We start from the raw sequence: 72089 nt of genomic DNA, 5'->3' as shown, positions 1-72089 counted from the left end.
GTTGCAATGAATGGTTATCACTGCAGAGGGCCACTCATTTCTTTGTGTCTTTAGATAAGAAAGGTGCAGTTTGAACACTTGGAGGATACAGAAACCCTCATCACCAAGGGATAAAACTGTCTTGGGAAATGGGCTGATCACAGAGGGGGCTGATGGCATTGGATCACCTACCGCCCCAGCCCCAGGGAAACGTCTTTGTAGTGAGTAGCACCTTGGAAACATTATGCAGCCCCGTCCCAAGGCGTTTCCCTCTTTAGGGGGACCCAGGATTTGGTGTAAAGATGGGATCCTTGATTTTTAAAGACCTTGATGCTCTGCCTTCCTGAAAACTGCAAATTTTTTGTCAGGCCTGTTTGTTAATGGGCTCCTCCCAGAGCTCAGTGGTCCAGGTAGAAAATTGAGACTAAATTAGAAGCTACCTATCTAAATGAAATTGGTCTCCTTTAAAGTCCTGTGTGAATGATTATGATTTTGTGTTACCTTGGTATTCATTTTAATCTTCCTCTAAGTAATATATCCAAACTCCTTAAATAATAATAATAAAGCTTAAATTCTCTCCTTGTGCTTTGAGACGTAAACTTGCTACCCTGGGGACCAATTAACTTGTTCCATTTACAGAGGTACAGTTTAATCCAACTGCCCTTTTAAACTAGAGAATTTTACCAGTCTCAAGGCTGGAATTTTTAAATCAAAGTTACAAGATTTTTGTTTGTGTGTATCTGTATTTTTATGTGTACATGTGCACGTCTGTGTTTGCATGTTGTCTACATGGTACCAAATTGACTTATAAAGAAATGAGTGCTCATAACTTAAGTAAATAAGACTACACACTTTTCAAATTCATAAGATTTTAGTAATCTTTGTAATCAAAACTAGTCTTTAAATTGTTGGCAAAACAGAATAGAAATGTCTTCAAAATTGACGAAATTAAATTTAATTTTAGATATTTTTGCCTGGGTCTACAGGTAAGACAAATTTATACTGTCCTTGCTAGATGTTTTAAACATCCTAAAATGGTTGCTTCCATTATTTTTTTTAATACCTGCTTGTTTGTGAGCCTATGTCTTTGGTTTTGAGCCTTTAGATTCTGAAATCTAGACAGGCGGCCATGGTGATGCCTGAAAACATGTGCATGTTGACAGCACTTAGGCCACCAGCTGCATGTCAGAGCCAAACCCAATGTGTCTTCCCTGGCCCAGTTGTATCTTAGAACCATGCTGGAGCAGGGTAAGAGTCTCTGGGCATTGTCTTCATAGCTATGTCCTCTGTCCTAGCTTCTGCACCTGATGCATAATTAAAATTTCTTACTAGGTTTTTCAATGAAAATTAGAGTTACTAAGAGGTAAAATTATAGTTAAAATGTAACTAAAACTACTAGATACAAAATAATACCTTTGTATATAGAGCACATAAGAAAAGAAGGATGTGGTTTTGGTAAAGATGGTTATAAGAAAGGCAGGAGAATATGGTTTCTGTTAAAGGCAAAGTAATTTTGCTTAGAGGTTATTTAAAGGTTATTTTAAATTAAAGGAATAAAAAAACCAAATGGATATAGAAAGTTTGGGAAAGAAAGAATTAAATTGTAAGAAGTTATAGAAGTGTTATAGAAATCTTATCTTGTGTGGTTAAAGCTGATTGAAATTGGGTAGATCTGTTTATAAGATTTTATTAAAATTACTTTCACCATTAATAATACAAAGGTAGAATTTGGTTTTCTCTTGTACATAAGATTTTTGTAGAGTACTAATAAGAAGTAGTAGTAAAAGGATTTCATCTTTTGAGTAAACTTCAAAAAAATAGGGAGAGAAGGAGAGAGATTCTCTTGGTTTCATGCTGTCTGTATTACGTGTTGATGTTTAGAAAACTGAATCTCCTCTATCAAAGATAAGGGATTTTTGTTTTGCTTTGTTTTTTTGCTTTTTGAAATGTTTTAATCATCAGTTTGGCTAAATAAATGATTCCATTTTGATACAGGGTTTTAAACCTTTGATATTTAATAAACTTCTCAAAATCAAATTTCCAATTCTAAATTAAGTCTTTTCATCAGGAACTTTTGTACATCCCAAAAAGAACCCCTGGAAGTTTCAAAGAGAGATACTAGGCTTATGCAGTATATAAAAAATCATACAGAAAACACTGTCAAATAAGAAATGGCATTTAACTTTGAGTTATATATGTATAAATGTGTTCATATGTCCCAAAATTGTATGAGATTACTAAATATCTAATATATCTTGGTGTATGTTATCAGTAATATTATGATTAGAATGTTGAATTGTAGGCAACAAAAAAAAGAAAATGCACAAATTTCTTTGTCAATGGCATCTTTAACCATGGCCATTTTAATACTTGTCTTATTCTTTCTTGGAAAGTCCCTTCCAGTCTTCCCAGTGACCAAGGAACCCATTTCACTGGACAAATAACTCAGTCCATTTGTAACATATGGTCAATTTTTCAGCATTTCCATTGGGCATACTACCATCCATCTTCCAGATGAGTAGAACACCCAAATGATAATAAGAAAATGAATTGACAAAGCTTATAGAAACGTTTAACTTTCCCTGGCCTAAGGCTCTTCCATTGTTATTGCTTAACTTACATTCTACCCATTTGGAAAACATCAGCTTTTTCCCTTTGAAATGATACCAGGAAGCCCCATGTGCCTGAACGTAGGAGTCTACAACCCAGCTTTCCTTAAAGATGATGTTCTTCATTATTGCCAAGGCATTAAAAAGCATTTCACTAAAAATTCTAAGTTAATTGAGGATTCTTTTAACAGCAAGCTCTTGGGAGTTTATGATATCCAATATCATGGCTTCCAACTTTGAGATTTTTGGACTCCCTCTAAATTCAAGCTAAATTCAAAGGCATTGACTCATGGATTTACATTTCTCATTTTAAAAAGGCAGCCCAGCATGAGTAGGCATCTTCCATCATCAGACATCTCCAACTGAAGCTGACCTGCAGCCAGTCACCTGGTTCTTCAGACCAGGACAAGAAATTGAAACTCAGTTTTAAAAGATTACTCAAATGGCTAAACAGCTACAAGACAACCCATGTTTGGAAAGACAGACCCCTTATATGATTTATTTGATTGGTTACCTTCAGATATAGGTGTCAGGCCTCTGAGCCCAAGCCAAACCATCGCATCCCCTGTGACTTGCACGTATATGTCCAGATGGCCTGAAGTAACTGAAGAATCACAAAAGAAGCGCAAATGCCCTGCCTTGCCTTAACCTACGACATTCCACCACAAAAGAAGTGAAAATGGCCGGTCCTTGCCTTAAGCAATGACATTATCTTGTGAAATTCCTTTTCCTGGCTCATCCTGGCTCAAAAAGCTCCCCCACTGAGCACCTTGTGACCCCCACTCCTGCCCGCCAGAGAACAACCTCCCTTTGACTGTAATTTTCCTTTACCTACCCAAATCCTATAAAACGGCCCCACCCTTATCTCCCTTTGCTGACTCTCTTTTCGGACTCAGCCCGCCTGCACCCAGGTGAAATAAACAGCCATGTTGCTCACACAAAGCCTGTTTGGTGGTCTCTTCACGCGGACACGCATGACAATAGGAATATTTCTCACATTTAGATTTCAAATTGTTTAATTAGTAATTGTCCTTATTTGTGTCATATTTTTTATTCTTAAATCGATCTTGCTTTGCATTTCTCTATCTAAAGTGTTTGACAGAAACTAAACTCATGATAGCTAGATGCAAAGAAATTATTCAACATGCCATACTTCCTTTATAAGTGGATGAAATCCTGAGACCCAGTTCCTCTGTCCCTTTGTGTTGCCAGTTAATTCAGCCTAAGACCTCACTAAATTCCAAAGCTATAGTGCCTCTACTCTTTCCCTCTAACGTAGAGAGACATTACCCTGGGAATGAGACTTCCTAGCAATGTGGGGAAAAGCTACATTTAAAATGCTGATTATCAATGCTTTCAGAAGAGGAAGATCTCAATCAAAAGGGGGAAATGAGAAGAAAAGTAGCTCAAAGATGTCTGAGCTATGTGAGGTATACAAAATGTATCAGACCCAGAGAGACATGACTATAAAAGTCATGGCTCTGCACCCATGCCCAGGAGCAATTGTTTAAAGGCATTTTGTTCTTTCTTTCCTTCCTTGTAGTTTCCAGACTAGCTGACAAATTACTTAAAATGTTACCACAATTTGCATAATATGACCCTCGCCCATTATTTTCATGTTCCAGGAATTTGTGATACAAAGAACAACATATAGACAATCAATCACTTACATTATTTTAACAATCCAATGTAAGAACTGTCCTTTTTTTTTTCCTTTGAAAGTCCACTTGTAACTGCTGCTAATCAAAGCATATATTCATGGCAATTTGAATATGTGTCTCCTTGGTTGCAGTCCCCAAATATGACCCAAATAAATTCTCAACTTATGTTAATTTGCCTCAATTTCTTTCTTTAGTTGACAAAAGGCACTATGAAAATCAAAATATTCTTTGGTATAGGCAGGGTTGCTAGCTTTTTTCCTCTAAATTTTAACAACCTTTTTTATTTCTAGATACGAGATAATCTATTTTTTGTTTCATCACCGAATATTAGTAGTTCCTCTTTTTAAAATTATAGGTTTACATGTATTAAATGTGACAATTCCCCCTCTATATCTGTTAACGATACTTATCCATCATATGTCACAAATCAAAACAATGGGAACTGTCAAATACCATTAGAGAACTTGGTAATCACAAAGTAGACAAGAACAAAAAGTGGAAATTCCAAAATCATTCTAGAAAAGAGGAAAAACATAAGGATACTTAGACTTAAAGGTACTTAAAACAAACTTTAAATGCATAAAGCAAACTAAGAGTAGCTCCTGAACAGGTTCCACATGCATATAAATTCATCTACCTGTTATGTCTGCGAAAACAGTATACTACCTTTTCTCCCCACATAAACTTTCTCTCTAGATAAACTTTTTTTGGCCCTTTAAATGGAATATATCATTTTCATTATTTGGTCATGAAATATAGAGAAGGTACTGGGTAAGCAACAGTGGAAAAGGCAGAAGCATTCTTGACCCTCAGGAAACTTACAGTCTACAGGGCAATACCAATGTTGAATAAGCAATTACAAGTATAAATACAAAAGGAGCTTAAGGGGAGCTAACCTCTCATGGAGGGGTGAGATTTAAAACCATTTTTATTGCCATCCTATGCATTATTAAGGAAACAGGGAAAGTTCAGGAAAAAATTACATTAAAACAATCTTTGAAGAAAGGTAAAGCAGAAGGGGAAAACCACAGCTTTTGACTTGAAATAAACAACCTATTCCAGTCCAAGATTTCAGGTGCTTTCAAAAAGTAACTGAAATTTTATTTTTACTTAATTCCTTTATTTATATATATAAACCTGAAATTAAGCCAAAAAGCATGATATGAGACCCAAAAAAACTCACATCCTACTCAACCAACCAAAACTGTTTAGGACTTAAATGGGACAAAGGATTCCGATAGCACTAACAGCTCAAGGAATGTATGTTAAACCTTTTGTTTTACATCCAGAAAATTTGAAAACTGGGCTAAATATTGTATATATCGGAAGGTTTTAAAAATAATGTATATGATTTAATCTTACAAAAGAAAGCTTATTCATTTAAAGACATTTTTATACCAACCCTTCATATCATCAGTGAAAACTGTTTATTAAGAGGGAGTAGTATGAGATACAGAAACAGCATAAACTGGCTGGGCGCAGTGGCTCACAACTGTGATCCCAACACTTTGGGAGGCTGAGGCGGGCAGATCACGAGGTCAGGAGATCGAGACCATCCTGGCTAACATGGCAAAACGCTGTCTCTACTAAAAATACAAAAAATTAGCCGGGCATGGTGGCGGGTGCCTGTAGTCCCAGCTACTCGGGAGGCTAAGGCAGGAGAACGGTGTGAACCCGGGAGGTGGAGCTTGCAGTGAGCCGAGATCGCCCCACTGCACTCCAGCCAGGGCGACAAAGCGAGACTCTGTCTCAAAAAAAAAAAAAGAAAAAGAAAAGAGATAGCATAAACCAAAATCTTACATGTAATCCTTTGATGTTAACTGGATTTCAGAGTGAGTAAAGTATTGCTACAAACCACAGCAATGGGACAAAACATCGCTTTGTTTTGAAACTGCACGTGTGCTTTGTTCCCTGAGAACCTTTGGTTTAGACTTTTTATACAGTAAGCCATTTCATTAAATATGGTTAGATTCACAGTCTCAGACCTTAAATAGACACACTTAAGTGACACACTTGATGGCAACATTCTTATAAATTATAACCAATTATATGGCGTGATCTCAGCTCACTGCCATCTCCGCCTCCCAAGTTCAAGGGATTTTCCTGCCTCAGCCTCCCCAGTAGCTGGGACTACAGGTGTGTGCTACCATGCCCAGAAAATTTTTGTAGTTTTAGTAGAGATGGAGTTTCACCATGTTGGCCAGGCTGGTCTCAAACTCCTGACCCCAAGTGATCTACCTGCCTCAGCCTCCCAAGGTGCTGGGATTATAGGCATGAGCCACTGTGCCCAGCCTTCTCTAGATAAACTTTCGATGATCCTAATATGAAAAGTAGTGCAGTGAACCGAGTATTATATGACATAGTTTTTCATCCTGAACATGCATGTGTTTGTCATCTGAATTTAAATTCTCAAAAGAGTGGGGAATACACAACTTCTCTTACTGAGTTTGAGGTACAAAGCCCACATACTCATTAGGCCACTAACATTACCATTTGCAGATATTGAACAGCTTTGCAAATAAAATTGTTCAATATATCAATAACTAGATAGCTGGCTTGGATTGATAAAGCTGTAGGGTTGTTTTTTTGTTTTTTTTTAAGACACACAAACACGAAACTGTAGTTTTCCAGAAGATAAAACTGAAATACTTAACCATCTGCAATTCTAATTTATTTTCCAGGCATACATGCAAAATTGACCAAGATGCTGTAGGAGCATATTTAAACAGCTACAATTCGATGTATGCATTCTAACCACAGTCAGAGTTCTATTCTTCTAAGTATTTAAGAAGAACCTATAAGTAGGCATGGAGAAGAAAGAAGCAAACTAGCAGGCTATCTCGCATGCTTTCTTAACTCTATATAATCTTCTCCACCTACAAGTTTATGCCTCAATAGATAGGAACTAAATAATATGGTCACAGTTGTCTACATTGGTGCCACTTCTGCAGTGGCAACAGAAGACAACCTCCCTCAAATGGTGAAGGATGGATAGGTGAAATCCATCTTCACATGCCGAAAAGACAAATTATCTGTCTAGGACACTGTTATCACAGAGCAAATACTTACCATCATTCAAATTCAGGAGAACTAGTGGAACTCCTGTACAACAACTACCTGTTTACTGAATTTGCAATTGTTCCACTATTGTCAGTTCCACGAGGACATGCACAAACTGTATCTGTATCTTTTTACTTCTAGATTTGCATAGAGCCTAGCATATAGAAAATTTACTCAATAAATGAACGAATGGACAAATGGTTGGATGAGTTGCAGTGTGGTACAAATTAGTCTCAGTAGCTACTGAAGATACTGCTGCTGTATCAGTTAGGATGTTTTCAGGTACATCAACAAATGACAGAACGGTAGACCAAAATGGGTTAAATAAAGTAGAAGCGTATTATCTCATTTAAAAAGAAAAGTATTCCAACATCAGAACAGGGATTCAATTATGCCAGATGGGTTGAGATTCTTTCTGTCTTTCCCATAATTAAATCTCGAAATGTTAGCAATGTCTGCCTTCATGATCATAAGATAGGTGCTGAAGTTCCAACATCATATTATCATGAGAATAAAAAATACTCACAGAATCCGAGCACTTTGGGAGGCTGAGATGGGTGAACTGCCTGAGCTCAGGAGTTCAAGACCAGCCTAGGGAACGTGGTGAAACCCCATCTGTACACAAAATACAAAAATTAGCTGGGTGTGGTGATGCACACCTGTGGTCCGAGTCACTCAGGAGGTTGAGGCAGGAGGATCACTTTAGCCCAGGATTTCATGGCTACAGTGAGCAACAGTGATATGCCACTGCACTCCAGCCTGAGTGACAGAGTGAGACCCTGTCTCTACCAAAAACAAAAACAAAAACAAAACCCACAGCAGAAAGGAAGGAAGTGAAGAGAAAAAAAAATTTTTTCTAGAGATCCTTCATGCTACCATACTTTTGCTTATCCCTCACTGGCCAATATGCTTCACTTGTCCATTGTTGGACTGATCACCAACAAGAATAATGGAATTTCCATAATTGGCATAGAATAGGTCTCTATGGATAATGGAGAAAAAACAGATGTACTCGTCCTGCCCTACACTGCCAAATGAGCAAAGTAAAAATTCTATCTATGTGCAATAGGAAAGAATAACTGTAACCTGCAGTATTTGCATAGCTCACATATAGCATGATATATAGCAGATCCTGAAAAGTCAACACATTCTCAAATTATTCATTCACTCACATAGCATAGATTTGTTGAGCCACCTTCCATGCAGCAGGCACTGTTCTCTACACCTGAGAGACATCACAGAATATAATGTAACTTCTAAACCTCATGGAGTTTACATGCCAAAGAAGGAAGACAGATAATAAACAATTAGTAGAATAAATAATCATATGTTATACATCATTTCATATACATATGTGAAAGTGACAAGTAGTGTTTAAAAAAAATCAGGGTAAGGTGGGTCCAGGTGGAAGTTTTAAATAGGGTGATCAGAGAAGACCTCCTTGAAAAGTGACAATGACTTCAAGGAGAAGGGGCCAAAGATTAAGACATTCCCTCACCCGAAAAACTGACTGATTCTGGATTCTAAATGGCAAAAGGTCAGATTGTTGCCTTCCCAGCAAAGCCTAATTATTCAGAGAGCCTCACGATAGCTGCTATTAATGTGAAAGAACATGTCAGAGAAAGAGCAAGAAAGCAAAAGCTGAAGAACTATCTAAAATACATCCAGAAGAATGTTTGGTTGTGCTTACAGGCACCTTGGAAGGAAATAAACTTAGAATTTACTAAGATTGAGGAAACTGTGTTGCTAAAGAATCTATGAGCCTAAGAACCAAATAGCCTTGTGACTCTATGGGCCTACAAACTAAGCTGTAAAATATATGCAGCTTTCAAGAGGAACAAATTCCTCACTGCCCTCTTAGATGTGATCAAGAATAATAATAGACAAAGAAGTTTCTTCCAGAAAGAACAGCAGGGGACCAGAGACCAGTGGACAAGAATTTACTCCCATAAAGCAGAAACAAGGCCCAATCAAGGAAGTTCCTTCACTACTAAGGCAGAGGTCTTTGACCCCCAGCCGTCTAGCTGGTTTCCCTCAGTGCTATGAACCAGTGTGACTGCTGTGTTTCTCCTTCTTCCCTTTCCTGAATAGGAGATTTAATTACAGTTATCCTGTCTCTGGTCCACCACTGATTCTGGTGGGAGAAAGGGGTGACAGAAAAAGAGGAAAGTATTTTACCTTCAACTTACAGGTCACCAGATAACTAGGAGCTACCTATGGATGTGAGTGAGAGGACGGATTATCACCGGTCAACATACCTATGGATGCTGAGCTGGGTGCAGTAGCTGAATATAACTTTGAGTTGTCTCCCTGGAGGAAGGGGTGAACGTGCTCTTTGTGGCTTGCCCAGAGAGAGGATGAGTATGAGAAGGATATACACAGAAACTTGGCAGCCAGAGTTTCAGGCTGTGGGAGAGACAGCTAGTCATCTACTAAAAATTATCCACTCGTTATTCCTAGGCACAAAAATAGGTTACATTTCCCCATCTCCTTCACAGACTGATGTAACCATGTGACTAAATTCTCAACAATGAAACGTGAAATACGAGTAGATGTGGTATGTGCCTGCCTCTTCAGGACCAGGCCTTTTAAGAGAGGAGTGCTTCCTCCACACTACCCCCTCTTTCCAGTGGCTGAAATCTGAATGCAATCCTGACCTTGCACCAGATGACAACGTCCTAGGGGACAGAAGAGTCACGAAATGCAAGAAACCTGGGTCCTTAAATCACCATGTGAAGGAGAGCTACTACCAACCTGGGGTACCTACCTTCAGTTATTACATGAGGGAAAAATCATTTTCTTATTGATTAAGTCACTGAATTTCTAAGTCAGGTTTATAACAATTTATCCTCCTCTAACACAAACATTTTGCTAATGCATAAATTATATCCTATATATTTTAAGACGACAAAAAAGAACATAATACACTTTGGAAGCCTTTCAAAATAGCTAAAATGTTTTCAGTTTTGAAACCTACATTTTCCAGTTATTTTGAAAACAAATACTATGGTGGGATCCCTTATTACAGACTATAGATAATGAATTATTAATATGCTTAACATGTAAGATTTAGCAAAACAATGAAAAAAGCAAGAAATAAAAATGTTATTTGCCAATGTGGTACTTAGACATCTTCATGGTGCTACAGCAATTGAAATGCAAATGTATTCCGTTGCCATTAAAAACTCCTTTCCAAATGCAATTACTTAATGCCTTTCGCTTATATTAAGTAGCAAATTTCTCAAGAGGAAGGACTTTGTTTTGCTCTCTACTATGTAACTAATACCCGGCACAGTATCTCACATATAATGTGCATTTAATAAATACTTATTGAATGAATACATCAATGATTGATTGAATGAAGGAATTTCATTTTTCATTGGTTTTAACTTTTGTGAAAAAAAATGTTTAGTAGAAATTCAAAAAGCAGAAAAGCAAAAAAAGTGTACTTTCTTTTTACTACCCTTAATGCTATTAAATGGAAGTAAATATGGCCTGAGAAAGCCTCTGTATTTCTATACTTGAGCCCTATTGGACAAATCATAACCTAACATAGTAGGTAGACAAGACTGAAAACCTAATTTAGGGGAATGCTTCTGCGGCAATAGATGAATCTCAGCCAATCCCAGGAGCCATACTTCGGCCACTCACACACTGCTCAACGTTCCAACTGTGTTCACATAAGGCAAATGCCAAACTGTAACCAATCCAGCTGTTTCTGTACCTCACTTCCATTTTCTGTATGTCACTTTCTGGTTTTTTTTTTATTTTTTTTTTTTTTTTGTCTATAAATTGCTCTGACCACGAGGCATCCCTGGAATCTCTATGAATCTGCTGTGATTCTGGAGGCTGCCTGATTTGCGAATCATTTTTTTCTTGCTCAATTAAACTCTGTTCAATTTAATTGGTCTAAAGTTTTTCTTTTAACAATGCTATAATTCTCTCATCATCAAACTTTAAAATTGTATCTCATTCAATGGGTACACCAATAGTAAACTCAGAAACATGTCTGGATTTTAATTTCTAGCTTGAGTATTCTATACCCAAAGCCTGATACCTATACAAGGGAATATAAAAATAAACCTCTGGTAAATTATGAAACAGACTTTTCTAACTTCAGACATCAATACTAAACTTTCCTTTTATCACCTTGAATTTCACAGGGGGGACTGTGCACATTACTGAAGACTGGATTTGGCTCACAGCAGAAAAAAAAAAATCAATAGCTTGGTAGTTAACTCCCAATCTTCTCCCAGAAATGCCAACACAGAATTTATCCACAGACTAGAAATAGGTTTGCTTTGTTCTGCTTGCAAAACAAGACAATGGATCAGCAGACAGCTTACCCATAATGTCGGCATTACTAAAACTATAGGTAATAAATCCCTTTAATGCAAATATCTGTATCTCAAACTTTCAGAGGGATGCTTGTCTAAGCTTAAGAGGAGCCATAATTTAAGAGTGATATTTTCTTCAGGGTTAGAGATTCCAAAAGAGCAGCGCTAGACTCCCTGTGTAGAATCTTACAAGGATCACACTTTTAGAAAATGGATGAATAAAACTGAAATAAGCCTGACAAATTATTCAATTTCAGTGGAAATCAAAAATAATTTTTAAACAAATTATTATTATTATTATTGAGACGGAGTCTTGCTCTGTCACCAGGCTGGAGTACAGTGGCATGATCTCAGCTCACTGCAGCCTCCGCCTCCCAGGTTCAAGAGATTCCTCTGCTTCAGCCTCCCAAGTACCTAGGACTACAGGTGCATGCCACCACACCCAGCTAATTTTTTGTATTTTAATAGAGACGGGGTTTCACCATGTTGGCCAGGATGGTCTCCATCTCCTGACCTGGTGATCCACCTGGCTTGGCCTCCCAAAGTGCTGGGATTACAGCTGTGAGCCAACGCACCCAGCATCAAATATATTCTTTAATCCAGCATTTCATTTAAGATTAAAAATTTAATTGTCAGTGTTTATTAATCAATTTTAATTTTTAATGTGATTCAGTCATTTAATAAATATTGAGCACTGCAGTAGAGATTGCCTGCTGTAAATTGCAATATCTATGCTCCCTCTTTTAGAAACCCTGACTTTTAGCTGGCCATATGGTCATATGGAAGAAAGATGTGGTCCCCAAGTCCCCATCTCAGCTTGAGTCTGGGAGATAGAGATTGCAGTGAATCAAGATTGCACTACTGAACTCAAGCCTGGATGACAGAGCAACTCTGTCTCATGGTAAAAAAAAAAAAAAGAAAGAAAGAAAGCAAAATGCATGCCTAAGAACTTTGAAGATCAGAGCCACCACACTCTCCCTAGCTGCTCAATTCTAGACTTCAACATAAGAGAAAAAAATAAAAGTCCAACCTTTTTTCTTTTTCTTTTTTTTTTTTTTTTTTTTTTTTTTGAGACAAAGTCTCACTCTGTTGCCCAGGCTGGAGTTCAGTGGAACGATCCCAGCTAACTGCAGCCTTGACCTCCCATACTCAAGCAATCCTCCCACCTCAGCCTCCTGAGTAGCTGGTACTACAGGCCTGCACCACCATACCTGGCTAAATTTTTTGGTATTTTTTTGTAGAGATGGGGTTTTACCATGTTGCCCAGGCTGGTCATGAATTCTTGGGCTCAAGTGAGCCTCCTGCCTCAGCCTTCCAAAGTGCTGGGATTACAGGCATAAGCCAGCATGTCTGTCCATGTCCAACTTTTTAAGTCACTGTTACTTGGGGATTTTTATATTACTTGCAGTGAAACTTAATCCTACTGGATTCAAACACAAATTATATTATAATTTGTAACTGTTAAATACAAGATGAGTAAGGCAGAGTTTCTGCATACAATTCAGCTTAAAATTTAGCAATAAATAATGATGTAGAAAGAGTACCAGACTAGATTATGACGGATAGATTTTTCCTGTTTAATAGATTTCAAACCAATTCTCTTCCTCTGGTAAGAGCAATCACTTTCCTTTTGGGAAACTTGTCTTCCATATCTTGAGATCAAATTTTAATTCCTATATCCCCACCCCTGAGCCAACTTCAATTACTTGGGAATGGAGGAAGAGCTGGAAATGTAATACAGCCTGGCCAAGTAAAGTACTAGCAATTGTGATTGATTCAGAGACAAGCATATGAATCATATTTGGCCATTCAGAATTCCGCTGTATTAATCAGCTATCACTGCAAAATGTTGCATAACTGAACAACCCACAACTAAGTACTTGTATTAGTCTGTTCTCACATTACTATTAAAAACTACCTGAGACTGGGTAGTTTATAAAGAAAAGATGTTTAATTGACTCACAGAACCACAGGCTGTGTAGGAAGCATGGCTGGAGAGGCCACAAGAAACTTACAATCATGGTGGAAGGTGCAGGGGAAGCAAGTACATCTTCACATAGTGACAGGAGAGAGAGTGCAAAGGCGAAAATGCTATAAACTTTCAAACAACCATATATCATGAGAACTCACTATCATGAGAACAGCAAGGGGGAAATCCACCCCCATGATCTAATCACCTCCCCAACATTGGGGATTAGAACTCAACATGAGATTTGGGTGGGGACACAGCGCCAAACCATATCAGTACTTTAATACCAAATGTCATGGATCTATAGGTCAGCTGGGGCAACCCAGCATTAGGCTGCAAGTTGGACCCTTTAATCTGTTTGATCTCTACATCTCTCATGTTTCTTGGACCAGCAAATACCTGGATGAAGGTCTTCTTGTGACATATGATAGAGATAAAGAAATCAAGCTAAGGCACACAGGCACATTTAAGGTCTCTGCTCATTGTCATGTTCATTAATATCTCATTGGGATGGGGAAATATATTCTGCTCACTACAGTGAACTATAAAGTCACATGTGAGAGTAAGGGGGGTGAAGAAGTGGAAATAATAATTCAATCAATCAGTCACACCATCTTGAATTTCCAGTACCTTCAGGATCATGGTACCAGAAGGCTTTGAGCCTGGGACTACATATGCCAATCTTCCTGGCTAAATGGAAAAAGCACCTCTCTAATTGGAGAGAATTAGATAACATAGGAGGAGAAACCAATAGGTGAGAGACGGGTGGATGGATATATCGAATATACTAAATCCTTTCTTTTAAAAATGGGACCATGTCAGAAAAACATACTAAAAATAGTAGTGGTATGAGCAAGCATTGTGGGAATTCAGGAAAGTAAAAGGATTAGAGATATTTTTGTAGCAGACATTCATTTGAATTGGACTTTAAATGATAAGTGAGAAAAATTTTCACAATTGCAGAAGTAATGCAATGATTTTCTGAAAAAAACATTATGTGATCTCTCCAACAGACATTGTTGGTCTCCCTCATGGAGAACCCCTACTAGGCCAGTGTAGACGGGAAATGTGGGGTTGGAGCCCCCACACAGCGTTCCCTCTGTGATACTGCCTAGTGCAGTTGTGAGAGGAGGGCCACTGTTCTCCAGACCCCAGAATGGTAGATCCACTGACAGCTTTCACCTCACACCTGGAAAAGCCATAGGCACTCAAAGTCAGCTCATGAAATCAGCCTCAGGGGCTGCACCTTGCAGAACCACATAGGCAGAGCTGCCCAAGACCTTGGGAGCCAACCCCTCACATCAGCGTGCCCTGGATGTGAGGGATGGAGTCAAAGGAGATTATTTTGGAACTTTAAGATTTAATGGCCACACTGTTGGATTTCAGACTTGCATGGGGCCTGTAACCCCTTTATTTTGTCCAATTTCTCCCTTTTGGAATGGGAACATTTACCCAAAGTCTGTATATGCATTGTATGTTGGAAGAAACTAACTTGCTTTTGATTTTACAGGCTCAAAGGCAGAAGGGACTTGTCTCAGATGAAACTTTGGACTTGGGCTTTTGAATTAATGCTGGAATGAGTTAAGACTTTGGGGGACTGTTGGGAAGGCATGGTTGTGATTTTAGATGTGAAAAGGAGATGAGATTTGGGAGGGGCCAGGGTAGAATGATATGGTTTGGCTCTGTGTCCCCACACAAATTTCATCTTGAATTGTCATCCTCACATGTCGGGGAAGAGTCTGGTGGGAAGTGATTGAATCATGAGGGTAGACTTTTCCCTTGCTGTTCTCGTTACAGTGAGTGAGTTCTCACAAGATCTGGTTGTTTGCAAGTGTGTGGCACTTCCTCCTTTGCTCCGTCTCTCTCCCCTTCTCCACCACAGTAAGACGCGCTTTCTTCCCCTTTGCTTTCCGCCATGGTTGTAAGTTTCCTAAGGCCTCCTATCCTATCCATGCTTCCTGTGCAGCCTGTGGAACTGTGAGTCAATTAAACCTCTTTTCTTCATTAATTATCCAGTCGCAGGTAGTTCTTTAGAGCAGTGTAAAAACGGACTAATACAGCTGTTATTATAAAATAGTCAAAATATTTTAAAAAGTAAATTTTATTCAGTAAAAAATGTACAGTAAGGTTAAGTATTGATGAAAGAAAAATTTATAAAATAAACAGTGTAGTACACATGTACAGTATTTATAAAGTCTACAGTGATTTTTAGTAATGTCCTAGGCCTTCACATTCAGTCACATTTACTCACTGACCCACTAAGAGCAACTTTTACTCCTGTAGGATCCATTCATAATAAGTGCTTGATATACCATGTTTTTCTTTTATACAGTATTTTTACTATATCTTTAGTATGTCTAGATACACAAATACTTACCATTGCCTTATAATTGCCTACAGTATTCAGTACAGTCATATGCTATACAGGTTTAAAGCCTAGGTGTTCGAATTGTCAAGGATTTTACCTTTAACTAACTACAATTCTTTCTAATTTAGTAACTCAGTGAAGTGTGCAAAAATGTGTTATAAACTATAAAATGACATACAACAACTAGTTTTGTAATTAGTTCTTGGCCTAAAACAGACATTACTTTGACTTTAGGCTTAGTTAGGAATCTGTATTAATCTGTTCTCACACTACTGATAAAGACACACCCAAGACTGGGCAATTTACAAAAGAAAGAGGTCTAATGGACTTACAGTTCCACGTGGCTAGGGTGGCCTCATAATCGTGGTGGAAGGTGAAAGACACACCACACATGGCGGCAGACAACCAACATCCAGAAAATATGAATTCTAGGACACTGAAACACAGACAGTACAAACATCTGATCCATAATAGAAAAGAAACAAATGAGAGGAGACCTATGATTACCCTGATTTTACACCTGGAAGTACTTTCAGACCATGGTCCACATAAGGAAATCCAAGCAAAGTTGCACTGGGGAGAAAAAGATTTGAGTTTGGGAAATCTAAGACCGCTGGAATTTGCAATAAAAAGTGACAGAAAGGAAAAATTATACATAGAAAGAGTTTCAGAATACTCTTCAAGTCTTGGGCTGAATACAAAGCTGTGCATGTATAGGGTGAGACTTTACAAAAAAATTAAATGCCAGGGCAAAAAATAACTATCACCAAAAGAACAATTACTGGGGAACTACAAACTGAACACCTGCTGGAACTCAAAGGGACAGGAGTCATTTGAATTTTAATCAACTAGAGCGCAGAATCTTTATTAAATACCCATGACATACAAAAGAGGGTCCAATAAGCCACTCCTCAAGGACTGGACTAAGATATCCATATTACAAAATGATAGTGTAGACCCTCACAAGGTTTAAAAACAAGTCTCAAAAGAAGCAAGCTGATCAGCCACTACAGTAACAGCTTCCCAAAATAAATCTCAACCTTCTTTAAAAATTTAGACATTCAATCTATTGGTTTTTTAATGCTGGCATAACTAACACAAGTTTAATGGCTTGAAATGACACCCATTTATTATCTCACAGTTCGGTAGGTAAAAATTCCAGTACAGCATGATCCAGTACAGCATGATTGGGAGATTGTTCAAATGAGCTTCCCAATCCATGCAGGCAGTTGGCTGAATTCTGTTCCTTGCAGTTTCAGGACTGTGGCTCCCACTTCCTTGCTGGCTACTAGCTGGAGAACAGTGTGTACTCCTAGAGCAATAGTGTGTCAAGTCCCTCTCATGCTTCCAATCACTTCGACTTTCTCTTTGCTACATTTCTCTGAGTTTACCTGGAGAAAGATCTCTGGTTATAAGGGTTCATGTAATTAGATTGGGCTCACCCCAATAATCCAGGATAACCTATTTTAAAGTCTACAATCTTCATTATATCTACAAAGTCTCTTTTGCTATGTTACATATACATATTGAAAAGATCCAAGAATTAGGGCGTGGACATCTTTTTTTTTTCTTTTTCTTTTTTTTTTTTTTTTTGAGACAGAGTCTTACTCTGTCACCCAGGCTGGAGTGAAGTGGCACGATCTCAGCTCACACAACATCCGCCTCTACGACTCAAGCCAGTCTCCCACCTCAGCCTCCTCAGTAGATGGGACTACAGGCATGCACCACCATGCCTGGCTAATTTTTGTGGGGTTTTTTTGGTAGAGATGGGGATTCACGATGTTGCCCAGGCTGGTCTTGAACACCTAGACACAAACGATCAACCCACCTCAACCTCTCAAAGTGCTAAGATTACAGGTGTGAGCCCCCATGCCCCACTGATCCCCAGCGCTGGAGGTAAAGCCTGGTTGGGGAGCGGGGAGCAGGGAGTTGGAGCTTAGTTATGGATCCCTGATGAATTCCTTGGTGCCATTCTCTAGGGTGTGAATCAATTCCTACTCTTAATTCCCAACGGAACTGATTTTTTTTTGTTGAACAACAACAACAACAACAACAAAGGAATAAAATACAAAATAAAAAAAATAAAGACAGTGAGCCTGAAATCTCCTCCCCTCTCTCTCTTGCTTACTCTCTGGTCACATGATCTCTGCACACACTGGCTCTCCGTTGCCTCCTATTATGAATAGAACCAGCCTGAGGCCATCACCAGAAGCAGATGCTGGCACCATGCTTCTTGTACAGCCTCCAGAACCATGAGCCAAATAAATCTCTTTTCTATATAAATTATCCAGCCTTGAGTATTCCTTTATAGGAACACATACTAAGACAAGCAGTAAAAAGAAACCACTGCCACAAAACATCATTGTGAATCTCAAAAACATACTGAATGACAATAGCCAATCACAAATGAACACACACTGCTTAATTCCATGTATATGAACTCTTATAACAGACAAAACTAAAACAGTCATATAAATTAGATCCCATGTTGGAGGAGCTTGACCAGGAAGGAACAGAAAGAAATGTTGGGGCTGTGGAAATGTTCTGTATCCTCACTGGGGTAGTGGTTACTCAAGTTTATATATTTGTCAAAACTCAACAAATAGTGCTTTTAAAATGGGAGAATTTTATTTCTGTAAATTATTCCTTAATTTTTTTAAAAAAGCCAACAGGAGAGAAGAGTTTTAAGAATAGCAAGTAAACAATGTGAAATGCCATAGAAAGGAAGACGATCATGAGAATTGAAAAGAATTTGTTTCAATTTTTTAAATTTAGTGATTTTAGAACAATTTCATTGAATCACTTTAAAAAAGTCCTTTTTTAAAGAATCCCTTTTATTTAAAAGATGGGTAGAATCCAAGATGCAAGATATTTTAGTCGTAGTTACCTAGAATGAGAAATTCGAAGAGAAAAAGCTCAGGTTTTTCCATTTCAATTAGTGCATCTCAAACTTCCATGAACATAGGAATCTCCTGGGGGTCTTGTTAAAGTGCAGGTATTGATTTAGGAAATCTCGAGTGGGGCCTGAGATTATACATTTCTAACAGGAAACCAGGTAATGTCAGTGTTGCTGGTTCATCTACTAAAATAGGTGGCAAGGACACAGATCGCTCCTGAGAGGCACAGATGCCATAATTAGAGTGCTAATTTGGTCCAGAACTTTCCAAGATCTATCGAGTCTATTCCAACCATCAGTTCAAGAATGCCTACACGTAGACTGACAGACCAGCCCTCTTTCTATTTGAGTGCAACCAGAACACACGCATATGATGCTGTAGAAAATAACATTGATCTTCGCTCAGTAGCCTTGGGTTCAAGCCCCAGCCTGTTTCTAACCAACTGTGATAACCTGGGTTAATTACTCCTAAGCTGCAAAATGAGAGAACAGTTCCTGTTTCTCCTCTGTAGGTTCCCGTGAGGACTACAACAGAAAACGTAAGGGAAAGTACTGCATGAACCGTAACCCCAAAAAACCGGAATAGCTTAAATAAAAGTCAAGCACAGAGTTTGAGAACCAAGGAGGACCTAAAAATAAGAGGTGGGGCTCGGGGTTTTCCCCGTGGGCGTTGAGGGATGTACCATACGGGGGGGGCGCCCCACAACAAATAATCTATTTTAAAAGCTTCTGTATTTGAAATTATGCCTCTATCATGACACCTGAATATGAACTTTTCCTTCGTTAGATACTTCAACTGGCACTTAACTATAAGTTCAGAGACAGTATTATGCTTCTTTCTCCTGAAGTCAAAGTGCCACCCACGCACCTCTCCCTTTCTCCCACCCACCCGCGGTTTTCCTACCCGCGCCGTCAGCGGCCCCCGCCCCGGGGCAGTAGTTTGCACTATGCTGAAGAGAGAGGTGGAACGGATTCGTCTATCTACGCACCTCGACGGGGGGGGGGGTGTGAAGAGCTACGTTCCAGAGAACGGTAAGAAACTCCAGCCAGGACCCACGGAATCACAGGAGAACTCGAGGCGAAGGTGCGGCGTCGGTGCAGGAGCGTAGGGGAGGGCCCGTAGCAGCCCTGCGAACGCGCAGGTGCGCCCGCGGCCGCGCCACCCTCCCCGCAGCCTTAGCTGGATGGCGCCGGCGGGAGAGGGCGGGGCCAGGCGCGCGGCGGCCGCCTCTGCTGCGGCCGGAAACAATAGTGGAGGAACCCGAGCCGCGCGGAAAGGCGGTGGTGGCCCGCGGAGCCGGACGGTAAAGACCCCACACCCCTGCTCCCATCCCACCTGAGCCCACATCCCCCGTCCCATCGTCCCACCTCCTTCGAGTTCCGAGCCCCGTGGCCCCTCGCGCTCCTGCGCGCCGGGCGCCCCGACGGACGGACCGACGGAGAGACTGACGTGGGTCCGCGACTCCCTGGGGGCGGCCGCGCGCCCCCAACGCTGAAGGACGGCCCAGGACCCGGCTCCCCGAGACCCTGAGGCTGGGCGGGTCGGCCGCCGTGGCCCTCAGACGCTTTGTTCCCTCTGGGAGGAATCCCGGAGCGTTGGGACGAGACTCCCGCCCGCTGGGCTCCAGGATGCCGCGGCTCTCCCGGCTCCGGCTTGGGCCCCTCCGGCGGTGCCTGGCCAGTACCGTGAATCCGCCGCTCGGCCTTCGGTGTGGTTGCCCCGGACACGGCGGGACGCCCTCCCCAGGTGTTCGGTACCCACGTGCATTTTGCTGCCGCCGACTTCCTTTCGATTCGAAGCTTCGCAACTCCGAGTTCGCCAGGCGCATCTGAGGTTCCCCCAATGGAAGTTAGCAAAGCAGTGTCCCGTGCGGGTCGTTTTTCCTGTTTCTCACAGCGTTAACTAGGTTGACAGAACCTGGTAGCTGAAGAGGCCTCGCTGCTAAGCCCTGTGTCTGATTTTTCGAGGTTGGGAGACGAAGGAGGAGGACTAGAATGCCAGCAAACCTCTCTCCTTCAGGTCCCCTTAACCCAATCAACTATAGGACAAAAAAGACACTGACATAGTGTCACCTATGGCCTAGCTTTAAGTTTTACTAGCTTTGTCTTTCCACAGGAAAAGTACAATGTTGAAGTGCAAGTATGGCGATGCTTGTTTGATGGAGCTTTTGCTTTAGATGAGCTGAACAGCATCCTTGTTTCCTAGAAGTTCCCAGAAAAGGGAACTACCCCAAAGGCAGGTTCTTGAATTGTGTAACTTTCCTTTTCTGTTTCTTAATAGGGGCACTATGAACGAAGAGGAGCAGTTTGTAAACATTGATTTGAATGATGACAACATTTGCAGTGTTTGTAAACTGGGAACAGACAAAGAAACACTCTCCTTCTGCCACATTTGTTTTGAGCTAAATATTGAGGGTAAGCACACAGTATAGTTTTGATTTTATGGCATGATTTTAACACAGCTGCTTTATACTGGTTGTAAGGTAAAACTAAAATATCTTCAATGATTGGAAATTGTGCTAAGTATGAATAGTGTAGAGATTTGTTAAAGATGAGGTTTCTGGAAATGAAGGTGCAGTTAACAGAGTTACGAATTTAAGAGAAATCTTTGTTTTTTAAAGACCCCTGGAACAACCCCATTTTTCCTAATACAGAAATAAGTATGAGTGTTGATTGGGAAATGTGTTTTCTGGTTTGAGAGCTTATTGAATTCAGATTTTAACAGACGTGTGTGTTTTTCATATTAAGTAACATAACAATTTTTTTATTCTTTCGAGCCTATTATGCAAGTAGTTGAGTGAGATGAGCCCGAACCCTTTTCTCACCAGTATGACCTTATTATCTGGAAAAATATTTTAAAATTTTTAGATTAACCTCTTTTCGGTGATCACACACACTGTTAGTAATTTTTAAAAACTGAAAAGGTTTTTAAAATTTTTTAATAGTGTCCCTAAGATATATGAAGAAAAATTCTCCAAATCCAAAAAACAAAAACAGCCCTCTTAGAAGGATTTATTTGGGTTGGTGCAGTTAGTGTCATCATATTAAAATTGATTTTTGGTTTAGATATTTATGAGTCATACTAAAAAAAAAAAACTTAATAATCTGTCCTGTAATTTGAGTTTTGAGTTGTTACATATCAGTAGAGAGACTTTATTAAACCTCTAGATTTTGGACAGTTTCAAAATAGTTATTTCCTTTTTTCTGAATTATATATTTGAAATTTTTCATGATCTTTATTTTCTGTTCAGTAAGTATGGGGTATGAAATGTTCTTATAGTTTAAAAAAAATATAGTGGGGGATTATATACCTTGAAATTCCTGTTAGTACTTGTTATTCAGAAATTATTATAGCCACCAAACAGTATGTGATGGAAGATTATGGATTTCTTGTGTATTACGTAGAATATCTGTAACTTTGGCTTTAATAAATGTAGTGATTATAGCTAATTTCAAAAGATGATATAACAGGAACAGTGGTGTAGTCCTACAATTTCAGCTACTCCAGAGGTTGAGGTGACAGGATTGCTTGAGCCTAGGAGTTCGAGTCCAGTTTGGGCAGCATAGCAAGACCTCCTCTTTAAAAGAATAAATAAAAATAAAAGGATAACTTAAAAATAAGTTTATTTTACAGTACTTAAATCATGCTAGGGTGAAAATCTGAATTTATGTTCTTTGGAAATAGAGTTGGCTTGTATATTGTTGATACATTGTAGAATTTTAATTTTAGATGGGTAAAGACATTAGAAATTATCTAGTCCAAGCCCTGTATTTTACATTTAAGGAAACAGCCAAAAAGCTGGACTACCCGGGGTTGCTGTAGTGGTGATGGCAAGCTGTTGTTATGTACCAGGCACTGTGCTAAACCCCTTATGTGGATTATCTTATTTAACTCAAGATAGCTTTGGAATGACTACTGTCATTTTCTGTTTTAAATGTGATAGAACTGAACCTTGGAGACCTAAGAAATACAGTTTGAAGTCACACAGCTCATAATTGACGATCCTGGACTTTAAAGCCTGACAGTCTGGTTCTAGTATATGTGATCTTAATACCATTGATCTACTGTCAATAGTTTTATATCAATAGGGCTGATGTTCTAATCCTAATTGGTTATCCTTGCTATTCTCTCAGCCAGCTTTTTCTAACCGGTTTCTAACCAGATTCCTGGCAAATCATCATTAACAGAGTTCGTACCATGATCGAATTTTTCCACAGAACCCTAAATTTTTGTAATTGCTTTTCTAGCTTTTTAAAATAAGTCTTTTATCTGGTACTCAGTCACTGTATAGAGATTATACAGGTATTTCCTCAGGTACCATCTCTTAACATTTCAGCTCTGATAATATCTCAGCATGTAAGCGTGGAATAAGTCCTTTGTTTTTGAAATCATAGTTCCCTTCAGTGTAAAAGACAATTCTCAGTGTGAATTAGAACTGTTTCATTAATACTCTCTGTATATTCAAGGTTTTATATATTAAAATCCCAATTTAATCTTTGTAAGAAAAATTAGAATCAAGTAATTTCTTTTCTCTCTGGTGTCAGTTCTCAGCGCTCACAAATACACATTTTCATTTTCACTACAGTGATCAGCTAGTGTATTACAACTGTTTTGTTTAATATGAGATTATTGTAGGCCAGCGCGGTGGCTGACGCCTATAATCCCAACACTTTGGGATGCCAAGGCAGGTGGATCACCTGAGGTTAGGAGTTTGGGACCAGCCTGACCAACATGGAGAAACCCCGTCTCTACTAAAAATACAAAATAAACCGGGCGTGGTGGCACGTGCCTGTAATCTCAGCTACTTGGGAGGCTGAGGCAACAGAATCGCTTGAACCCAGGAGACGGAGGTTGCGGTGAGCTGAGATCATGCCATCGCACTTCAGCCTGGGCAACAACAGCAAAACTCTGTCTCAAAAAAAAAAAAAAAAAAAGATTATTTTAGAAAAGAGGGAACTAAGCATCTTGAATTGCACACAATTTTAGTTTTTGTATCAGTATACAGGTCTTTAGAAATCTGTGGGGGGAAAAGTCATAATAATTACATACTAGAAAAATAACAAGGTATATTTGTTGTCAGTAAATCTTTTAAAATGTTTTTAAAGTTTTCTTTCCTTTACCAAGTTCCCAACACAATGCCTGTCAATAGGCTAGAATGTAAGAGGGGCTTTTTAAAAATGACATTTAACTTTACTAGTTTAGTGTAAAGTTTTTCGTAGTTTGGGAGTATTGCAGTTACCTGATTTCTTAGCGTACTAATTGCTAACTTTGCTCTAAGACACTCTTCTCTGAGAAGAGGCTGAGTAAAAATAAATTCTCCTGAGGAATAATAACAGTTAAGCTAGTTTTGAGTCCATACATTTGTAGTAAACAATAATAATATTTTCTACTTTTTGGATTGTTGCTTACATCAAATAAACACTGGTTTCCTAATCAACTAGCCTCTTGTTTAAAAGCTGTGTGCATGCATACGTTTATAAAATGAAGACAAAGGAAGGAAGAAAGAAATAACAAAAGACAATCTAATCTTGTTGAACAGATTTTGTATTGTGGGCATGGCTCTAAGTTGGCTTTTTTCTGTGACTTTACAATAATGAAAAGGAAAGAGGAGCCTAAATTTTATATACTTCCAAGCCACAGGTGATATGCTTTAAGGACCTGAGAAGCGCACTTTAAGGACTCAGATATTTTTAAATGTTTACAAGGTTAATTGTTTTTTTTTAAACTGTGCTTCACCATTTGATAGGTTTGGATCTGTGTCCGTACCCAAATCTCATGTTGAAATGTAATCCCCAGGCAGAGACTGGTATTAGGTGATCGGATCATGGAGGCAGAATTCACATAAATGGGTTAGCACCATCCCTCAGTGCTGTTCTCATGATAGTGAGTGAGTTATCATGAGACCTGGTTGTTTTAAAGTGTGTAGCACCTCCCCCCTCACTCTCTTCCTCCTACTCTAACCAAGTGAGGTGTTGGCTCCCTCTGTGCCTTCTGCCCTGATTGTAAGTTCCCTGAGGCCTCCGCAGAAGCTGATGCTACCGTGCTTCTTGTACGCCTGCAGAATTGTGAGCCAGTTAAACCTCTTTTCTTTATAAATTACCCTGTCTCGGGTATTTTTTTTATAGCAATGCAAGAATGGACTAATACACCATTAAAATAAGTAGTCTACCTCTCAGATTAGGAAACAGATGCATAAACTTCCTGAATACTTACAGCCTGCCCTTGGCCCTAAGGCACTATGAACTTTTTCATACGTATTAGTGATCAAATATTCTAATATGCATCATAGTTCAAATTGCTAAAATCTCTAAAGATATTTAATGACCAACTTACTACCATTCCCTAAGGAATAGCAAAGAGGATCGCAGCCCAGAGTGGTTAGGAGCCAGTAATGAAATTCAACTGTAAGGTAACAAAGCCCAAAGTGAGACTTCAGCAGGAAAAGATCCAGGGTTTCCATACTGTTGATTCGTACTATCAGTTTTCATCTTGTGCCAAATACCAGTTTTCATCTTGTGCCAAAATAGTGTACAAATAATTCTTAGTGCATTTCTCTCTTCCTATAATTGGCTTGCTTGCTTTTCCATAAAGAAACCCCCCCGCCCCCATTTTTTTTAAGGTAACTTAGCTTAGAATAGTTTTGCTTTTCTTCCTTTCTTTATGTTATTAAAATAAGGGTTTCACTATGTTGCTTAGGCTGGCTTGAACAATTCTCCCACCTCAGTGTCCCAGGAAGCTGAGATTACAGGTGTGCGTCACCTTACACCTGGCTAAAACGTTTTTATAAGATTGGACCAATTCCTGTTATACAGATTGAGCATTCAAATTCCAAAATGTAAAACTTTTTGACACCTACATAATGCTCAAAGGAGATGCTCATTGGAGCATTTCGGATTTCAGATTTTTTTATTTGGAATGCTCAACCAGTAAGTATAATACAAATATTCCAAACTCTGAAATTTGAAACAGTTCTGGTCTCAGGCATTTCAGATAAGAGATACTCAATCTGTGCCAAACAAAGTTTTCCAGTGTAAGTTGGCCTTGCTGGTTGGTAAGTATGTATCTGGCTGCTCTCTGTGTAGTACCTCTTGGACTACTTTCTCTCGATTAGTTCTTTCTAGGAACCATTCTAGAAGGAGACCCAAAGTCAGCTCCTTAGCAATCTTTCCAGCAAGAAAAATCTGTGATCTTGGCTAAGTCGTAGGTGAATTCGTGTCTGTGTTTAATCTTACTGTTCCTTGGTTCTCTGTGTCTTTACCATGTACTGTTTGTGGTCAGTAGTCAGGGACCAATTTGAATCTCAATGTGACATTCTTGATTTGGTTTGGAAAGTTTGAACTGGTTGCCTGTTACTCGAAGAGGACATAAACTGTACCTCTCTGTCCTGCTTCTGACACAGTGACGTTTTTTCCACTTAAGTAAAGGTGCCCACCACTTGTGATTGGGAAGCTGTAAAGAGCTAGTTCAGTCTGGCATTAGCCTCTTTCTCATTTCCCATCCTGTAATGGCAAACATCATGTATTAACTAAAAGTTGCACTTTGAAGTATAAAGCCTAATGGGAATTCTGAACTTTAGCTTGGTGATCTTTAATGTACTTATCTTAGTTTATTTTGAGCTGCTGTAACAGAATAGCCGAGACTGGGTAATTTATAAAGAACACAGATTTCTTGGTTCTGAAGGTTGAGGGCCCTGCATTTGGGTGATGATCTTCATGCTGCATCATCCCATGGCAGAAGGCAGGAAGTCAAGAGAGAGCTAAACTCACTTTTATAACAAAAGTGGTTTCTTTTTTTTTTCTTTTTGAGATGGAGTCTCACTCTGTCGCCCTGGCTGGAGTGCAGTGGTGCAATCTCGGCTCACTGCAAGCTCCGCCTCCTGGGTTCACGCCATTCTCTTGCTTCAGCCTCCTGAGTTGCTGGGACCACAGACGCCCGCCACCACGTCCAGCTAATTTTTTTGTGTTTTTAGTAGAGACAGGGTTTCACTGTGTTAGCCAGGATGGTCTCGATCTCCTGACCTCATAATCAGCCCGCCTTGGCCTCCCAAAGTGCTGGAATTATAGGCATGAGCCACCACACCTGGCCAAAAGTGGTTTCTTATAAAAGTGATCTCAAGATAACTAACCCACTCCTACAATAATGACATTACTTCATTCATTTGGTCAGAGCCCTCATTACCTAATCACCTATTAGACCCCACCACCCCACACTGTTGCTTTAAGGACTGTTTCCAAAACATGAACTTTGAGGGACACATTCACACCATAGCAACTTGAAAGGAAAGGCTCAAGGTTAATTCTTTTTTTTCCTTAACTGCCTTTTAATATCGCTTAGTTTGAACACTTTAAAAATGGCTCTGGTAGTAATACTTTTTTTGAATAGGAGTAGGGATGGGTGAGAGTAAAAAGTAGGCTTAATTGGTGATTAGTTTAAATAATAGAATATTTTTATAGAAAAATCATTGAAACTAGGCTAACAATATCTGGTAAAGACTTGTGATTTAACTAACAACCCATATGTGAGGAGCCAGTTTCCAGACTTTTATCCCTGCCCTAATGATGGTAGCCTCATTTTTTTTTTTCTCCTGCCTAACTTTGTTAGGCTTTCTAATTCTAAAGTCTAGGATGCGTTTAAAATTTAGATCACACATAAATTTTGGTTGTGAAGGTATGTTCTCTGCAGCAGAGGAGTATATATGTTCATAATGATGATCTTGAGTGCTTTTTAAGTCAGTGATAAAAATAAGGTTCTTTTAAACCAGTGATTTAAAGTTGAAAACAAGCAGTGTGTATAACCCAGAATATCCTATTAATAAGAATATCATAATGACAAATTAAAATGATTTATTAGAATACATAAAAATGACTTTCTGGTTCAGAATCATAGTTCATTTATCCCAGTAGTCTGACAGAGATGAAAAGAAATGTTTTATGAGATATATGAAAACAACTTAAATCTAAATTGAAAGTCTTTACTACTTGGATCAAAATTATTCTCAAAGATAGTTTTCATGTTGACATAACTTATAATAACTGTTACTGGAGAACTGATAAAGAGACATCACCTGTCCAGAAAGGATTATTTGCCTTTATGAAGTATAATAGACACTAAAAGTGTAATTTTTCTTACTGCATGCAAATAATAATGGCCTGTGAAGAAAGAAGACAAAGATAGATTTATCTCCACTCTAGAGGAAGTGAAGTATCACACTCTAGTTGAAAGAAACTAGTCCACCTTATGCTCAGTAAATATTTAGGGAGTTTGTACTTTTAGGTAAGTCTCTTATCTAAACAATATTTGGATATTATTTACCAGGTATTGTACACTTTCCACGCAGTTTTTAATTTTATTCTTAATACAACTATATGAAGTAGGTTCTGTGTTACCCCAGTTTGATGAATAAGGAAAGTGAGTAGAGAGTCTGGGTAACTATTCCAAAAATCACAAAGGTTAGAGACCCAGGGTCTCTGATTCCAAAGCATCCAGGTGCCTAAATTTCTTCTTCCAAAGAAAATGACATGGACTCTTAGGAATTTAGTAGCTATTAAGTAACTTGTAGGCAAGATTGGAAATGAATTACACAAATGTGAATATTCAAGCAAGGACTAAAGTTTGGGTCCTAAGACATGCTTAATTTTTAAATAATTTCTACTCACGATATTTAATGAATACACATTCTGTGGAATAGCCAAAAATACTGATTTCTGATGACCTAAGAGAGTGGAGTGATGCAATTTCCATGGAGATTGTAATGTAAACAAACACTATGCCAACATAATACAGTTTTGAGAAATTTTTATTGAATCGATGTTAATCAGAGAGATGGGAGGAACTAGGAAGAAAAAGGACACACACGAGACAGTCTTGTTGCTGGTCCTTACCCAGAAGAACCATGCAGATGTCAGCTGGTAATGAAACAGTGATTCTAACACTGCTCTCTGTCCTTCCACAATCCAAGTAAGGCAGACTGACATATTTATCCTGATTAGCCTTTCTCTCAAGAGAGAGAATAGGATTATGAGTGAGTGGAAGCAGACAGTGTGAGCACGAGTGAAGATTTCGGCACCAATCCTGAAATTGCATAGCAGCTCCCTTTTGCTTTTCAGCCTCAATAGCTGATGCTGGGACAACCTGAGAGAGAGAAAAGAAAGTGTTCATTAATGTTGAGCTGCCTAGTTTCTGAATTTTAGAAGATAATGATTATTAAACTTCTATGTCAATAGTACATTTTAGAAATATTGTTCCTCTGTTGACAGTTCAAAATTAAAACTTAAGAAAATTTTTTCAATGTTTATTACCAAATATAAATTAAAAACAAAATAATTGTATTTGTATAGCACTTTAGAGGTTGGAAGGTGATTTTGCTGTTACCTTTAATCACCATATTATGGGAAATGAGCATTAAATGTGAATTTTAAATAAGGCAAGGCATGAAAAATATATGAGTGATGGAAATCAAAGTAGCTAAGTAAAGTTGCAGAGTTATCAAAATGTTAACCACAGTTCTGGTTGGAGTGAATTTAAATTATTCTAATTCAATTTGTCATACCATCTGTTAGGAATTTGATAAGGAGAATAAACCCATTAAACTGAGCTTTGGATTTATCGTTTTAACAAGGGGACAGTGTCTGTTCTTTACAAATAATTTTAAATTAATGTTGTTATCTATTTCTGGTAGCTCTTTGCTGTTACTGACTGAGTTGTACAACAGTAAAGCAAAACAATGATTTGTGTGTACCTGTAAATCTAAATCTCAAAATGAAAGCTCTATGGTTGATTTCACCATAATTTTAAACATATTCCTTCAATAAATACTAATCGAGCAATTACTGAGTGTCAGAAATTTTCTAGTAGCTAGAAATAATGGAGTTAGCAAAAATAAATAAATCCCCACCATCATGAGGCTTGCATGAGAGGAGGAAAAAGACAACAGAATAAGTAAATTATATAGCATATTGGAATTAATACAGGATTATTTGCCACTATGAAGCATAATAGACACCAAAAGCACCTTCCAGTTTCTGAAGTGCTATACAAATATACTTAATGACATTTTTAATATCTGTCCTAAACTTATGATTACTGATGGAATAATATCTACCATGAACTTAATGATAATTGCTGGTCTGTTTTGAAAATTAGAGCCCATACATTGAGGAAATCTGGTTGTGTTATATGGGAGGAGTGTTTCAAGATTAACATGAAATACTCCTTCATTCATACTTTTATACTGATGTCTTCAAATATTAAAGAGGATCTTCAGTATCTGTAAGTATTTTGAACAGTAGAAAATACTTCAAAGTTTTTATATTACTATTTGCTCTGAGGGCATTTCTGTTACTTATTATCCTTCATAATTTTGACCATGTTAATTTGGCTGAACAAATTATTTTCCATTTATCGTGATAAATCAACATTTTCATTATTGTATCAGTCCATTCTCACGCTGCTATAAAGAACTACCTGAGACTGAGTAGTTTATGAAGAAAGAGGTTTAATTTTCTCACAGCTCTGCAGGCTGTGCAGGAGCATGGCTGAGGAGGCCACAGAAAACTTAACAATTATACCAGAAGGTGAAGGAATGTCTTAATGGGCAAAGAAGGAGGAAGAGAGAGAGAAGAAGGTGCTACATAGTTTTAAACAACCAGATCTTGTAAGAACTCACTATCATGAGAACTACAAGGGGCACATCTGCCCCCATGATCTAATCACATCCCACCAAGCCCCTCTTCCAATATCGGGGATTACAGTTTAACCTGAAATTTGGGTGGGGACACAAATCCAAACCATATCATTCTGTCCCCGGCCCCTCCCAAATCTCATGTCCTTCTCACATTGCAAAATACAATCATCCCTTATCAACAGTCCCTCATAGACTTATCTCATTTTAGCATTAACTCAAAAGTCCATAGTCCAAAGTCTCATCTGAGACAAGGCAAGTCCGTTTTGAGCCTCTAAAAAACAAGTTAGTTACTTCCAAGATACAGTGAGGTACATCACAGTCTGGGGTTGAGTGCCTGCAGGTTTTCCAGGCACACAGTGAAAGCTGTCAGTGAATCTAGCATTCTGGAGTCTGGAGTATGGTGACCCTCTTCCTATGGCTCCACTAGGCAGTGCCGCAGTGGGGACTCTCTGGGGGCAGTCAAACCCCACATTTCCCATCTGCACTGCCCTAGTAGAAGTTCTCCATGAGGGCTCTACCCGTGCAGCAGATTTCTGCCTGGACATCCAGGCATTTCCATACATCCTCTGAAATCTAGGTAGAGGCTCCCAAGCCTCAACTCTTGCCCTCTGCACACTTGCAAAGTTAACACCACGTGGAAGCCATGGCTTACAGCTTACACTCTCTGGAGCAGAGGCCTGAGACATATCTGGGGCCTTTTAGCAATGGCTGGAGCTGAAGTGGCTGGGACATGAGCAGTGTCCCAAGGTTGTGCCAGGGCAGCAGGGCCCTGGGCCCAGGCCATGAAACCATTCTTTCCTCCTAGGCCTTTGGGCCTGTAATGGGAAGGGATGCAACAAAGGTCTCTGAAATGCCTTCAAGGTGTTTTCCTCATTGTCTTGGCTATTCAGCTCCTCTTTACTTATTCAGATTTCTGCAGCTGGCTTGAATTTCTCTCCAGAAAATGGGCTTTTCTTTTCTACCACATGGTCAGGCTGCAAATTTTCCAAACTTTTAAACTCTATTTCCCTTTTAAATATAAGTTCCAGTTTCAGATCATCTCTTTTTTCACATATATGCCTGTATAGTGTTATAAGCAGCCAGGCCACATCTTGAACACTTTACTACTTAGATATTTCTTCCACCAGATAGCCTAAATCATCACTCTCAAGTTCAAAGTTCCACAGGTCCCTAGACCAGGGGTACAGTGCCACCAGTCTCTTTGGTAAAGCGTAGCAAGAGTGACCTTTACTGCAATAGATTTATCATCTCCATCTGAGACCGCCTACTCTCGGACTTCATTGTCCATATCAGTGTCAGCATTTTGGGCACAACAATTTAACAAGTGTCTAGGAAGTTCCGAACTTTCCCTTACCTCCCTATCTTCTTCTGAGCTCTCCAAACTGTTCCAGCCTCTGCACATTATCCAGTTTCAAAGTCGCTTCCACATTTTCAGGTATCTTTACAGCAGTGCCCCATTCCTAGTACCGATTTTCTGTATTGGTTCTTGCATTGCTTTAAAGAACTACCTGAGACTGGATCACGGTTCCACAGGCTGTACAGGAAGCATAGCTGGGGAGGCCTTAGAAAACTTCCAATCTTGACAGAAGGTGAAGGGGAAGCAGGCACATCTTACATGGCTGGAGAAGAAGGAAGAGAGAAGGGGGAGGTATTACACACTTTTGAACAACCAGATTACATGAGATTCACTATCATGAGAACAGCAAGGGGGAAGTTTGCTCCCATGATCCAGTCACCTCCTACCAGCACCCTCCTTCAACACTGCGCATTACAATTTGACGTGATATTTGGGTAGGAACACAAATCGAAACCGTATCAGTTTTATTTCTACTAAACAGTAGAATAAATACAGTATAGATAAAATATAATTCCTACATATTAGGAAGTTCTCCAGAAAAGTCAGTTTTAGATTACCGGGTTATGTATTAACAAAATGTATTGGATAAATATCAGTCATAGATATTCTGGGAAATCGCAATTCTCAATTGAGAGTGAATATGGAACAATTTAATTTCTTTCACACTTCTTACATCTTCTGTCTTTTCTTCCTCCCACTCTTTTTTTTTTTTTTTTTTTTTTTTTTTTTTTTTTTTTTGAGATGGAGCCTCGCTCTCTTGCCCAGACTGGAGTGCAGTGGCAGGATCTTGGCTCACTGCAACCCCTACCTCCCAGGTTCAAGTGATTCTCCTGCCTCAGCCTCCCGAGTAGCTGGGATTACAGGTTCCTGCCACCGTGCCCACTAATTTTTGTATTTTTAGTAGAGATGGGGTTTCACTATGTTGGCCAGGCTGATCTCAAACTCCAGACCTCAGGGTGATCCACCTGCCTTGGCCTCCCAAAGTGTTGGGATTACAGACGTGAGCCACTGTGCCCAGCCTCCCACTCTTAATGCATCTATTTGCCCTCTCCTCTGTTTTACTAACGCATAAGCTTGGCAACCTACAGTTGTTTTCTATGTACCTGGCAGATTGGCCAAAAGAATGGTTAGCTAGCATATCAGAAGTGTTCATGTCTCCCATTTTAAAAGAAAAAGTCAAGGGAAAAAAACCTTTTCCCTTTTTTCCTTAGGCTATAATTCTTTAAAGAGCAGTTCATTTAGGGTCTCTTATTTCTCCTCCCAGCTTTTCTTCAGTGCTCTCTACTTTGCCACCGTCTTGCTCTCACCAGCGATCACCTAGCTATCTAGGAAAATAAAACAGGTTCGTGTTATTGGAGTTTTCAAACTCTGACATTTACCTGTTTGTTGAAATACTCAACTCCCTCAATCCTGGCCTCTTATTTTAGTTGCTTTTATTACCACGGCTTCAACTATACCTCTGTAAGCTGGTAAAGTTAAGCTGGAACTCTACAAACTTATATTGTGAAGCCAAATCTTTATTCTGAGCACCAGACTCATATATCCTACCTGCTAGGCCTCTCCATGTAGATATTCTTCAGGTGTCGAGCCGAAGTTTCTTGAGCTAAAGTAATCTCCTTCCATATACACATGCATTTTATGTATTTCCTTTATCATTGATTCACATGGAACCTCAGGCCCATCCTCCCAGAGATTCTGATTCACTAGCGGTCCAGGGTTGAGACTAGGAATTTGAATTTTAACAAGAATTCCAGCTGACTCTTAACGCTGGTGATCGAAGGACCAGGTTCTTCAGGAAGAGTTCTGTACCAGGCAGAGTTCTGCAGGTGCAATGATGACTTCCGGCTCATATCTAGCCTGAGGTCTGCTTTTCAAGCTGTGTGCCCTGTCAGGGATGGTTTTCCAGTTTGCAAAGGCAAATTGCTGGGCTAGCAACAGTTCTGTCAACCCTCAGCACTTCTCTCCTACCCACCACCTCCATGTAGTCTGTCTCTGAATCCTATTGATTCTCTCCAGTCTGTTCCCTTCTTGTCCTTCTCTCTGCCACACTTTAATCCAAGCCATTATTTCTTACCTGTATTACCTCACAGACCACTTAATTGGTTTCATAGGCTTGATCCTCTCCCCCATCCCTACTCCACACTTCCAACACTTCTCATTCAGTACCACCATAAAGATTTTTAAAGTACAAATTTGATCATGCCATTTCATGTACATGAAACTCTTAAATCATTTTCTACCATTTTCTGCAGATTATTAACTCCCTAACATGGCATGTAATTCTTCTCATGACCAGGAACCTGCTTAACTGACCACCTTCATCTTTCATTACCCTCCAGAGGCACTTTACAGCTAGTCATGCTCTCATTCCTTCAGTCTCTCCCTTTCTTTCTGTCTCACTTCTAAGCCTTTGCTTATCTAGTGCCCTCTGTCTTAAACGTCATTTACTTTTCTTCCTCCTTGTTTGCAGCTGCCTATCTTTTGGAGTACCTGTATTAAATGAGAGGTGATAATAAATAACATCATTGCCTGTGTCACAGGGATGCTGCAAGGATGAGAAAAAATGATGAATATAGAAACCCTGTATAAATACAGGTAAACAGTATGTGATGCAAATGTTACTGTTAATTTAAATAGAAATTTAGAAGAGTTTTGTTTTCATCTTATCTGAAAAGATGAAATGCCATATTGAGGGTATTGCTGTGATTGGTTTGTATGCTGAACAGCTTCTTCATTAACAGAATAATTGAGTGTTCTGTATACATTGAAGAGGTTTAAATTTCTCCTCAGTTAACCTTTCAGTGATGTGATTTTCAGTAGATTTTTCTGCCCTAGCTTTCCTTATTTCCTCATATGGTAGGTGCCCGGCAAATCTGTTCAATTCAATGGTATGCATTTTTTTCAGTTATCAACATATTTCCTCCACTCCCTTTGTAGTCTTTGGCTCTCCAGCAAGGGTTGCCAGCTCGAACGACTGTGGTTGTGATTTCACTTTTATAGGGAGGAGGGCTGCTTTCATTTGAGTATTACTTTCTTTGCTAGATACATTATTAAGAGGATTCTTACAAACGAAAAAAAAGATTCAGAATTTTAGGATGTTTTAGGAATGCATATCTTTTACCATTTTAGTGTCTTAATCTTTTTGTTTAACTTAGTTCGTTGGAACATACCATACGATACCAAGAGCACTGTGTTCTTTCTCAAACTAAAAAGCATTTCTTCACAGGCATTTTTTCAGTCTCTTAAGTTTTCACTCCTTAAAAGGATAAAAAAAATTTTTTTCTTAAAGTTTTCTTGTTTTATTAAAAAGCAAACTATGCCTAATATAAGAAAACCAAATACAGAAAGCAAAAAGATTATTAATATTCATAATTCTACCTATTACTCACACTCTTAATTGGTGTGTTCTAAGTTTTCTGCAATGCAGCATGTGGGGAGGGGGTAGAAATGTTTTTAAAACATTTTTGTGTTTAAATATTTGTTTATAAAAAATGAAATGAGGCTGTATACACCATTTAATAACCAGGTCTTTCATTTAATAAGAACATCTTTTTTCTATTAGCAGGTAAAGTTTTTACCACATCATTTTTTTGTATCCCATTGTACCATAATTTGCTTAACCAGTTTTCTTTGACGAATATTTAGCTTGTGTTCAATTTCCAGTACTAAAATCTTTTTATATATTCATCTTTTTTGCTGGTGATTAAATTCCCATTGCATGTAGCTTAAATTCTCAAACGTAGACTACAGGTCAAATGTATGTCCCAGTTTGCAATTCTATCATTTGTTTGAATGTCTTCTGTTTACTAGTGAATTGATGCCATGAAATCTATTATGTTAAAAACTATGTTACATTATGGAAGAAACTGTATTGTACCTTAGTTCTCCAACCCCTTTGTTTAGATCACAGTTTTTTTGGGTTTGGTTTTGTTTTGTTTTGTTTTGTTTTTTACTCTAGAATTGCTATGATGCACTTAGGACAAATGATCCCAGTGTTTAAGGACATTAACTTGAGATAGAATTCAGGCTTATAGGTATAAGTCAGTATGTTTAGTACCCAACAACAGCTTCCTATCCTTGTCTCTCTGTATGGTAGCATCATCAAAAGAAACGATTGACCAGGAACAGTAACTCATGCTTGTAATCCCAGCACTTCGGGAGGCCAAGGTGGGAGGGTCGCTTGAGCTCAGGAGTTCAAGACCAGCTTGGACAACATAGCAAAACCCTATCTCTACTATATATATGAAAAAACTTTACAGACAGGGTGGCACATACTTGTGTAGTTCGGGTACTCAGGAGGCTGAGGTGGAAGGATTGCTTGAGCCATTGAGCTCTTGAGCCCAGGAGATTGAGGCTACAGTAAGCTGTGATCGTGCCACTGCACTCCAGCCTGGGCAACAGAGCAAGACTCTGTCTCAAAAAAAAAAAAAAAATGAAAGAAAAAAAGAAATGCTTGTAGGTATGTGATTAAAATATAGATTGACTAAAACATATATTGTCATAATACTACATATTTTTAGTTCACGTTGGTCTGAACTGTAATTTTTTATTTCTATTTCAGCATTTTGCAATATGATTAATCAATTACTGCATTTTCTATTTTTAGCTTTAGTCTTCTTATCAAATGGTTGGTGAGTTGTAGTGATCGTTTCTCAACTCAGCCTTAATTTTTACCATTTACTACCTTCAGTAGTAATTGAATTATAAATGCCTCAAATTCACTAGCTAGTATATTTCCATTAGATGCTGTTATAAATCATTTATTTAAGGAATAATTAGCTAGAATTTCAGAAACAGTGATTCAAATATATGCAAAGAAGTTGAGTTGCAAAACTTATGTTTGATAAATAGTTACCGATGAGCTTTTCATTTTACCTTTCTTGTTTGTAAGAAAATAGATCACTTTCTCAGAACTTAAGTTGAGCAGGTGGCAGTTCAAGAGATGAAGGGCAAAGAGACAGTTATCACATTTCTTGCTTTCAAACCCTAAATTTGCTTTTTCATAGTAATGTGCCCTCATTCATCTGGTTATTATTATGAAGGCATTTTTAAGGCTATCTTTTGTTTAAGTAACATCTTTTTAACTTTGTCTATCATTAGGAAACTTCATTGTGTTTTTGTTTTGCTGTAAGTTAGTGTCTCCATATGCCCCATGTAAGTGGATATTTAAAACTAGTAATTCAATTATGGTTAATTTGAATAGCTTTTTAGGTGTCTTACGACAACTTCTTGCACAAAAATTTTTTTAGAATAAATGTCAGTACATTCACTTAAATCCTTTAGGGGAATAGGGAACATGTAGAGGGTTACTTGAGTCCATTGGATTATTGGCTTAAAACTTTTTGTAACATGATGTTAATTAAACCTTATAGCCCAAATTTCATTTATTTTACCAGAAAAACAAATTTACTTTTCTATATCGTGCTGTGAGTGTAATATCCCATATTAATTTATCAGTACACTGACTGGGCGTGGTGGCTCAAGCCTGTAATCCCAGCACTTTGGGAGACCGAGGTGGGTGGATCACCTGAGGTCAGAAGTTCGAGACTAGCCTGGCCAACATGGTGAAACACTGTTTACTAAAAATACAAAAATTACCCAGGTGTGGTAGTAGGTGCCTGTAATCCCAGCTACCCGGGAGGCTGAAACAGGAGAATTGCTTGAACCTGGGAGGCAGAGGTTGCAGTGAGCCGAGATCGCGCCATTGCCTGGGTGACAAGAACAAAACTCCATATAAAAAAAAAATATATATATATATATATATATATATATATCTCAGTATGGTTTTAAAAGAAATGATGATAGCTTCTATCCATGTTCTCTTTCCAAGTACTGTTTTGTTTAGTTACCTGTGGACAAGCTGCCTTGTCCAATTCAGTAGCCTAGCCACATTGAATTCATTTAAATTAAAATTAAAACTTGAGTTCTTCAGTCAGACTATCTACATTTCAGATGCTAAAGTATCCTGTAGCCACAAATGGCTACTTATTGCATAGCTCAGTGATACAATGTGTCCATCACCACAGAAAGTTCTGTTGGGCATTGCTGTTAAAAAAACAAGTAGCTACATTAAGGAGTAGAATTGAGTTTGGATTAGTTTTGTGCCTTTTTAGTAATAAACAGTTGTTATGTAGGTGTGTTTCCCCAACTTTCCAACTAATGGAATGAAAAAGTAGAATTCACTGAGAGAGTTTTTATTTTTGACATGTCATTTACAATGTATACATCTATCGATCGAAGATCTCAGTTCTGCTCTGGCCTCCTTGGTTGAGGGTGAGGTTTATCATTGTCTCTCTGAACTCTTAGCTCATTGAAATTTTCCCTTAGAATTCATTTATTAGATTAAGCTGCGTTGATTAACTGCCTTAATCCTTAGCGCACACAGGAACTTTTAAATGGCATGCACATCTCTAAGCTCAAATCTGCCATCTGAAGACCACCTGTTGATAAATCTTTCTTTAGGGCAGTGATTCTCCAAATGTGGGAAAGCAAGTTTCTGAACCCATCTGTATATTGGCTTCATGTGGTTGCCAGTATTCCATCTGCTAAGCAGTTACCTTTTATTTGTAAACGGTATGTTGGGTACTTGAATATGGCAGACTCTATTTAGTCATTTAAGTGGCTCCTGAGTTAGCTAAAGGTATGAGGGCAAGGAAATGAGGTACTCTTTATCACAGTACTTTCTAAGGCACCTAGGACAACTGATAAAAAATTCCAAGAGGCAGAAGCCTGTCCTTTTGTGGGAAGTAGATACTCCAGGTATTCATCCTTCCCTTCCCACTTTCAGTCTAATCCTCTACCTTGGTCACATGACAGAATAGACAAACTGAGCATCCTCCCACTGAGTGGCAGTGCTTGGCAATAGATATAATGGTAATAACTCTTCTTGAATTATGGCTTGGCTACTGCCTGCCCATCAAATGCATAGTAGTCTAATTGAATTAAGCGCAAAACCATCACTGGGGCAAGTAGTATTTACACTGCAGCAATCCAGCCCAGTCTCAGTACAGTACAGGTGACCTGACATGGATTTGGAGCCTGCAGAGTCACAGGTACATGTGCTTTCATTAAGGAAATAATAAGAACTATTTGGAATTAAAGAGTACATACCCAGTTCAGCAGCCAGATCCTGCTAGATCCTCTCATTTTGTTTTTAATTTTTCTCTTTAAAATATTTGTGGGCTAAACAAAACTTACTTGCAGTGTGGATCCAGCTTTCAGTCCATGGGAGTACCACTTCTACCCACAGGGCTTTTCCTTTATTTTTATCAGGAATGGTTGTCTGCGCCTCAAAAACAAGTAACATTTTAATCCATTGTCTTTCCTAATAAGATGGAATTTGGCTGCCCTCCCATTTTTACAGTGAACCCTTGCTTAAAGAAGCACAAGATTACTGTTACTTAATATGGACAACACATGCATATTCAAGTACCTATACTCCCTTTCTTAGCATCCAAGATAAGATCATCACAAAAAGAAAAACACCTTTGATCTTAGAAAATTATTTAGGCTGGGCAAAATGTGAGCCTCCATAAAAAACTTTTTTTTCTTTTTTTCATGAGACAGGGTCTCACTGTGTTGCCCAGGCTAGATAGAGTATAGCGGCACAATCACGGTTCACCGCAACCTCCACCTCTCTGGCCCGAATGATCCTCCTACCTCAACCTCCCAAGTAGCTGGGACTATAGGTGCATGCACCATGCTGGGCTAATTTTTGTATTTTTTTCTAGAGACCAGGTTTCACCATGTTGCCTAGACAGCTCTCGAACTCCTGGTGTCAAGCAGTCCACCTGGTTTGGCCTCCTAAAGTGCTGGGATTATAGGCGTGAACCACCACACCTAGCCAAAAAATATTTTGAAGCCATACTGCATGTATTGTTGCACAAATAAGTTTATCATGTTTTAAGGCAATGTGCTTAAAATTTTTTCACAGCATGTTAACAACCAGAAACTTAAATTAATGTTTTTGCCTTATTTCAACATTAAGAAAGAAGACATAAACCCACCCTTTAGCAAACCTACACTCCCAGTTCCCTAATTCTGCTCTAAGTTTGAGATAAACGTTGGCGTGCTTGCTTTCTTAGTGCTTTCCAATCTCCTACGGATGTGATACTGCATATTACAACTTCACATCCACTGATGGTTGTATTCTATTTGCTCGCCTTCTGGAGCACCAGACTATGCTAAGCCAGTCCTTTGGTTGGGAAATGGAATATGTAATCAAATTGCAAATGTAGTCTAATTGACCACAAAAACTGTAAGGGAGTCCGATGACATGATTCAAGAATGTGTGAAGTATAAAGACATTCAGCATCAGTGTAGACAGCTGAGAGAAAGTGCTATTTGACAGGACCAGCTGGTGAATCATCAGGAAAAGATTGCCTTGCTTACTCATTACTACCAAGTCATAAATCAGGTCTTCTTCAAGAGGCTAGGGGTAAAAAGCAGAGGATCATGGGACATGTGGTAGAACTTTAAGCATTTTGGTATTTGTGGTTATTTTTTTAGTGCCATTTGGAGTATTACCTTTGTTAGGAAAAAAAATTGTTCCTACAATCGGTGAATTAAATAAAATCATTTAATCATTCTTTTAAAAGCGTAATAGTGGACCAAGCACGGTGCCTCATGCCACTGTGATGCCAGGATTACACACCACATGTAATCCCAGCACTTTGCTAGGCTGAGGCAGGTGGATCACCTGAGGTCAGGAGTTTGAGACCAGCCTGGCTAACATGGTGAAACTCCATCTCTACTAAAAACACAAAAATTAACTGGGTGGTCCCAGCTACTTGGGGGGCTGGGGCATGATAATTGCTTGAACTCAGGAGGCAGAGGTTGCAGTGAGCTGAGATTGTACCACTGCACTCCAGCCTGGGTGACAAAGCGAGATTCCGTCTCAAAAAAACAACAAAATAAGAGTAATGGTGGTAACTAGAGCTAAACATCTGAACATTTGAGTAGTCTTTGCACTTTTAGGATGGATTTAACCAAGTTTTCTTAAAGCAAATTTATTTTAAAGAGGAACTTAAAGGTTAGAGGTGGGGATAGCATGCTAGATGGGTTAGAGGTAGGGTTTTCAAAGTATAAAATAATAGTATAAAAACTCAGATAAAATGGGAAAAGATAAAAGGAAAATAAAATTATTGAATAGGAATAGCCTCTAACCAGAAGAAACCCATAATTTTTTTTTTTTTTATACTTTTAAGTTCTGGGATACGTGTGCAGAGCATGCAAGTTTGTTACATAGGTATACACATGTCATGGTGTTTTGCTGCACCCATTAACCTGACACCTACATTAGGTATTTCTCCTAATGCTATCCTACCCCTAGCACCCCACTCCCCGACAGGCCCCGGTGTGTGATGTTCTCTTCGATGTGTCCATGTGTTCTCATTGTTCAACTCCCAGTATGAGTAAGAACATGCAGTGTTTTGTTTTCTGTTCCTGTGTTAAACATGAACTCATCCTTTTTTATGGCTGCATAGTATTCCACGGTGTATATTTGCCACATTTTCTTTATCCAGTCTATCATTCATGGTCATTTGGGTTGATTCCATGTCTTTGCTATTGTGAACAGTGCTGCGATAAACATACGTGTGCGTGTGTCTTTATAGCAGAATGATTTGTAATCCTTTGGGTGTATACCCAGTAATGAGATTGCTGGGTCAAATGGTATTTCTGGTTCTAGATCCTTGAGGAATCACCACACTGTCTTCCACAGTTAGTCCACAGTGGTTGGACTAATTTACACTCCCACCAACAGTATAAAAGCATTCCTATTTCTTCACATCCTCTCCAGCATCCGTTGAGAAATCCATACTTTAAAAAAAATAAATAAATAAGATTAAAACTTTGGTTGCCAATTAAGGTCTTAGTTCTCTCATAATGACTTTATGATTTAAAAAAAGTGACATGGATATCTCTGAAGTGTCTTAAAGATGTTTTTATTATAGGAAGTCAATTACGTTGGCCTTCAAAATTTTTATTAACAAGCAAATTGAAGTACAATCTTGGTTGAACTGGCTTGGAAATTCTTATAACTCAGCTCCTCAAAAGTATCAGCTGATTGTGTTGCATTTAGATTCATTCCCTTTCAAAAGCTGCTTAGGAAACGAATTAGTGCTTAGAGCTGTTTACGCTTGTAAATGCAGTTAAAATTGAAAAGTCAATTGGGAAACTCACTGGGATCTCTTGATAATAGCAATGGTTGTTTCTGCTATAATAACTTGAACTGATGAGGTAGAAAAAACAAATCACGTCAAGAGTTTATAAAACGATATATATGTTACTGATGCAAATTAAGTGAGCTACTCACATTATTTTCTAAATTAAAAAGTAATTTTTTTCAAGTATATGAAGTAGTCAGTGTATTATAGAAGTTTTTGTTTCCTCTGCTACTGCTGCACAGGATATTTTAAAATATGTTTATAAAACAAATGTTTCGAATTGAACTTTAAAACTCAGTCTTTAACTCAGTTTTTAAATTTCAGTATGACTGATGTAACTGAATAAATTAGGTACATATCTAGATGAATGAATAAATTAGAGGTACATATCTAGATGAATGAGCTACAGTTAACATAAAACCGTCTTCTTGTATATTTTCTGTGTGTAAATTTCTATTTAAAAAATACATAATCGAGTAGAAATTCATGATTTTCTTTGGAAGATTGAATGATGCCACAGGAATGCCATTTCTGTATCAGTGCCACTGATAGGTTCTTTAGACTAATAGCCCATTAGGCTAAATATAGGAGTCGCTTCACTGAAAGATGCCTTTAATTACCCGCTGAGCAGCCTGGCAGAACTGCAAATTCTGGTTCCCTTGCTAGGAGGGACCTTGACTGATAATTGGTTTGTTTTTGGTGTTTTAAAATATATTTTTAATTTTCTTTTATGCATTTAACTACTTTTGAGTACCCACTATGTGCCAGGCATTTTGACACTGAGAATATATGAGTAAGAGATAAGGTCTGTATTTTTCACAGAACCTACATTTTGTCAGGAGATACAGGCCAGGAAAGAGGCAATTGTAAAATCTAGTGTGATAAACTAACCCAGATGTCTGGGTTAGACAAGGCTTCTTAGGGGAAATGAGAAACTAGACAGGAGATGATGATGATCATGACCCACATTTGTAGTGGGAGTGGTGCTGGAGTGAAGCAGAAGGATTTCAGATGTTGTAGGTGCTAGATTTTATGTGGGGGGTGGGGGAATCTGGTAAGACAGCAAAACCTATGGGATTGTGGGGAGTGAAGAGCTTTCAAGGAGGACACCCAGGTTTCTTCCTTGAGCAGTTGGTAATGCCAGACTCAGTAAGAGGATTGGCTTTGGAGTTGCATGGTGAGAGAGGAGTTAATGTTCAGTATGGTGAGTTCAAGGAGCCAATAGGTACATCTAAGCAGAAATTATGTTACATGAATCATTAAGAAGAAACAGTAGATAAAAAAAAAAACTTTAAAAGTCCATATTATTCTTCAAATAGATATCTATTATAATGACCTGTTGTTGAAGCTCTAGAGTACATTAGAAAATTAGTTATTTAATGTAATTACTTTTTCATCTTGTTTTGGAGTTTCTGTATAAATACTAAAAACCCCACAAAATTTAACAATAAATATTACTTTCCATAGCCTAGTTCACAACTTTTTTTATATGCTAAAGAATTTCATTTCATATAAACTGGAGGAGAAACTTACAAATTACTGTATTTACATTCAGCTAAATCATTGCTACATAGAGCTGAGGCAGTGCACTGAGAATGAGACTATTTACTGTTCTGAGGGATTAGCTAACCATCTGTTGGCAACAAGACCTAAAATAGTTTGCAGAGAGTAGGGGAGCTCTTTAATAAATGTTCCAGTTACTAATAGGCAAGCTTCAGGTTCTCTGTGCATACCAGTGTTTCCCAGAAAGCTAAGCATTGGAATCAGAAAGCAGAGTGGAACCATTTTTCCTTTGGTGCATAACTTGTGATAACTACTGTTTTTGTCTTACTATGCATAATAATACAACTTTTAATAAAGCAGGGCTTGTGAACTTCTTTTTTATGTCAGTTTACCCATTTTTGAAGATGTATACTTTATTATTAAATAAAGCTTTGAGATTTATAATTTTATGTGTTCTAATGTTGCTGGAAATTTGACCTAATCAGATAATAACTGGTAGAAATGTATACATGAGATCACAATTGCAGTACAAGGAGCAACGTGATAAATAAAATGTGTATTAAATTCTATTTAAGTTTCTAGCAATTTCTGAGCTCATTGGAAGAAACAAGGCTCAGATGTTTGAGTTTACCTCATGAGAGCCGTTGTTTACATGTGCTTATAATACAAATGTGTTTTAGAGGCGTGTTCTCACAGCTTACAGTAACTGTTGAGGGAACTGATAACGAATTTAACACTTAGTTTTGACAGTCTCATCAGGTCCCACCATTGGCTGATATTATATATTTTTTAAACATTAATATTCACAAGTATGTTAATACTTGATTTCATACCATTAAAGTGCAAATGCTTCATTATCTTTCTTTTAGCCAGACTTTGGAGTTCAAATAATAAAACCACTGTGAGTTCAATTTTCAAAGCAAAGGATGAATTACAAAATATATTTTTTTCTGATGAATCAGCTAAAACTTTTTTTAAAACTAGCTCCTGGCCGGGCGCGGTGGCTCAAGCCTGTAATCCCAGCACTTTGGGAGGCCGAGGCGGGCGGATCACAAGGTCAGGAGATCGAGACCATCCTGGCCAACACCGTGAAACCCCGTCTCTACTAAAAAATACAAAAAACTAGCCGGGCGAGGTGGCGGGCGCCTGTAGTCCCAGCTACTCGGGGAGGCTGAGGCAGGAGAATGGCGTGAACCCAGGAGGCGGAGCTTGCAGTGAGCTGAGATCTGGCCAGTGCACTCCAGCTTGGGTGACAGAGCGAGACTCCCTCTCAAAAAAAAAAAAAAAAAAAAAAACTAGCTCCTGATTGGCTCTCCGCTTACTCCATTTAAAAAGCTAAGCAGATTTAAACTGGTTAGTTCTGGCAGACATAAATTTTCAGGTCCGCATTCCTGATTCACCTTCATTATAAAAGTCGCGCTGTTTGACTTTAATAATAGGCTTGAACTTATAAACATGTGTGAATATATTCTATATTTTGAAATGCATTAGATATTTGAAAATGTATTTTATATTTTTAAAAAACAATTGAGGTAGTATACTTACACTCTAAAGTTGGGAGATATAAAAAGTAATATTTCTGTTATTTATGGTATATATTGAATATTTGTGAGTTGAAGAATTACTGGCTATTGGATCTTGGCAGATTGAATTTATTGCTGTATGAAAAATGATTGTGTATAATGCATTTCTTCTAGAAAATAATCTTGATAAGGTTTTAGTAACTATAAAATGGAAATTTGAAAAATGTTAGATGCTTTGATTTTCTTAAAAAATAAATCTGAATAGTTTATTGACTTTTTGACTTTTATTAATTTGTATTTTTCTGGTTCTGGTTTATTTTTCTTCAATAAACATAGCACAATTTAAGAACATGATTTACTGTGTTTTGCGGGGGAGACTTGTTGAGCATTTCTGTTATTGAACCTCATAATATTATAGATGCTTTCGCAAGTGTGTACTTCAGAAGGTTTAATGAAGAAAGCACTATAATGTAAAGGCCAAGAATCTGTAAAGGTAAATTGCTGGGTTCAGTAGTATTTTTTTATATTGTGCAGTAACATCTCTGGACTAAGATTAAAATTGAATAATTAAGTTTTTAGGTTTTGCTATCCATAAGAATTTGATATTATTGAATATTGAATTAAATTTAAGCAGAAATTATTAGGCCACATTGTATGTTAATACTAATGTTCTTTAGCATTTTCCCTCTAATTCGCAGACTATCAAGGACTCTGTGATTTTACTAAGGTTTGTATATCCTTAAAGTGACTTATAGAAAACAAAATTTCTCAAGTCTTTTGTTTCTCTTTTTTTTCCATAGGGGTACCAAAGTCTGATCTCTTGCACACCAAATCATTAAGGGGCCATAAAGACTGCTTTGAAAAATATCATTTAATTGCAAACCAGGGTTGTCCTCGATCTAAGCTTTCAAAAAGTACTTACGAAGAAGTTAAAACCATTTTGAGTAAGAAGATAAACTGGATTGTACAGTATGCACAAAATAAGGATCTGGATTCAGATTCGGAATGTTCTAAAAACCCCCAGCAGCATCTGTTTAATTTCAGGCATAAGCCAGAAGAAAAATTACTCCCACAGTTTGACTCCCAAGTACCGAAATATTCTGCAAAATGGATAGATGGAAGTGCAGGTGGCATCTCTAACTGTACACAAAGAATTTTGGAGCAGAGGGAAAATACAGACTTTGGACTTGCTATGTTACAAGATTCAGGTGCCACTTTATGTCATAACAGTGTATTGTGGCCTCATAGTCACAACCAAGCACAGAAAAAAGAAGAGACAATCTCTAGTCCAGAGGCTGATGTCCAGACCCAGCATCCACATTACAGCAGAGAGGAATGTAAGTAAAATGGGGAGAAAAGTAACAGTTGGGTGGTTTGGGATTTCTATATATTTGTATAAATGTGTAATGGGTCAAGAATTTTGCTGTGGAAACGTAGATTTGGTAACAGGTTCACCTTAGCAAAAATGAGACGTCTTAAAACTTTTCATTCACTGGAATTCTATCTTCTAAGCATTGAAGTTCAGCAGTTTCCATATTTGTTTTCCCATGTAAAATAATTACACTAAATGGAATCAACAGACTGTGAATTGGAACATCTAGGACTCATGTAGTTTAGAAGTACAGCTTCATCTATTGGCTAATACACATTGTCATGTTGCTGATCCCTACAGGACTGTTGTAGGCATGTGTCTTGTTGACTGGTGGTGGCATTTCAAAAGCAAAAATCTGACATTTTACTAAAGGCCAAAGGTAATGTGTGCACTTACTGTAAAGTTAGAAAGGGTGACTCATTGTGTCTACATCTATTTCTACAAAAATTTACAGAAGCTGAGGTGATTTTAATTGTCTTGAAATCATGATTTCAGAGCCAGAAGGGACCTCTGATAACTTGTTATACAACTTCTTGATTCTAAATGTAAATTGTTTAAGATTGTATATCTAGATAGACAAATTGATTTTTCAAATTGCATATTATAAGCTGTGTAATGCTTAATCAAAATAAGCTTAATGGGTAGTGAGTAACACTTTGTAAAAACTGAAACACAGTAGGAGATAACGGAATTCATTGGACCTACTACTGAGTATTTTTTGGTGAAACTTTTGTTTCATTGGAGGGTGGTGGTGTACTGGGAGTGATAAAAAATATGTTTCTGGCCAGGCACAATGGCTGACACCTATAATCCCAGCCTTGGGAGGCCAAGGTGCGAGGATCACTGGAGCCCAGGAGTTCAAGACCAGCCTAGACAACATAGCAAGACCCCATCTCTACAAAAAATAAAACAGTGAGGTGTGGTGGCACACGTCTATGGTTCCAGCTTCTAGGGAGGCTGAGATGGGAGCAGTCACTTGAGCCCAGGAGGTTGAGGCAACAGTGAGCCATTGATCACACCACTGCCCTCCCACCGGGGTGACAGAGCAAGACCCTGTCTCAAAACAGAATAAAAATAAAAGTTTCTTACTTACTTACATAAATAAAAGTTTCTTTACTTACAACCATGGGTTGTGGTCAGGGTTTGAAAACGTCTCCTCCACACTTAAGATCGTTAATGGTTGAATGCTGGAGTACTGCTGAATGTTGTGTTGACAGTTAAGTGCAGATTTTTAAAAATAGGATATTATGTTGGTGATGTAAGCTGCTTGTTTTCCTAGGTTGTTGTGGTAATAGTGAATACATTTTCATGTTTCAGTGAATTCGATGACTCTTGGTGAGGTAGAACAACTGAATGCAAAGCTCCTCCAGCAAATCCAGGGTAAGAATCACTCTCACTGCTTTTTTGTGTGTGAAAAATTTTGACATAGAAAATCACCTATGATAAGACACCATTGGCTTTATCTACCTTTAAATTTGGAAATGAGATATTCAAACCTGTTAGAGTTTCCAGAGCAAAAAGAATAAGAAACAAACAACTTTCAATTGCAGAGGAAATACATTTTTCTTTTAGTTTCTTTCTTTCTTCTTTTTTTTTTTTTTTTTTTTTTTTTTTTTTGGACAGAATCTTGCTTTATCACGCTGGCTGGAATGCAGTGGTGATCCTCCCAAGTAGCTGGGACTTACTGTCATGTGCACCATTACACCCAGCTAATTTTCTATTTTTTATAGGGATGGGGTCTCACCATGTTGCCCAGGCTGATCTCGAGATCCTGGGCTCAAACAGTCCTCCTGCCTCAACTTCCCAAAGAGCTGGCATTACAGGTGTGAGCCACTGCACCCGGCCACATTTTTCTTTTCTAAGTGAAAATGGAAACTACAACCTCTTACTAACATTTTATTGACTACCCACGATTGCACCAGGCACTGTGTGGGAGTGCTCCCAAACAGTTCTTTAAGGCACGTGATACTAGTCTTTTTTGTTAAATTATAAACAATTTCAAACATATATAAAAGTAGTGAGACTAGTATAGTGAACCCCTTAAACCATCTTCACCAACTTCAACTGTTATCAAAGGCATAATAATAATCATCTCTACTTGCATCCATTCCCAATGCACTACCCGTAGCATGGATTATTTTCAGCCAAATCCCAGCTAACACATTGGTTTTTGTCCATAGATTAGGATTTCTTCTAAAAGATAACTTTTTAAAAAACAGTCACAATGTCATTATCATACCATTAAAATTAATAATTCCTTAACATCATCAAGTATAATGCTAACACTTAACAATTAATGTTCAGATTCCCCAATTGTCTCCTTTTCAGTTTATTTCCTTTTAGATGAGAAAATTGTACTTCAGAGATGTTAAGTTGCTTACAGAGATCATGCATCCAATCAGTAGCAGATCAAGGATTTAAACTCCAAAGCTTAACCACACAGCCTCTCAGAATAATAAAAATAATCGCAATAATAGTTGTAGAAATTTATGAGTGCTTTACAAATATGGTCTCATTTAAGTTTTACAGTAGCCTGGTGAAGTGCTTACTGTCATTATTAATGTTACACAGTAAAGGAAACTGAAACCAAAAGTTGCTTGCCTAAGGCACGTAATAGTAGGAACGAGGACTCAAAACTCCTGGTAGTCTGATTCCAAAGCCTCTTAGAGGTGATTCCAGACCTGAATACTAACGGGCACTTCTTGTCCATAAATCACATTATATACTGATTGAATCTGTTTATAGATTCTAATTGAGAAAAGTGGCTCAGCTACAGTAGCAGTCACCATGTTTGCTGTGCATCTCTGGAGTCATTGCTATGACTCAAATTTCACTTGATGGAGAAAAGCCAAATCCCACTTGGCTATGTACAGTATACAGATGCCTAGGATGATCAGAACTGATATGCTTTGTAGAGAACACAACTGTTTCCTTGGTATCAAATCAGTTTCATTGTGACACTTTGCCCAATTCAGATTTCAGTTAGAGTTCTTGAAATATAAATCATAGCACTGGCTTTCTGCATACTACAAATGAAAGTTTTTCAATCTTTTACAGAAGTTTTTGAAGAGTTAACACACCAAGTGCAAGAAAAAGATTCTTTGGCCTCACAGCTCCATGTCCGCCACGTTGCCATCGAACAGCTTCTGAAGAACTATTCTAAGTTACCATGTCTGCAAGTAGGGCGAACAGGAATGAAGTCACACCTACCCATAAACAACTGACCTAAACAGACTTACTTAGTATGCCCTGCCCTTTATTGGTCTCCCAGACATGCAGACTTTGAAGAAGTTTAAAGAAAGTCCTGGTCCATTTTTTTATGGTCATTAAATTTGCCAAACATAAGACAGTATTAGACATCTTTTTCAAATAAAGCAGATCATTATACTCTAGTCTTCTGGGGCTAATCATTTTGGCTCATTTGGGGACTCTTTTTTCCCATAATTACTAAACAGATTTTATCACATGTGACTACTTAAATATACTGTTAGAGTGTCATTTTATTAAACATTTTAATGTAATTCACCTGTCGAAACAACAGATTAACAAACTCCTTAAACTACTAAAGATAATTTTTAAGAGGGAAATGGAATTCATATCACCTCTTATTTATTATGAGCAATATTTTAATATAAAAATTTTATATGTAAAAATGCTATTTTAGGTACTTTGCCATTCTCTTTATAATTGTATATTTGAGTGGTTCTGTATATTTATTTACACTATCATATGTGAATATGTTCACCCATATTTCAGGTCACTGCATTTTATTCCTTTAATACAGTGTTTTTACAACGGTTACCTTGCTTTCCAAAGATAAATGTATTTTGGATTAGAAATCTATTTAGTTGAGTTGTTTTAATTTCTAATAACTCTTAAAAAGAGGAATTAACTTTTTAAAGCAGTATTCAAGTAAATAAAATACATTATTTTGTTTTCTAACAAAAGCAGTTATTCGTTCAGGAAGAAAAGAGTAATCTGGCTTCTCTGTCAATTTGTCTCCATAGAAATGAAAGTCTCCTCTGCTTCTTTCATTATTAGCTTCACTACAATGACCGATGCATTAGAATTTGGACAGAGTTAGTCAAGCCTCACTTCCAATTCAAATATATCTGTCTTCAAATTGAATGTGCTGTGAAATTGTTCTGTCTTTGAAAAGAAAGTGAGGTTATTTTGTGTGCCACTTTGGGTAAAGTTTCAAGAATACTTAAACTGTCCAAATTGTATTATCACCATCATTGAACTTAGTGCTCAAAAAAAGCATTGTGAGGTATTTTTCTAAACTTTAGACTCTATAGAGAAAAACAGGATTGCTTGACAGAAGAAAAGCAAAACTCCTAATTAAAAAAATATAAGCCTATATATAGAATGTTCTCGTAAGTTGCCTATGATGCTTCCAAAGAGTTTTTATCTAACAGATTGTCCCAAACAGCTAGATAAGTTTTAATAATGTATTATAGTAAAAGCTATAACCAATGCAGAATTAAAATGGGCTCTAAATTCTGTTTTTAATTCATGTTTCGAATGTATATATGAGGTAGATCCTTGCTTGAAAGTATCTACAGAAAAGCCCAGTAACTTGGCAGCTTCATGCATAAAGATATAAATGACATTTGCCTTAAATTTGGCAGCCTACCCTGGCTTGGGTCAGATTTTATTCTTAAACACAAAAAAAGTATTTAAGCAAATAAACACTTCAATCTAATTGAAAACAACTTTTTGTAATGCTAGCGTGTTAAATTGGCCTGAAGGTATTAATTGATATCCATTGATTTTGTTTTGTTTTTCTTTGAAGTATAACATTACTTTTTGGGGGAATTTTTGAAAGATGCTTTCGATTTCTCTCAATTCTTTAAGTCATGCAAAATGAATTTAAAATCCAGGGAGTATGGATGCATTGCCTTAGTTTTGATGAGCTTTAAATTAAATGTGTGCAATATCAAAATATTCAAACTTACAAGTTGGGTAAATACATTTCCTGATTATGCCAGTATCTTAGTGCTTAATTGTTCCCACATTTTCAAATTTGACTTTACTCTTTTCTGGCGTAATTCAGTTTTGGTTACCAGCCAGTGTGTTTGCGTGCATTTGGGTTTGTGTTTAGATGAGTTAGGGACAGTCATAAAAGTTGGGGATATGTTGCATTTGATATCAGTAGTAGCATATTTCCAGAATATGAGCCATAAGTTACAGTACTGAATGCTACAGTGTTATCCAAAGAAAGGAGTTTTCTGACAAATATATAGCTTTACTAATGAGTACGGAACAAGTGGATGAGAGTGTGCATGTACTAAGGTCTTAAGTGGGGACTCTGATTTATTCCATTTAGATATTTCTACTTAAGCTCTTCAAAGGAGAGGTGCTCTTAAAAAAAACTTTGTGGTGCTGGTACTCACACTACTTTATTTGGATGAGTTCCTAGTGAAAAAAATTTTTTGAAGTATTTTGCACAGCAGTTTATCCAAATATTTGGTAAACTTATAATTTAGTCCTATGTTTTCTTAATCGAATATGCAATTACTGTGTATGCAAATATAAGTATCAGGTACAGAGTTGAGTTCTAACAAGAGAACATGAAATATCACAAATATTGTTTTCCATACTTGGCTGTTCTCTACTGTTGTTACTAATTTTTGAGGATGTTTTGAAGCATATCTCATGTACTACTGTTTAAAAAGTGGCAAAACAGACTGCCAGTCATTCATTACTAAATTTTCAGAGCTTATGTGATTAAGGGGAGTGAGATAAGACTAATCATTTTCACATTCAGTTTTATAATTTGACAAGTTAAATTGAGTTTTAAAAATCAGAAAAGTGTTTTTGACCACACAGATTCTCTTTAAAGTTTTAAATCAGTTCAGCCTTATAATTAAGCTAAAAATCAATTATGTTTACTCTGAGATTATCATCTTATCCTTTGATCCTCATATTAATATCTAAATTAGTCTTTTTTAAAAGGCATACACTTGAGTGTCCAGTAATACATGATTCAGGCAGCAGAATAGTGTTTTGTTGTGTCGTTTACTATGAACAGTGGTAGAGCAAAGACACGTTCTTAGGTTTTCAAAATACATGTTCATTTTACCACAAAGTGCCCATTTTGATATACATTTAAGGATTATTTTTTCAATGTCAACTTCATGTTAGAAAGTGATTTCAGAAATATAGTCAAAATATATAGTCAAATATATCTTGACAGGCATCTTGAGATACGGATTTTCATTTTACCATCTTTTTTGTTTGTTTGTTTTTGTTTTGAGACAAGAGTCTCGCTCTGTCGCCCAGGCTGGAGTACAGTGGCGCGATCTCAGCTCACTGCAAGCTCTGCCTCCCGGGTTCATGCCATTCTCCTGCCTCAGCCTCCTGAGTAACTGGGACTACAGGCGCCTGCCACCACGCCCAGCTAATTTCTTTTTGTATTTTTAGTAGAGACGGGGTTTCACTGTGTTAGCCAGGATGGTCTCGATCTCCTGACTTTGTGATCCACCCGCCTCGGCCTCCCAAAGTGCTGGGATTACAGGTGTGAGCCCTTGCGCCCAGCCATTTTACCATATTCTTTATGACTTAAAATGGTTTTGTGTTTTATGTTGTTTATATATTTTTTACCTTAGTGTTTACACTGGTAAGACTTGTTAGTACATTTTTGTGGTTTTTTTAAAGTAAGCTTTTAGATCTGTTTGTGTTTTAATGTTCCCAGTTTGGGTTTTGTTTTGTTCTGGAAGAATCTGCTTTCGTTATTAAATTATAAAATGTAAAATGTAAATGCTTTAAAGTAGGAATTTTTAAAGAGTAAATTATTTGTGTAGCTTAATTGGAGGTTCAGGTTAGTGACCATAAAGTGGGTTACTTGTACATGAAAATTTTAAAGGTTACCATGTAAAATTCTTGTATTGTCACTTTTTCTGACTTATGCCAGTTCATTTACTGACAAATGTTGTTACTAAGAGCTTATTAAGAAGTGTAATACGCTATAAAAAATGTTAATACTTTTTGTTCAGATGTAAAGCAAAGATAATTGATGTCATTTCAGTGTGTGATTGTATTTTTAACTTTAGGTTGGTGGGAGTAATTATTTCAGGAAATTTGTGGTGAAAATTAGTAAGAGATAAAACCCTCAACAGTTTATTCTTACCAAGTAAAGTTTTGTGGTCATGGGGCAGGGAAGAGTTTATTTACCAGAATACTAGAGCCCTCACATGAAATAAAGGTAACTTGGAGGAGGGCTATAATGCTTGCATCTCAGGATTTTATTTCACTTCATCCTTTCATAATTGCCCTTATTATGGTGCAGTCTAACCTCTTAAGCAACTTCTGGCTATAGTAACATTGATATGAACCGTATTATGTCAAGTCTCCAAAATACCTAGTTTGTAACATATGCTTTCCCTGTTCTTTTTAGTTTGAGTCCACATTACTAATACATTTTAATAATATTTAATTATTTCACAGTTTTAAATTTACTAAAGTAAGCAAACAAAAAATCATGAAGATAAGTATTGCCCTCCCCCAAAAAAGGTTTAAAGATTAGTTGAACTTCCCTCAACTACACCTAAATAAAGCAAAGGGGAATTTTAGTAAGTGTGTACCTTGTTTGTTTCAGACACATCTAGAATGTTTTTCTTTCACCGTACCTCCAAAAGAGGCCGTTTAGAAAGTATTAAGTAGTAACTTTTATTCAATTCCATTTTGTGTGTGTGTTTGTGTGTGTGTGTGTGTGTGTTAACCTTGCTTTAAAACAGTAGCATATACTATGGTCATTGAACTTAATCTCTCTGGTGTTAGAAATTTACTTTATAAAATTGTGTTAAGACTTGGAAAAAGAAAATGAAACTGCTGTGGTAAAAACCAAGTTCGTTTCAAAAAAGTATTGACAATTATTTGGCTGTTATATTTTCTTTGAAAACTGCAATAATTTATATATTTGTATTGCTCTGCTTTGGAACTGTATATATGCTTGTCTACTATTTTTAATTTTACAACAATAAAATAAGTATTTTGTTATCTGCTAGCTTGAGTGAATGTTTTAAAAGTAGCTATTTTTTTTAAATGGTGGGTCTATATGAAGGGTTTTGCTTTGCAGGTTTAGGGAGTCTATACTTAGAATGATCTTATCTGACAATTTCTTAATTTCTTGTAATAATCTTAACTTAGCTTTGATACTTAATATTCTCTGTCTCCCAACAATACAGAAGCAGGAAATAAGATGCCTGTGACTTACTAGATGTCTATGCAATTTTTTTTTAATTGGGGTGTAATTTATATACAGTAAGCACACAGGCATTTTACTGTATCGTTTGAGTTTTAACAAATGTATGCAACTGTAGAGCCATCACTTCCTTTGGTTCCCTTCACGGTCACTTCACTTTCCATTTTCCTTCCACCGATTGTTCTGATCCTTTTTTGAGATGGAGTGGAGTCGCTCTCTGTTGCCCAGGCTAGAGTGCAGTGACATGATTTCAACTCACTGCAACCTCCACCTCCTGGGTTCAAGCGATTCTCCTGCCTCAGCCTCCTGAGTGAGTAGCTGGGATTACAAGTGCACACCACCACGCCCGGCTCATTTTTGCGTTTTTAGTAGAGACGGAGTTTTGCCTTGTTGCCCAAGCTGGTCTTGAACTCCTGATCTCAGGTGATCTGCCTGCCTCGGCCTCTCAAAGTGCTGAGATTATGGGCGTGAGCCACCGCGCCTGGCCTGATTGTTCTGATCTTTATTACTGTACTTTGCATTTGCCTGCATTAAAAAGTTTACATAAATGAAGTCATTTTTTCATTCCACTGTATGTTCTTAAAATTCATCCATGTTAGCTCAAGGATCAATAACAGTTCATAGTTCAGTTCCTTTTTTTTTTTGTGGCTGAGTACTGCTCCTTTGTATGAATATATTATACATTAATTATTCACCTGTTGATGGACATTTGAGTTGTTTTTAGTTTGGAGCTTATCTGAATATGAGTATTTTTAAATCGGCTTTAAAACATTAAAATAGGACTACAACAAAATATTCAAGGTCACTTTTAGTTAGCATTATGAATCTGAATATTACATTACCAGTTTTTTTCCACAAATGATTTTTAAAGTCATTTATATGATGCTTTTATGGCAACAAGCAGTTTTAAAACTAGGAAACAGATGATTTTACAAGAGTTCAGAGGCAAATTACAAAATAAGGACTGCTTGAGAATTGAAACATTTCATGGGGTACTAGAATAATGTGTCCTTTTTTAAAGTCTCTTCAAAGTCTAATAGTCATACTGCTTTGTTTTTCAGGAGAGGAAATGGAGACCAAGAGTCTGGTTTGGAAAGAGTACCAGACCACAGATGAAGTTGTCCTGTTTAGTTTAACTAAGTGGCATTAAGAGAAATACATTGTAACTTTTCTAAGCCTGAATTTGTTAGGCTTTCCTCATGCTCAGTTTCCCAGCCTTCTTGGGAATTTTCAAACTATTTGTAAAACGATTTGCTCACCCCTAATTTTTAATGTCATGATAGGACCAGAAATTCTTTGCAGGTGTCTTAGAGGCTGACAAGTCGTACATGGATGGTGGATAAGAATAGGAAGGGGAACTGCAGGCAGAACAAGACCTGTTTTATATATCGATACTCTAAATTCATAAAAAGCTTCGAAAGGTTTTGCTTTTAGAATCTAATAAAAGCGATGCATTGGATCCTTGCAAGTTTACGTCTTTGGGTTTTATTTTCTATTTTTGATTTTGGTATTGTGGTGTTTTGCTGTTCTTCCACATCTGAATCCCTTTCTAGTGTTTGGATGGCACAAGTCACCACCTCTAGAAGCAAAAACTTCAACCTCCTGTGTATCTGAGGCACCTCGCCCTGACTGGTGAAGCAAAGAAACTGAATAGAAGACCTGTGTTGAAGGCATCAGTGGCTAACTATCAATAGGGACAACAGCCATTATCCCATATCCAGTAAGTACAACAGATAAGTTCCCGACATCTGATGTTTGAATAGCCATTGCCTTGTGTACTTTAAACTGTGATCCTAGTAGTTGGTTACATCACCTTTGCTCCTGCCTGGTTTCCCAGCCTTCTGGGTATCTCTCCCCATTGAATAAAGTCCTCTATAGCCAAAGTCAACTAGTTGCTTTCTCTAGCTTGCAACTCAGAACTTGTTAAACCTAACCTCTTCCACTGGATCTATGTCCTGTGTTCTACTCTGAGATCTTACGAAATTCGTTTCCAAAAGTGAACTGCTAAGAGCCAATGCATATCTAAACTAACCCTCAGCCACATGGGCTGCCTTTTGAGTCAACTGAATCTGATGGGAAGATTCTGAAGAGAAATTAAACATCTTGGTAATGCCTATGTCAGTTTTCCTGTTAAGAATGTGCTTTAGGATGGGCACGGTGGCTTATGCCTATAATCCCAGCATTTTGGGAGGCCAAAGCTGGTAGATTGCTTAAGTCCAGGAGTTGGAGACCAGCCTGGGCAATGTAGCAAGACTCTGTACAAAAAATACAAAAATTAGCCTGGCATGGTGGCACTGGCATGTAGTCCCAGCTACTTGATGGGGCAGAGACTGAGGTGGGAGGATTTCTTGAGACCTCCTAGGCTGTGAGTGAGCCGTGATTGTGCCACTGCACTCTAGCCTGAGTAACAGAGCAAGACCTTTTCTCAAAAAAAAAAAAAAGAGAAAAAAAGGAAACCACTGCTCCAAACCATAAACTGCCCCAGAATTTACTTCCCAAAAGATGTGGTAATGCTACTTTCCTGCTAAGAGACCTTTCTAGATTATCACTCCTACAAAATAAAAGCCACTCTCCACAGTTTAGCATTTAAAGCCTTCACCATTTGGCATCCACTTATTTTCCATTTTAAGTCTTTCATCAATTTTCAGATTTTGTTATGTTGCCAGAAACTCCACCAAGCCCTGTAAGTCTTTGGTTCCAAGGGATATAAAAGCCAACAAGACTCTGTTGGTCAACTCGAAAGTATTCTGCCAAGAGATTAAAAGAATAAGGATTGAATAATATTCATTGTATTTAGCAACCAGAAATTCAGGGAGTACAGTTTTAATGGACCTGTGGGAGCAAAAGTAGATCACAACAGATTGTCATATGGATGCAAGGTAGTACCATGATTGGAATGTGTTCCCTCAAGTTCATGTGTTGGAAACTTAATCCCGAAAGCAACAGCATCAAAAAGTGGGGTCTACTAAGAGGTGATTAAGTCATGAAGGCTCTGCCCTCACGGATGAATAATGTTATGGAGGGAGTGGGTTAGTTATCATGAGAGTGCATTTGTTACAAAAGCAAGTTCAGCCCCCTCTTGTTTGCTTGCTCGCATCTTCCCTTGCTCTTTCCACCGTGTTATCACACAGCATGAAGTCTTGCTGTCTTGTCAGATGCTATCACCATGCCCTTGGACTTCCCAGCCTCCAGGACTGTAAGCCAAATCAGTAACTTTGTTATTAATTTTATCCATTCTGTAGTACTGTGTTACAGCAACCTAAAATGGACTAAGACAGGTAGGATTGTGGATTTGAGGTATGATGTCTTTAAAATTTTATGAAGTGAAGTTAAGGCAAAGAGGATGTTGGGTTCAAGGTTTTTTTTTAAGGTTGGAAAGTACTTGAATATGAATAAATACTAAGAGGACAGATCCAGTAGAAAGGCTAACGATAGAGAGGTAGCAATAATCAAAGGAGTCCAGTTTAAAGAGACAGAACATAGTATCACATGGAGAATGACTTGTCTTTGAAGAGGTTTAGGATCACCTCAGGTTTTGACACTAGAGAGAAGGTAAAACTGCAGATGAACATATTTGAATCAGATTTATTGGAGAGTAAGTTGAGAAAGTACTTAAATGGCTGCGTCTATTTTCTATGAGAAAGAAGAAAAAGACAATGGGGTCAGAGACTCAAGGAAACTGGTAAAGTGCTGAATAGCTACTACTTGAGGAATGAGGAGGTTCCTGATCATCAGAGGAGGGGTTTAGAAGAGGTAGAAATGAGGAACCATGACTCACCATTGGTTAAGGTTGCCTGAATTTGCTTTCTGATTTTGTTGCTGTAAAGAAGAGGTGCTTAGAAGAGTGAAAATGAGTGACCATGACCGTTTAGAAGAGGTGGAAATGAGAGACCGTGACTCACCATTGGCTGAGGTTGTCAGGATTTGCATTTGGATTTTATTGCTGTAAAGAACAAGAGGGAGTATTTTTGAAATGGGAGTAAATGAAACTGAAAGCACTACTGAAAATAGATTAGAATCTGAAACTGAGATAAATTTGTGGCTCAAAAAGAAAATTTACAAAAACCAATAGATGAAATTTCAAGTGTGGGATAAATGAGAAATATGAAAAGCTACTGCAAATGGCATGTGGGAAAAATACGAATCCTATCGTCTTCACTTAGTTTTTTCAAGCAATAATTTTATTTGTTCTCTCAGTATTTGGTGTGATGGCAAAGGTAGATTAAGACTCTGTTGTGAAAACCAAGCCCTTATAGGTCAGTTGGTATCAAGCTTCACCAGAGGGAATTCAAGAAATCTTTAACCTAGATAAGAGTTTTATAATAGGATGGTCAGTACAGTGTACAGAATGTAGAAGAAAACCATAGCATAGCTAACGCAAGAGTTTCAGATCTGTAACTTCAAAGCCAAGAAAAGGCAGTGTGAATAGAGAAGGGCTATTCTAGAAGAAAGAGGCAACTGAACTGAAAAGTAATTAAGGCAGAAGAGGAAGTTGTAATGAGCAAGATGATTGCTAAACCAACATGCAGGAACTTCTCTTCCAATCTTCTGCCACAACTAAGCACCTCTTTACCTCTCTTAGCCTCTGTTTTTCATCTATTAAAAAATGAAATTGAACTTCGTGATGTTTAGGGACCTTCCAACTCTAACATTCTACAAGTGTAATGAATTTTAAGAAACCTACAGTGGAAAATTCGCAAGCCCCTGTATGAACAGCAGAACTGAGCTGAAAGAGGACAAAGAAAACGTGGTTTCATTTTAAGAGGAAACTGTGAGGTGCTGTTATATCAAGCCATTGCTGTGATCACCTGTGACAAAAGAGAAAAGAGGGCTGAGTCAGCCTGGCTCCTATTATAAGCAGCTACACAATCCTCTGCATGCTGTTTAAGAGCATCTATGTTGTAGAAAGAAAAAGAGGTCTATATATTTTGGCATCTTGTTACTCTCACATTCTCATATCAGGGGAAACTATTGGGAGAGAATGTTCTCTTAGGAGTAACAGTGGGATGGTTCTCCCACACAATCAGAAGTTGGGTCACCTCCAGCACAGTTCCTAAAGGCTGGCTCTTGTGTATGAAAAATGAGACAGGTAAAGGCAATGTGGTAAGCTAGTTAATAGGATAGAATTTATTCATCAATAAAATTGTTCTTTGTTCTGAGATTATGTCTTTCCTATGGGGATATAAATTGTTCTTTCTTTCATGAAGTGATGACAATAGATGGTAGATTTTCATTTTTGTTTATTTGTTTAGTTTTAAGTCCTTACTTGGTGAAATTAAGACCACAGTCTTGTATTGGTCTATTAGTCAGGGTTCTCCAGAGAAACAAAACAAAGCATGTATATATGTGGAGAGAGAAAGATTGGTTTAATTCCCTAAATGAGCTCTGGGGGCTGGCAAATCTGAAACCTGCAGGGCAGGCTGGATGGGTGGAAACCCCGAGAGTTGATGCTGCAGTCTTGAGTCTGAAGGCAGTTCAGAGGCAGAATTCCTTCCTCTTCAGGGGAACTCAGTCTTTTCAGACCTTCGACTGATAGGACGAGGCCCACCCACATTACAGAGAGTAATCTGCTTTACTCAAAGTCTACTGATTTAAATCTTAATCATCTCTAAAAACTACTTTCAAAGCAACACCTAGACTGATTTTGACCAAACAACTGGGCATCATATTTTCCGTTTTATTTCAATTTTATTTTAATACTCCATGAATTTAACAAGTCTGGAAACCATGAATCTGGCATTATTTTATGCAGACAGTTGTCTCTGAGCAGCACAATCCTAAATCCTATACTTGCGTCATCACCGTCTCCAAAGAAAGAAGTGCCCGTAAGAGGCTCTTACACTATTCTGAATTTTTCCATGTGTTCTAAAAGGGCTTAGAGGAACAGCTTATTAATTTTTTAGAATAATCCTTTGCATAATAAAATTACAAGTTATTTCATTTGTGGTGTTATTTTTTCCTCTTAATCTAGTGTTCAATCAGAAATTATTTGAAGACTGAGTGTTATACAAAAAGTAAAAGATTCAATGCCTCTAATAATTCAATATCCAATCATTTTAGACAAATTACTAAAGAGTATTAGAATGTTGAACATTTGGTTCATTCCTCTCTTATTCTCCTTGTCCCCTCCCTTTGTACCCCATCCAGAAAGTCATCTTGTATAAGAGAAGGATCCTACTGAATCCCATCTACCGCCAACCCACAGTATATGTTTCCTTGAAAAAATTTGCATAGTCCCAGCTATTAGAAGAGCTCTAGAGTTCCCCAAGACTAACTGGGTAAATAACCAAGTTGCTGGCCATCTTGCTGTGGACAAGCTTGTTCCTTTTTGTCCTGATCAGATAGCTCTGAAACTAGACAAGACAGCACCTGGGCCTCCTGCTAAGTTTCTCTTCACCGTTCCTGCCTACTGCTTCTCACAAAAGCCCCAGAAACATGTTGGGACCCAGTGCACTGCTGTTGCCCTATAGAGACAACGGGGCACCTCCCTTGCTTAAAAGAAAATGCAGAGGGAGTTGAGCTAGTGACATGCAAAGCCACATTTCCTTTGCTGCCTCCATCTCTTCTCATCTTCATACCTGTGTGAATGAAGTATGGGGAAATAGACTCACATCTTGCAGGACAACACTGCTTTTCATCAAAGTACGGAAGAAATTTCTAGCCCAGATGGACACAGATTGGTCTCATCTCAGATGACAAAGTGAACCAGCAGCATGTGGGATATATAAATATCATAGGAAAATACTAAAAATATAGAGCTAGAGGGACCTTCAGGAGTCTGTAGCTTTTGTTTGATTTGATTTGGTTTGGTTTGGTTTTAGCAGAGGTCTTTGTTTAAAAAAAAAAAATCCTTCAAGAATTAAAAAATGTGAAATGTACAGGAAATAGAGCTGCTGCTGCTCTACTCGAAGGACAATGGAGATTATTCGACCAAAGTCCCCTTTGCCTCTCAGTGACAATCCCCTAGTTTCTCAAACCTTCTATCATGAGCCTCTGAGGCAGCTATGAGAGACCAGCAGGCCCCTGGTTACCTACAAAGCACCTTTTAGAAACTGTTTGTCTACTCAAATACCTTTAGGTGGCCTAAGTCAGTTAAGAAACTTCCAAACATTCGATACCTTGTTAGCCACAGAGCCAAAGACAAGCACCAAATCTTCTGATTTCATTTCCAAAGCGCCCATGACCTGATACCACTTCCAACTGGGCTTCTAATTTTTATTTTTATTACACAAGATCTTCTTTCTAATGGAATTGTAAGCTATTTCTCCACACTCTGCTGGACCAGCCTGAAACAGTCAGGAGAGGACTACACAGTTGGAAAAGAACAGGCAACACAAATTTTCTAGGGAATCCAGAAGTATCTTAGATGTCTTCATCCTGAAAGTCAATCAAAATAGGCTGTGGGAAGAGTAATACCAGTAGAACTTGCATAACAAATGCTGCTTTACATCAAAAAGCCAGTTTCAGCAAAATTTGTTTATAGGAAATTTCAAAGCTTATACATGTCTATTGCGATTACCTGTGGGGGTGGGGTGGGGTGGGAATCGCTTACCCTGCTGCTCTTGACTAGCTCTTCAAAGTAAAGCAGCTCAAGTTATACATTACTGTAGTCATATGTTTGAGGGCCTGTGGGTATTGTGTGACTAGGATTTTCTGGTCAACAGAAGAAAATCACAGCAATGTGTACAAAAGCCACCAGATGTCCCTTATCATATTAGCATCTCTTGTGCAGAAATATATTTTTTGGCACCATATCCTGGAACCAAAGAGAAAGCTAAGGTAAATGGAATAGCAGATAAGCTCATAAGAAGCCAATTCCAGTCTCATAGCTGAACGAATTTGAAATGGAAGCCCAGTTAGATACAAAGAATTTTAGAACAAGATCTGAAACTTAGTTAAGTAGTCCTCTTAGTCATTACCACTAACTTGGTGCGCATTAGAAGTAAAAGGAAGACTTATCCAATTACCAGTGCTTGGTTTCCTGTTGTGCTAATGAGCAGGAAAACAGACCACCTCTAAGAACGAATTCATGCCTGTGAGCAGCCTGCAGCTTAGCCACATGTCTGGGTGTGTTGAATTGTTCTGATCAGTCAACTTAGGTAAAATCTCATTACTGGTAGATGCCAGAAATAACACCAGCAAAATCCCCTAAGAAAACCCCAAGATGGAGTTTATGCTATTCCTTCCCCTTTCCTTCTGGAACAATTCCATCCTAGAGCTATCAGGTGCAACAAGCAAGGTTAGGGTTAATCCTCATTCACAGGGGCATGGTGAGGTGTGTTTGAGCTGGAGCAAACCAGGTGGGCCTAGCATGGGGTGGGTGGGTAGGTCTGATGCAGGCTGTCGGATCTAGAGTGGGAGGAGGAGGACACCCATGGGGGCAGTGGGGAGCGGGAGATTGGGGATGGGGTGCCAGAGCCTCAGTGGACGGAGGAAGCATCAGCAGGGGAAAGGTTATTAAAATGAGGCAGATGTCTCAATTAGTAGAGGTTTATTAAGCCAAAGTTTGAGGGCGACCCAGGAAAAACACAAGTCACGGGAGTATCTGTAACCTGGGCTTTCCGAAGAGGGTTTGGGGAACTCATTACTTAAGGGGAAAAGGGAAGGAGGGTAGGCAGTGAAACAAATAGTTACATCCGTGTGAGGCTCTAACTAGCGCTAAATGAATCTATGTTTTACATAAAAGAAGGTGAACACTTTGAAAAGAGGAAGGAAAGAGTCAATTATGCATCCATCTCAGGGTAGGCGCAGGAGTGGTTCATGTCTTGTCCTTGTTCTGTACCCTGGAAGATAAGCTTGTAATTGACATGGTCAGGGTGAGATTTAACAGAACTCGGTTTTAGGAGTTAAACTTAGGTGGTAGAACCAAGGTTACAATTGACATGTGTTGGTTTTATAGGGGAATATGTATCCTGAAAGATTTTGGGGCTAACAAGGACCTTCCTTGAGAGCAATCTGTGAGGGGGCCATCTGGGGAGGTACATGGCCTTTTGCCGTGTTGGGAAACTGGCTTACATATAATGCTATGACACAAGATTGTGAAATGACAGCTATCTGGGGAAAAAGAAAGGCAATATTTGCATGACTCAGTTCCCAGGCTTAACTTTTCTTTTGCAATGGTAATGTTGAGGTCCCAATATTCTGATTTCTTTTACGGGGACAAAGTGGCAACACAGGGTTGATTAGATAGGAAGGAATTTAAATAAGTAAATATATTAAGAATTTGGGGAGTTCAGTTTCTCATTCCTCAAGGAGTTACAAATATGAAAGAGAAGAGAACCAGAATGAACCCTGAGTCTGGTTGCAATTGAAGATAATGGAGTAAATGCATGATTTTTAATAGATAGATAAGATACAAGTCTAGATACACACAGATGTAAATGTGCCTCTGTGCTTGGCCACTGAGAAGAGGGTCTGGGAGAATGACCCCCAAGAAAAGCAATGAGTAACAACTAGAACCTAAATACTGCTTTCTAAAAACTGTTCTCCACTAAACCAGGGCCCCTTTAGGAGAAACGATTGACTTTGGGGTACAAGGTAGGTCTGGAATATCTTTTTGTTCCAGAAAGTACAGAAATACTAAAAAGAGATGGGGACATGTCAAAATAACAGAACCATATTGAAGGAGTCCTCACTAGCCAAATCAGAGGCAATTTAAGCACCCAAATACTTAGTGAATCCGTTGAATAAACTAGGAAAATCTTGTGATGAAATGAATCCATAAATTGAGTTTTTCATAAGAGATGGACTATTTACATAATCTCAAAATACGTCCTTCCAAATAATTATTAATTACAAAAAGGAAAGAATAACTTTTTGTTGGAAAAGCCTGACAGACTTGACTCTAATCAAGTGATCAAAGTTGATGTTAGGCAGTGAGGATGAGAACAGGGTAAGAAAAGATGTAGGACTGCTAAATATTTTCCTTAAGAAAATACAATTTGGGCTGGACGCGGTGGCTCATGCCTGTAATCCCAGCACTTTGGAAGGCCGAGGCAGGCAGATCACCTGAGGTCAGAAGTTCCAGACCAGCCTAGCCAACATGGTGAAACCCGTTTCTACTAAAAATACAAAATTAGCTGGGCGTAGTAGTGGGCGCCTGTAATCCCAGCTACTTGGGAGGCTGAGGCAGGAGAATCGCTTGAGCCTGGGAGAAGGAGGTTGTAGTGAGCCGAGATTGAACCACTGCACTCCAGCCTGGGCGACAAGAGCAAAACTCCATCTCGGGAAAAAAAAAAAAACACAACCAAAAACAAGAAAACACAGTTTGACCTTTAAAGATAATATAAATATATAACTGTAGTAAATATATATATATATATATATTATATTGAAATTTTTTAAATCTTTGTTATTCTTAGGTCTTATTCATTGAAAGCTAGAAAACAGATAACAAATATTATCAATTAAGACTATTCAATCATAACACAGTGCTTGAAACAAATTATAAATGGAAAAGCTTTTACTAAGAAAAAAAAATAATATAATGGCCCCGAAATTGAGAAATCCTTGATACTTCATCAAATCATTGATCCTTGGAGTTTCCAATGTTAGCAAGTTGAAAGAAGCTACTTTAAATTGCTAAAATAAATACTATCATTAGTATCTATAAATTTTTGATCCTTGATCATCAAAGTTTCAAATGTTAGCAGTTTGAAATCATTACTTATGATAAGTGATAAAATACTATCTAGCATTTGTGGAGTTTTACTCAAAGGTAAGCATTGTTCCTAATGTTTTATAGACATCATCATATTTAGTTTTCACAATTTCTCTGTGAGGTAGGTACAATTATCTCCAATCTATGGATGAGGAAACAGGTGCAGAGAATTTAAGAATCTAGCCCATCATACTATTAGAGGGGTGAACCCAGGTAGTTTAACTCTTATGCCTGTGTATTTAATCATTACACTGACTGTTTTAATCCTTAATTCTAACACTTAGTTCTATTCCTTCTCACATTGAATGAGTCATCTGTGATCTATTAATGTTGTCCCCCAAATCATGTCTGGGACCTCAGTCCCTGTGCACTTTGGCTGGAGTCATAGATTGTTTTTAAAAGTAGAGGTTTATTTTAGAGATAATCTTGCTTATCTAATTTCCTCATATTGCAGACTTGCTGCAGTTTTACATCCAGTTCACTGATCTTATCAAACTGAAAGATAGCTTGTCACTGCATCTGCAGGGATTCACTTGCCTTGGGGAAAAATACATGTCACACATTTACATTTTGGCCTTTAAGTGAGGAAACTTTATGGTTTTCAGAACAGAGTCAGATTCTTGAAAACGAAAACAATAAATCCAGTGCTGATGGTGACCAATGCTGAATACCTTGCCTCACTTATGAAAATGTACAGCTTCTGGAGGTGTGTTCCTAGTCCTGGGGCTGGTGATTGTGATCATCACAACTACTGATGAGTTGCCGAATTCCAAAGTCCCCCACAGACGGCTTGTGTAAACAGAGCCTGTAATAAGCTATCCTGTAGAGACATTTCTTAGCACCAGTGATTTAAAACTTTCACCATTAGAGGCTCCAACATTTGAATGGAGAAATCACTCTGGGACAATGCGGTGAGAGCGGTCGCTAAGCAGAGATCACTTGGGAGCCACCTACAATCGTCTAAATGGCCCCTCCTCAATGAAGGGAGGCAGAAACATTTCTGTGAAGTGAGACTGCCCATATGTTGACATACATACATACATACATACATACATACATACATTTGCCAAAATGATGTATTTGATCCAGCATATTAGGTTCTTTTTTTGCTTTTCTGGGTGGCAGTAGTACAAAAGAAGGAGCATAGGACTAAAAGTCCAAAGGACATGGGAATAAATGATAATAATACATAATAATCAAATGCTATACAAAAATCACCAAATGCCATGAGTTGTTCTAATACTTTACAAGCATGAAATTAGTTCATCCTCTTAACAAACCTAAAAAGTGGGAACTATTACTTTACAGTTGGGAAACTAAGGCACTCATTTGCGTTGACCAAATTATTCTATTCTAAGGGGTGGAACTGGGATTTGAGACAGGCCTTCTGGCTAACAGAGTGTAGCTCCAACTTCCCGTAACTCTAGTATCTATTGACAAAATGTTCTTATCGCCTCTTAACAACTTATCCCATTTCTTTGGGTTTTTAAGCATCAGCAAATTTGTCTTGCAAGCTGTCCTTGTGCTAAATAGTTAATCTATATGAAAGGAGAAATTATACATTCAAATAGTCCTGTGATATTAATTAAATGAACCAGATCATAGATGGAATTTGCTGTTCATAGATAACCTTTAGTTTAAAAAGTAGGAGATTATAAAAGTGCTGTTTCTTCAGCTATCATTCAAAGGCCTATTCATAAATCTATCCCTGGGTCATAAAAACTCCCATTTTATAACAGGCATATAAACAGATGCCTCCCATAATTCAACGATTCTGCACCCCATTCTATTCATTACCAACAAAGTGTAAAATGCTTCTCTTAAAAAACAGACAACAGGAATGGCTGGCAAGATGGCCAAACAGGAACAGCTCCGGTCTGCAGCTCCCAGAGAGATCAGTGCAGAAGGCGGGTGATTTCTGCATTTCCAACTGAGGTACCCGGCTCATCTCATTAAGACTGGTTAGACAGTGGGTGCAGCCACGGAGGGCGAGCTGAAGCAGGGTGGGGGGTCTCCTCAGCTGGGAAGTGCAAGGGGTCAGGGAACTCCCTCCCCTAGCCATGGGAAGTCACGAGGGACTGTACCATGAGGAACAGTGCACTGTGGCCCAGATACTATGCTTTTCCCATGATCTTCGCAACCCAAAGACCAGGAGATTCCCTCTGGTGCCTACACCACCAGGGCCTAGGGTTTCAAGCACAAAACTGGGCAGCTGTTTGGAAAGACACTGAGCTAGCTGCAGGAGTAGTTTTTCATGCCCCATTGGCACCTGGAATGCCAGCAAGACAGAACTGTTCACTGCCCTGGAAAGGGGGCTGAAGCCAGGGAGCCAAGTGGTCTAGTTCAGCAGATCCCACTCCCACAGAGCCCAGCAAGCTAAGATCCACTGGCTTGAAATTCTCGCTGCCAGCACAGCAGTCTGAAGTTGATCTGGGACACTCGAGCTTGGTGGAGGGAGGGGTGTCCGCCATTACTGAGGGTTCAGTAGGTGGTGTCCCCTCATAGTGTAAACAAAGCCTCTCAGAAGTTCAAACTGAGTGGAGCCCACCACAGCTCAGCAAAGCTTTTATAGCCAGCCTGCCTCTCTAGATTCCTCGTCTCTGGTCAGGGCATCTTAAAAGAAAGGCAGCAGCCCCAGTCAGGAGCTTATAGATAAAACTCCCATCTCCCTGGGACAGAGCACCTGGGGAAAGGGGCGACTGTGGGTGCAGCTTCAGCAGACTTAAACGTTCCTGCCTGCCAGCTCTTAAGAGAGCAGCGGACCTCCCAGCACAGTGCTCGAGCTCTGCTAAGGAACAGACGGCCTCAAGTGGGTCCCTGACTCCTGTGCCTCCTGACTGGGAGACACCTCCCAGCAGGGGTCAACAGACACCTCATACAGGAGAGCTCCAGCTGGCATGTGGCAGGTGCCCCTCTGGGACAAAGCTTCCAGAGGAAGGAGCAGGCAACAATCTTTGCTCTTCTGCAGCCTCTGCTGGTAATACCCGGGCAAATAGGGTCTGGAGTGGACCCCCAGCAAACTCCAGCAGACCTGCAGCAAAGGGGCTGACTGTTAGAAGGAAAACTAACAAACAGAAAGGAATAGCATCAACAAAACAGACATCCACATGGAAACCCCATCTGAAGGTCAGCAACATCAAAGACGCAAGGTAGATAAATCCATGAAGATGAGGAAAAACCAGCGCAAAAAAGCTGAAAATTCCAAAAACCAAAATGCCTCTTCTCCACCAAAGGATCACAACTCCTCTCTAGCAAAGCAACAAAACTGGATGGAGAAGTTTGACGAATTGACAGAAGTAGGCTTCAGAAGGTGGGTAATAACAAACTCCTCCAAGCTAAAGGAGCATGTTCTAACCCAATGCAAGGAAGCTGAGAACCTTGAAAAAAGGTTCAAGGAATTGCTAACTAGAATAACCAGTTAAGAGAAGAATATAAATGACCTGATGGAGCTGAAAAACACAGCACAAGAACTTTGTGAGCATACACAAGTATCAATAGCCAAATCCATCAAGCAGAAGAAAGATATGAGATTGAAGATCAACTTAATGAAATAAAGTGTGAAGATTAGAGAAAAAGGAATGAAAAGGAACAAACAAAGCCTCCAAGAAATATGGGACTATGTTAAAAGACCAAACCTACATTTGATTGGTGTACCGGAAAGTGACAGGGAGAATGGAACCAAGTTGGAAAACACTGTTCAGGAGAACTTCCCCAACCTAGCAAGGCAGGCCAACATTCAAATTCAGGATATACAGAGAACACCACAAAGATACTCCTCAAGAAGAGCAATCCCAAGACACGTAATTGTCAGATTCACCAAAGTTGAAATGAAGGAAAAAATTTTAAGGGTAGCCAGAGAGAAAGGTCAGGTTGCCCACAAAGGGAAGCCCATCAGACTAACAGCAGATCTCTGCAGAAACCCTACAAGCCAGAAGAGAGTGGGCACCAATATTCAACATTTTTAAAAGAATTTTCAAGCCAGAATTTCATATCAAGCCAAACTAAGCTTCATAAGCAAAGGAGAAATAAAATCCTTTACAGATAAGCAAATGCTGAAATATTCTGTCACCACCTGGCCTGCCTTATAGGAACTCCTAAAGGAAGCACTAAATATAGAAAGGAAAAACTGGTACCAGCCACTGCAAAAACATACCAAATTGTAAAGACCATCAACACTATGAAGAAACTGCATCAACTAACGGGCAAAATAACCAGCTAGCATCATAATGACAAGATCAAAATCACACATAACAATATTGACCTTAAATGTAAATGGGCTAAATGCCCCAATTAAAAGACACAGACTGGCAAATTGGATAAAACGTCAAGACCCATTGGTGTGGTATATTCAGGAGACCCATCTCACATGCAAAGACACGCATAGGCTCAAAACAAAGGGATGCAGGAATATTTACCAAGCAAAAGAAAAGCAAAAAAAAAAAAAAAAAAAAAAGCAGAGATTGCAATCCTAGTCTCTAATAAAACAGACTTTAAACCAACAAAGATAAAAAAAAAAAAAAATGACAAAGAAGGGCATTATGTAATGGTAAAGGCATCAATGCAACAAGAAAAGCTAACTATCCTAAATACATAGGCACCCAATACAGGAGCACCCAGGTTCATAAAGCAAGTTCTTAAAGACCTACAAAGAGACTTAGACTCCCACATAATAATGGTGGGAGACTTTAACACCACACTGTCAATGTTAGATCGACGAGACAGAAAATTAACAAGGATATGCAGGACCTGAACTCAGCCCTGGACCAAGCAGACCTAATAGACATCTACAGAACTCTCCACCCCAAATCAAGAGAATATACATTCTTCTCAGCACCACATCGCACTTATTCTAAAATTGACCACATAATTGGAAGTAAAACCCTCCTCAGGAAATGCAGAAGAACAGAAATTGTAACAAATAGTCTCTCAGACCACAGTGCAATCAAATTAGAACTCAGGATTAAGAAACTCACTCAAAACCACACAACTACATGGAAACTGAACAACCAGTTCCTGAATGACTACTGGGTGAAAAACAAAATTAAGGCAGAAATAAACAAGTTCTTTGAAACCAACGAGAACAAAGACACAACATACCAGAATTTCTGGGACACAGCTAAAGCACTGTTTAGAGAGAAATTTATAGCACTAAATGCCCACAGGAGAAAGCAGGAAAGATCTAAAATCAACACCCTAACATCACAATTAAGATAACTAGAGAAGCAAGAGCAGATAAATTCAAAAGCTAGCAGAAGACAAGAAATAACTAAGATCAGAGCAGAACTGAAGGAGACAGAGACACAAAAAACCCTTCAAACAATCAATGAATCCAGGAGCTGGTTTTTTGAAAAGATTAACAAAATAAAATGCTAGCAAGACTAATAAAGAAGAAAAGAGAGATTAATCAAATAGACGCAATAAAAAATGATAAAGGGGATATCATCACTGACCCCACAGAAATACGAACTACCATCAGAGAGTGCTATAAAAACCTCTATGCAAATAAACTAGAAAATCTAGAAGAAATGGATAAATTCCTGGACACATACACCCTCCCAAGACTAAACCAGGAAGAAGTCGAATTCCTGAATAGACCAATAACAAGTTCTGAAATTGAGGCAGTAATTAATAGCCTACCAACCAAAACAAGCCTGGGACTAACCAGATGGATTCACGGTCAAATTCTACCAGAGGTACAAAGAGGAGCTAGTACCATTCCTTCTGAAACTATTCCAAACAATAGAAAAAGAGGGACTCCTCCCTAACTAATTTTATGAGGTAAGCGTAATCCTGATACAAAACCTGACAGAGATGCAACAAAAAAAAGAAAATTTCAGGCCAATATCCCATGAACATCGACGCGAAAACCCTCAATAAAATACTGGCAAACTGAATCCAGCAACAGATCAAAAAGCTTATCCACCATGATGGAATCAGCTTCATCCCTGGCATGCAAGGCTGGTTCAACATATGTAAATCAATCAACATAATCCATCACATAAACAGAACCAATGACAAAAACCACATGATTATCTCAATAGATACAGAAAAGGCCTTTGATAAAATTCAACACCAGTTCATGCTAAAAAACTTAAATTAGGTATTGATGAAAAGAATCTCAAAATAATAAGAGCTATTTATGACAAACCCACAGGCAGTATCATACTGAAAGGGCAAAAACTGGAAGCATTCCCTCTGAAAACTGGCAGAAGACAAGGATGCCCTCTCTCACCACTCCTGTTCAACATAGTATTGGAAATTCTGGCCAGGGCAATCAGGCAAGAGAAAGAAATAAAGGGTATTCAAATAGGAAGAAAGGAAGTGAAATTGTCTCTGTTTGCAGATAACATGATTGTCTATTTAGAAAACCCCATCGTCTCAGCCCAAAATCTCCTTAAGCTGATAAGCAACTTCAGCAAAGCCTCAGGATACAAAATCAAAGTGCGAAAATCAAAAATCACAAGCATTCCTATACACCAATAATAGAAAAACAGAGAGCCAAATCATGAGTGAACTCCCATTCACAATTGCTACAAAGTGAATAAAATACCTGAAAATACAACTTACAAGGGATGTGAAGGACCTCTTCAGGAAGAACTATGAACCACTGCTCAAGGAAATAAGAGGACACAAACAAACGGAAAAACATTGCCTGCTCATGGATAGGAGGAATCAATATCATGAAAATGGCCATACTGCCCAAAGTAATTTATAGATTCAATGCCATCCCCATCAAGCT

The 72089-nt window shown here is 38.4% G+C and overlaps 1 protein-coding gene across 1 annotated transcript; it reads left to right on the top strand.

Annotated features, from left to right (window-relative positions):
• The first annotated feature begins 20058 nt into the window (after positions 1-20058).
• On the top strand, positions 20059-49876 carry C13H21orf91 (chromosome 13 C21orf91 homolog). Its single transcript, XM_010378091.2, has 5 exons — positions 20059-20183; positions 21161-21294; positions 45913-46449; positions 47802-47864; positions 49542-49876. The coding sequence occupies exons 2-5, from the start codon at positions 21168-21170 to the stop codon at positions 49706-49708; spliced, it is 894 nt and encodes a 297-aa protein (XP_010376393.1). The 5' UTR covers positions 20059-20183; positions 21161-21167; the 3' UTR covers positions 49709-49876.
• Positions 49877-72089: the final 22213 nt, after the last annotated feature.

The sequence above is a fragment of the Rhinopithecus roxellana genome, chromosome 13 (genome assembly GCF_007565055.1).
Source record: "Rhinopithecus roxellana isolate Shanxi Qingling chromosome 13, ASM756505v1, whole genome shotgun sequence".
Lineage (NCBI taxonomy): Eukaryota > Metazoa > Chordata > Mammalia > Primates > Cercopithecidae > Rhinopithecus > Rhinopithecus roxellana.
The sequence above is the reverse complement of the archived record's forward strand: the minus strand, read 5'-3'. Positions and strand labels throughout refer to the sequence as shown.

Excerpts from the sequence above, each read along its gene's own strand:
- C13H21orf91 (XM_010378091.2), top strand. The coding sequence starts at position 21,168 with ATGAACGAAGAGGAGCAGTTTGTAAACATTGATTTGAATGATGACAAC. Across the intron at positions 46,450-47,801 it reads ACATTACAGCAGAGAGGAAT|TGAATTCGATGACTCTTGGT; the intron begins GTAAGTAAAATG and ends TTCATGTTTCAG. Across the intron at positions 47,865-49,541 it reads GCTCCTCCAGCAAATCCAGG|AAGTTTTTGAAGAGTTAACA; the intron begins GTAAGAATCACT and ends AATCTTTTACAG.